Raw genomic sequence first — 65,751 nt, 5'->3', positions numbered from 1 at the left:
TGCAAGGAAGGACTGAAAGTCACGAGTTCCTGCCGAGGAGAGCCCTGAAGTTACTGAGGAGCCCTGAGGAGGTGTCTGAAGCAGAGGGTTGGTCACAGCAGGATGTCCTCTGCTTATTTCCCTAGGCGTGCTCCCCGACTTGAATTCCCCCAAGTGGGTCTCTGTTACCGACCTTTCAATAAAACAGAAGGAACAGAATGGTTCTAAGCAGAAGTGGGCTGCGGATTTGGATATCAGTTAACATAACTCCACGAATATAGCGTGGTCTGGTCATTTTCATGGCTACTTCTTTTGCTTAACGATAGCCCAACGTAAAATTGCCAAGCTCACTAATGTCTGTACTAGTCGTTAGGCAGAGAAGAGAAATCAAGCAATCTCCAGAAGCATATGGTCGAGCCACACTTTTCTACATAGCGTGGTGACTGCAGACTGTCGGATCGATGGTGATCAGGGAGTTGCTAGGCAACTTGAAAGACAGGAACACAGAGTGGAAGAGGCTTCATTCCAGGATGACTTATTTGAAACGTTTGTAAAAAAAAAACAAAACAAAAACAAAACAAAACAAAAAAAAACCGGTGAAGGGCCTGGAAGTTTTCTAGATTTCTAACACTAAGATATTATTAGCCTGCCACAGTTTAATACATCCTGACATAGACATGTGACTCTTGGGGTCACGGAGATGACGTGCTTTATTTCAAGAAGGCAAGGCATGTGAGCTTTTTGCTTGCTTTAGGGTTCTTTGCCCCAAGTCCCACGAGGACCAAATTGAGTAACCCAAGGGGACATGTCACAGTTGAGTAACACCTCATCTGGAAGCTAAGCCTTTTACAACGTACTCCGAACAGACCTGTCTGATGCGTCCTGGAGAGAGACATTATCTTTGATATACTGGACAGTCGCTTGCTCTCTGCTCTGGAGACAAACACTATCTCTGTCTTCCAAAGCTGTTTGCTATCATTATATAAACATCCTTGAGAAGATAGCGAGGGACAAATGTCGTCAGTGCCTCCCTGGCTTGCAGTAAATGAGCAAATGACAAACATCCATTATCTCCCCCAAAAATGCCCCTTCCCCGGTGCTTTATCTCTGCAACTGTTTCAAAGGTTGGTTCTTGTTTCTGCTTGCTTGGATATTCTCTTGCAGTCTATGTCCTGTTTATTTTAAAGTACTTAGGTTTTATTCAACGTCGAGAAAAAAATTTCTCACTTGAGCACAAATGGAAGTTAGTGAGAGAATTCTAAATGATTCTTGTTTAAGAAACAACACCAAGCCCAGGGCTGCTCAGGCACCATTGGTGTGGGGCTGTAGTCATCATTCTTTGGTTTGCCTTCTCATCAATGGCTCTACTAGTCTCTGCTGGTCTCCCCTCCCAGGCTTAAATTCTCACAAGGGAGAAGCTAAGTGAATCAGCTTAGCTAAACTTTTCCCCGTGACTTACCTTTATATCTAGAAGGGATTGGTCACCAACACACTGCCCTAGTAAATTTTGTCTGTCTCCATTGGCTGGTTTCATGAGAGCTTGGTGGCCTTCCCAATTGCTCTCTATTAGATCTAGATTAATTTTGATTCGTATTTCATTGCTCATACAAGGAATGAGATTACTGTTTTGAGTTTTGTTTCATTTCACTTCTTAAAATCAATTACACTCTGACTTGCTCTGTGTTTCATTTTCCTGCCTGTCTCGCGCCGTGCTTTTTCCTAACTTCTTGGAGTCACGTTGTGAGTGGATGTTAGCCCTTTGAAGGGTTTTGGGTGTCTTGAAGCGCCCTCTGGAGATGGGTGGGATATAGGACTTGTGACTGTCCCTCGAAGGTCTTGTATGGGGCAGGTAGAAGATAGGGATGATTTTGTTAACTCCACATAGCCATTAAGCTAGCCCTGTGGCTTCAGGACCATTACTTGAGTAATAAAAACATTACTTCTAAATACTTGATGTGGTTAATACATCCTTGGATGTAAATTTCAGTATCTCTATTTAAAATGCCAAGGTAGCCATTTCTAAAGCTGTGAGTTTTCCTAATTGCCAGAGGCCCAAGATGACTTAATCAAGCCCGGAGTGAGGACTAGTGCTACCTCATTGTTTACATGCACAAACATACACGACACTCCCCCAAAAAGGACCCCGAAAGTAAATTAGCAGACAGACAATGTAATAAGCTAAAATCTGGGCACTTAGTCATGCACTCCTGGTAATTTTCATACTCCTTTGTAATTAACATTCCTCCCGCCTGGATTAATTGGGTTTGCAATAAGTAATCACATTTGTAATACTGCAACTGTTCCAAAATTAATTGCTCACATGTTCAGTGAGCTGTCACAGGCTCTTTTTTAAAGCTGCTTAGAGAGTCTACAATCTGAGAGCTTCCATCCTAAACATTTTTGGGGAGAGTGGTTCAGGATCATCTTAGAACGTGGAGACGACAACAACATACCCAGATTTTCAGAGTACGTGAGAATTACCTTGCTCCTATGATTAACAATTCAGGCATCCTGGATCACTCCAGAAATTCTGGTTTGGACAGTATTTGGTAGGGGTCAGGGAAAGCCTTACAGAATGCTACACACTGCCGGGGAGAAGGCATGTATGCAAACATCCAACTTGGTCAGAGTGGAAGGAGGATGTCAGAGCCCTGTGGCTTTAGACTAATTTTGATAAGATAGCTTGTAAATTATAATTTACCAGAGGACTTTTAGAAACAATATTTTGGACCAATTCTATCATAATATCTGTGATATGGGGCGGCTAAACTTTTGCACTTTTTTTTTAACCTGAAAAAGAAGCTAGAGATTAAGAGATTTTTTTTTGTTTTTTGTTTTTAAACCACCCCCCAATCAATCAATCTGTTTTATTGAATTAGTCTCAAGTTACGAATTCCTCACAAAGGTGAGAATGAAGAAAGGTCTGGTAACCCTGCAAATCTTACAAAATGCACTGTTTGATTTGTGCATTGGTGAGAAAACACACCTTTTGGGCATCAATTTGCCTTTCTCTCTTCAAAGCTTCAAAGGATTTAGTGGAGTTAGCAGCTTTTGTGATAGATAGCCCTCTTCTGTAGAGGCAGGAACCCTTCTTATAATTTATAGTGTTCAAGTGATTGCTATTGTGATAGCTTAGCTGAAGGAAAAATCTTAGAAAATGTGTGGACCTTAAAATTTTAATATATCACATTGAGCAGCAACTGAGAGTAAATTTTCATTGTGAGAAATCTGGAGAAACTTGTAAAAGGAGACAATTTCTAGACATTTTATCTGAAGCAATTCTCTCTTCTTCTTCTTCTTCTTCTTCTTCTTCTTCTTCTTCTTCTTCTTCTTCTTCTTCTTCTTCTTCTTTTCTTCTCCTTCTCCTTCTCCTTCTCCTTCTCCTTCTCCTCCTCCTCCTCCTCCTCCTCCTCCTCCTCCTTCTTCTTCTTCTTCTCCTCCTCCTCCTCCTCCTCCTCCTCCTTCTCCTTCTCCTCCTCCTCCTCCCTCTCCTCCTCCTCTTTTTCTTTTTCTTCTTCTTCTTCCTCTTCTTTTCTTTGAAGATTCATTTGATTAGGAACTAGTCTTATGGTGATGAGCAAAATAGTAAATGGAAATTTCAATTTAGTTACATTGATAATAGTTTAGAAATTATTCCAGACCTCTGAATTAGAAGGGAAAGTAGATCTATAATCAGTGGTAGAAAAACCATGATGGAAACAATTATAATCAAATCATCTATGCTTCTTTGAAGTGGATATATTATAACATCACTCATATAGCCGTGCAAAGCACCAATGATGATAGGTGATTTAATGATGTTTAAAGCCCTTGAGTAAATTCATATAAGCCAAGAGAGTTCCCCGAGGACAGGAATTTAATAATTACGATCATTTCTTGGGCTTATAATACTTGAGTTAGTATTTCCACTGCTGGAGGTTTAGAAAAATCAAATTGAAAAACTCAAGTGTCGGTCGTTCAGCAGACGTGTGAGTTACAATGCACTGTGTGGAAGAAGAGGTCCCCAGGCAGCACAAAGGCTGGGTCGAAGTTCAGGAGCCTTCATTTCGAAACCCCATGTGTCTAATAGCACGTAGCAGCCCCTTTATTTCTGTAGGCGATGTACTTTACAATTTTTTAAAATTGTGAGGATGGGAAGGCTAGCATATAGTTTGTATATTAAATATTTGAAGCTGTTAATAAAAGCCAGGTGTGTTTTTATTAGGTGGCTGACTAGAACTCAACAGACTTTGGAGGGTTTAGGTCTCTCTACAGTAGGAGAAATTGACGAGTAATTGAAATCCAGATACATTATCATTTAATCTCGCTGTGCCCTGAGAGGATGGTACCCACGCTAGTTTGGATGGTGCAGTTAAAGATCTTTAGGTGGAGATTCAGCTCTTGTGGGGCTGAGAACACAGGTGGCTCTGATGGTCGGCTGCCTACTCTTTACCAACCTCACAAGCCGTCCTGTAGTGCTCTGTCTTATCCTTACAAGGGCGCTCTCAGCACCGAGCACACCAGGGTGCCATGATTTTACAGGTGGAGATGATGAAGAGGATTAAAATTCGGATGGCTCTACTTCGGAAGCCCTTGGGTTTGCTTTGCTTTTTTTTTTTTTTTTGGTTTTTTGTTTTTTTTTTTTTGTTTTTTGTTTCCCCCAACATTTTCTGGCCTCTCTTCAAAAAATAGCCTTTGCAACTCACCGTCCCTCCCACACCCAATTCCTCCCCCTTGGTTTAAATCCTCCGAGGTTGGTTGCTTACTTCAACTCACCATAGTTTGGGACAAGTTCTGCAGAATTGGTCAGCTCTACTACACCCAGATGGTTGTTGTCTGTGGGACTTAACATCTGCGACTTTGTGACTGCTTATTAATTCAGTGGAAGATTAACGATTGGTAGAGAAGTCTACTGAAAAGAGGGGGTAGGCAAGAGTTAGAGGGGGAAGTGAATGCATGGAGATGGACCAGAAAGGATCTGGACAAAGGGGTACATCTGGGGCAGGTAAGGGAGAGCTTTTGTTTCTCTTGTAGGAACTGAGTTTCCATTCAAATGGTCTGTCTTGGGGGTATTCTACTATCCGGCCAGCAGGGGGAGCAGTGGACTTGGAGTGCCGTCCTGTGGGTAAAGTCCATCCACTCAGTAGATACATTGTCTTTGTCCCGCATCTTATCTTGCCTTTCAGTCAACACATTGCATTAGAAAAAAGATTGCGTCCGTTTTCTTCTTACCTTTTAATGGTTAGATAAGGAGCTGGGTAAACCGCACACCCCCAAACAACCCTCAGTTCAATGATAAAACACATTTTGCATTTATACATTTATTTTAATACACGGTGACTGTCAGTTTGAAATTTCTTTCTAGATTCCAGCAGGATAACTAATTCTGGACCAAACTGTCTCTATATCTTGGTCTTAGAATATAGTTTTGCCTAGGAGAATTCAGTTGAGGAGACTAGGGTTATAAGACATTTGAAAGTTTCAGGGAAGCAATTATTGTCTTTTAAAATAAAAAGGTTCTTGCTGTGTAGCACAGAATGCCCTTGGTGCTCTTGCTTCCCACCCCCATTTTCTCTTTTTTAGAGTGTTAGGCATGTACTAACAGCATGGTTCTTAAAACCTTGCGGTCTTTTGTAGATTAAATGTTTGTTTACCGTTAAACAACTAACAAACTCTTACTTTACCCGGAGGGGATATGCCAATGATTGATCATTATTTACTTAATTTGCTCTTTTTTACAGAGGTTCTAGGAATAGGTTCATTTCGATGTGACAGAGTCCAAGGCTGGTTTGATCAAGCCTGTCTGGGGACAGGACAAAGGTCTCACGCCAGGGAAGTGGAAGGGTGAAAGAACAATGTCTGTTTTAATTTGGACAACGCTGTTTGACTGCCTCAGATCTTAGGCGAAGGAGAACGTTCTGCGTGAGACATTGTAAGATACATGTTCTGAGTAAATGAGCAGTGCTAATTAAATTTAAAATTCAAGACTCTCCCTAAATTGGAGGGCTAGGAGTTAGAAGTTAAAGGAAAAGGCTGTTGTGTGTGGAAGAGGAACGGGCCATTTGCACTTTACTCAACGCCTTTGCGAGTGCCTACTGGGCTACCTAGGGTTCTGTGACGTGGGTAGAGCAGACGTGACACAGAAGTGTGCAAAAGCCAGAATGTAAACTCTACCTTCCCCTAACTTCAGAGGTTTCCCCAAGACCTCCAGGCTAGTAAACCCATGAGGCACAGGGATAAGTCAGGCATTATAGGCTGCCTAGGGCCACACCACTGCTGCAGTTACTGGCGCCCCCTAATGGTACAGAGTTGTTGAATCCCGGGCAGGTTCAGCCTAAGGGCTAGAAAACATTTAGTTATCAGAGGGCCAAGAAGTGAAGATAGTTGGTCGGCATTAGCTTTTGTTTAGCGGTACTGCAATACCAACAGAGGGCTCTGGAACTGTTTAGATATATCTGTGTACAAAGAAGGTGTACAACTAGGTAATTAAATGGCAGTTCTGAAGCTAACTTAATGAGATGTGCCAACCACTTTCCCCCAAGTTTTCCCTAGTGTCACTTTCAAAGGCAAAATCTTTATCTAGATCAGCAGTTCCCAGCCTGTGGGGTGGTTACACTTTGTGGAGGTTGAACAACCCTTTCACAGGACTCACCTAAGACCATCAGGAAACATTTATGATTCACAACAGCAAAATTAGAGTCATAAAGTAGCAACAAATATAATTTTATGGTTCAGGGTCATCAGAACATGAGGAACTTTATAAAAGGGTCGAAGCATTAGGAAGGTTGAGAACAACTGATCTAGATGGGTCATTCATTGTTCAGAATAACATTTCTAAATTTTCTTATCTATAATTTATTTTCTGAACTTCCTTGTCAATGATATTAGGGAGAATAGCATTTTTGAAAGTTTTTTGTTTTGCTTTGGTTTTTTTTTTTTTGTTTTTGCACGAAAGACAATGAATGCTTGGGTGTCTACTCTTGGCCAGTACAGTATCTCTATTGATCTAGAATTTTAAATGACTTGATTAACGTCCCCTCCCAGGATCCTCCTCTCATGCGCCATTCGCTTCTCTTTCACATTCAAGGTAGAGGTGGCTAAACCTTCATTTGGCAAAGGGTCAGAGAAAGCCCTGTGAAGAATCTGTTAGAGCTGGCCGTTAGCCTGGGAGAGCTGACAGGTCATCGGAGGGTCAAATCTTCTGGACATAACTCTGCAGCTCTTTTCTCAGCCCAGACTCTAGGAATATTCAGTATGGACCAACTGAGTTGTTAAGTACTGGACTGTTCTAACAATTTGGTTTCTAAAGCAGAAGCATTTAGACAGAGAGGGCTGGTAGGAGAAGCGAAATCTGCAAAAGAGGCCAGTTGGCCAAATATCACTGATTTGTATGAGACTGAGATTGGTCTCCCCAGGGACCCTCTAATTGGTTGTGTCCTGTTATCCTTACATGGAATGTTACCTAAAATACTATATCCATGCATAGGTTTATTCTGTCTTAGTCAGTGAGCTGTATACACCTTAAGGATTCTGCTCTCCGATGAGGTGTAGCTAGCTGTGGGTATCCTTCCTAGCGTTGCTCAGGGGAACTGGTACAAGCTAGAGTTTAGGTAAACTTTCCTTGTTGTCCAGGAAGGAGCTGAGGGATCGGTAGACATCTCATGCTTTGAGATGACCACTCTTCCATCAAGCCTGTTACTAATTTCTTTTGAGATAATTTGTTGTAAATGATGCAGTCATAGACTATATTATAGCAAATTTGGAAAATGTAGGACTAAAAGCCAATCTTGATAGGATTGTCTTGCAAGCACCCACTCTTGATATTTTTACAAGCATGCTATATAGATCTGTAAAGACAGGCTTTAAAAGCAGGTTTTCTTTTTCTTTTTAGCCATCTTCATAATTGTTATTAGGGTATCAAAAACTTTAATTCTTTATTCTGTTAGTATCTTGAACGTAGCACATTTTGTCACTGTTATCTATTTTTTTTTAAAAATGTTACTTATCTCCCCCTTTTTATGTAGTAATGCATTGGGGAATAGAGTGACTACTAAGACTGTTACCTTGGAAATCCATTGGCAGAAGAGGCTCAGATGTGTATTTGGGCCACAGTTGGTACTCATGAAACGCTGGCTCTCTTCTTTATGTCACAAGCCAGAAGCCATACTTACATTCAACCCAGAGACTAACAATTTCACCATACACCTTTGCCCTTGCTATCCCAATGATTAGTTTGAGGGAGTCATAGCATTTTGATGACAGGGTTTTAGCTTTCTTTATATTGTGTGACTGGGTGTTTCTACTCATGCTTGTCAGCTGTGGAATGGTAGAGACATCAAGGGCATACAGAGACTTGAGTTTCCTACTTGGTACAGGAATCAGGATTGCACAGGAAGTACAAACACCCACTTGTTAGGAGATCTGGACTTGGGAGCTGGTGTCCGTGTATGTGTACCTTAGCAAGCATCCCAGGACTCAGATTCTAGTGGGAGGAAGGCCTCCACTTGATATTATCACTTGGTTAGTAGACCTCGATAACTTTTTAATGTTACAATTTTCCTCATGTTCAGTCTTTTTGCTTTTAAACTAATTGAATCTTGAAATGACTTATAACAGGAGGCAAATATTACAATAACAATTACGTTCTGCAACAGGGAATAAGTTCTAAATGAATCTTAACATTTCACTTGACACGTTACTATGTTTAAGTGTGTGAAAGATGTCATTGAAAGGTGCAGGGGAGGAAAGTGAACTTGATTTGGCAGGTAGGTGTTCTTGGTACTATTATCCACAACTGTCTCTGCTGATTGACAGCACACGCATTTCCTCTTAACAGGCATTGGACGCAGATTGCAGCATAGTTTAAGAGTGTGGCATTTTTACTGACTATTTGAAAGTGTTTTAGTTAATATTAATTGTGCATAGACCAACTTTCAGCCATAGTTACAGAGTGGTTGATGGGTAATGAAGCTGAAGTTTCTATGAAGCTTTGCTTATAGAAAACAGATATCAACAGTATCTTGTCATTTAGGTACCATGCACTCGGGAGTCACAGATGCATCACTGTGCAGAACAGAATTCCTCCTCTTGTTATCTGGTTAGAAGCAGGACCCAGATATAGAGCCTGAAGGTCACCTAGCTGCAAGGAAGATAGCAGAGACTGGAGCTTAGATATCCTGAATCCTTCTGGGCTCCTTCTACCTTTTTTTTTTTTTTATTTTTTTTTTTTGCATAATTTCTTCCCAACAAGGTTCCCTTGTTCTAATGGCTGGTCGAGATCTAGATTCATGTGGCAAAGAGCATGGAAGCAAGGACTTTTACTCAGTATTTTCTTTTTGGAAAACCAAACATGCTTTATTTTATTCTTCACAATTTATTTAAACATCTCACATATACACAATAGGTACAATTCAATTTTTTTTCTGCTTGTCCAAGAAACAGGACTTCTTCGGAACCACGGGGAGGAACGAAAATGAGGCTGGCAAAGAAACGAATGCTGAATCTAGAGAGGAGAGAATCTGGGGCAAGTGTTCTTCATTCCTTTAGTTGGGGATAAGGTGAACGAGAGGGCCGCTAAGTCAAATTAAGAATCCCACTCACTGCACATCACTATGGAGGATCGAGTCTTCTGTAATTCTTCTAGCTCCATCCACATTCTTCAAGTGTCTGAAATACTACTAATTAGCACCTTTGTGTCGAAAGCAAAACAAGTACCTCAGTTCATGACTGTCTGCATCAACCCCCATTGGGGTGGTCTACACTCACGGGAACGTGTCTTGAGGTAGTTCAAACCTTTGGAAGTTTGGGTTTTAAACTTCCCTTTGTGGAAGATAGTCAGAAGCCACAAGTGGTGCAAATGTTCATGGGTTTCTTTTTATTTTATTTTTAAAATTTTATTTGGGTTTTCTTACAGAGGTTGACAATGTCCACAACAGGTGTCAGAGTGTTTAAAAAAAAACCCACAGAAATAACACTGCAAACGTTTTGGGGAGGGCCTGAGGGAGGGGACTTATCTGGATCATATTGCACACTGCTCTGACCAATCCTTCTCTTTTGCCCACAGTTTAAGATGTAGGTGCATAGAAAACACGGAAGGATTCAGCTTTCAGTTTTTTTTTTTTTTTAAAGGAAGAAATGGCAAAGAGAAAGTTTTTTTCAGGGGTTTTTGTTTTTTAATTTAGGTTGAGTTCACTTATTTGAAACAGACAGGGCCAACCTCCACACGGAATTCTTGGTTAGTACCACCGATGTCCAGAGGTGCAATGTCAAGGAATGGCAGGCGAGATGGCTTATTCGTTTTGTATTCAATGATTGTCTTGTCCCATTCATTTGTCTTTTTCTGTATAATAAAAAAAATGGGAAATAAGGAGAGTACATAAGGTCACTTACAGCTGAATCTGACTTACATCGAAGCATCAGAGTCTATAAAAGACATTTTTTGGCAGGTCTATACTTTTCTGAAGATAGGTGTTCCTGATTAAGAAGTCCATTGTTGACATACAGCATCACGGGTGTCTTTTAGGGGATGGTTCTCACTTGGAACTTGGTGAGTTTCAAATATGTTTGGATACATATTCTTTACAAGATGAGCATATGGTGTGTATGTATGTATTTGTGTGTGTGTGTGTGTGTGTGGTGTTTTGTGTATCTTGTGTGTGTAGTCTGTGTGTATTTTGTGTGTGCATTTGTGTATGTGTTATGTATGCCTCTTGTGTGTGTGTGCATCTTGTGTGCATGTGTTTGTATATATGGTAAGTATGCATCTTGTGTGTGTGTGTGTACTTGTGTATTTGTGTGTGTAGTCTGTGTGTATCTTGTATATGTGTTTGTATATGTTATGTGTATGCATCATGTGTGTGTGTGTGTGTGTGTGTGTGTGTGTGTGTGTGCTGACAGTTGGGTATGTATGCAGTAATTTGACATTTAAAATTTTATTCTACTTATAGCATATCACATAAAACATGTTACACACCTTTATACTAAAAACAATTTTTTTTCAAAAAATTAGAATGTTGGCCATACTCTAAGGAGCAACTGAAGCACTTTAAACCCCAGTAAGTTTTGAATTCTGGGTACATGCTAATATCTAGGAACCCTAAATGCTGAAGGGCAAGTAGGGACTGTGTGGGCATGGGAGTCAGCTCAGTGAGAGTTGCCTAGAAGTCAGTATCTAATATGAATGCCTGTAGTTATCACAGAGTTGCTGGATACACTTAAATGTGTTTTTAAAAAGTCAATTAAGTCTCTCATTCCTCTGTTCATTTCATAGCCTAAGCTAGAACTCTCTACCTCATCTCCCAAAGTAAATGTTCTCCTTCCATTTTCCCATTACTTACGGAGCAGCCATCGACAAGGACAGTGTAGGTGAATCTGCTGTTGCCCTCAGCAACAAGTTCGACGTCGTTGGAGCCCTGCAGAATGACAGCCTTATTCAGGCGGCCTGTCTCCTCGTCCAGGTACGCAATGCTGTTCTTGCAGTGGTAGGTGATGTTCTGAGAAGCACGGTTGGCTAGCAGGCGCATGAAGGCGAGCTGAGTTGCCATTTCCTTGGAGGACACCCCTTCTGCGTTGTATTCAAACTGTGGAGAGGAAGGTGCAAACCCTTAAGTAGACCCGCATACTGAGACTCAAATAAAGAATGCATCAAGGAGACATAATGGAGTTGGAGTTGGGGCTTAGGAAAAGGGCGCTCTTTTAAGGAGACGTGACCCCCTTGTTAAGGCTTCGGTTGCTTTAAGGATCATAAGATCTACCTGGTTAGGTCAGTGTCACTGAAAAAGAGCACCCTACTCAGTTCTCCATCACTGTGAATGTCCCTTCATTAGAATTTGTGGCTGTGAGACAGGTCAGAGCTCATTCTGTTTTCTGTGATATACTGGGTTGTACTGTCATTTGGTAACATCAGTGGGAAGGTCTGATTAAAAATTCAGAGAAGCTGCTCCCACTCTACATACATATGCATAGCATGGGGGTGGGTGATCTGCTGGCCAGTGCACCTTTACATGAAATGACATTAGCTATTTCTCCAATGATTACCCACTAAGTCAAATTTGAATAATAATATCGAATTAGATGGAGGAGTCCTATCTTTTATCGTGAAATCTAGGATAGAATTGAAATTTGTGAAAAGAGCAGTTTCTTATAATAAGCTCACGTGCATAAAAGGATTAAAGCCCAAGTAATTAAAAAGCAAATGATAATCATAGGAAAATCATATTTAGGAAAAGACCAAATACTTGACGGATTCCATACCTGGCTGCCACCATTGATGGTCTCTCCTAACCAGACATGCTTGTTGGCCTGGGCACGGCTGTATGCATTCTTGGCTGGGGTGTTGACAGGTTGGGCCTGGATGCAGGTTTCACCAGTAGAGAAATCGCAGTACACTTTGATGGCATCCATAGTGCATCCTTGGTTAGGGTCAATCCAGTAGTAATCTTTTCAGGAAAGAAAGACCAGCTGGTAAACTTAATGCAAAATGCGGGTTCTAATAATAATGATTTGTCAATAATATTGATTCCCATTTAAAAAAAACATTTCGATGGTGCTGTTACATCACCTATTCCACAGTTAGTGGGAATTTTTAAGAGTTCCCTTTTCTTCATGAAACATCCAATCAGGGTGTTTAGACCAACTGAGGCAGGAAAATCAAAACTTAAAAGTCCTACTAAGACTAGAGTGAATTAGAGGCCAGTGCAGTGAGACCTGGTCTTAAAACAAAAAGTGTAAAATGTAGCTGAGGGATGGAGCTCTTTGCTAGACATTGCCTAGCATGTCTAAGGCCTGCTATTTAATCCCTTGTACTGGGAGTAAATGAATAAACAAGTCAACAGACTTAAGGCCAGATATGGGCAGAGGAAGAAAATGATGTTTCATTAACTGGGTGTGAGTTTTGACAGTGCAGTTTTTGGGTCGAAATACACATTCGTTGTAAACATTAATGGATGTTGATTTTGGAAAGGTCAGCTGTTTGGGGGTCTAGTGTGGTTTAAATGTTTCAACCCACCGCTCTTCCACTCTGGGTGGCTGAGTCTTAAGTCACGGCATGTGCGGGCAGGGTTCTTTCTAGAGCCTTCAGGAGTGAGAAGGGTCTCGATTTGGTTATTGAGAGATTTCAGAGTTGCATCAACTTCATAGTCCTTGGGTCTGAGTGAAGGCTGTGAGCGAGGCTGGTCAGCCCTGTAGAAGTCTCCTTCGAAACCAAAGTCATAGCCTCCTCCGCTGACACCAGGAGGCCCAGGAGGCCCAGGGGGACCAGGGGGACCCTAAAAAGGAAGAGTCAGAGAGACCATTTTTAAAGTGGCTCATGGTGGGAGAGGCAGACAGGACAGGAAATTGCCAGATGTGCTTTGTATCAGTACATGTTCTAACACGAGAAAAAGGAGTACATGTTCTAACACGAGAAAAAGGAACAAGCTTATGTAAACAGACTACTTGATCTCAGTCACAAAGGGAAGGATCAAAAGAGCCCATCATATATACACACAGTTTACAAACTTCTCAGAGAGCTACTGAAGTGAAGCTACTCCCATGTGCTATCAAAATCTCATTGGTTTAGTCTGAAGGAAGCATTCCATTGGTCAGGGAAGCCCTAAGCTATCCCTCCCAGTCATACTTACAGCGGGACCTTGGCTACCCTGAGAGCCACGAACGCCAGCAGGACCGACTGGTCCAGGATGTCCAGATCTACCATCTTTGCCAATGGGGCCAGAAGGACCAGCAGGACCCTAAAGAGAAAGAATACCGAGTGCTTATGAATGAGTAAAACCCCACAGGTAGCAGTAGCCTAGGGCTCACTGCCTAGATAATTCTTTAGTTCAAGAGAAGGACTTTAATTTTGATTCACTTACCCTGGGACCAGCAGGACCCACGGGACCAGGAGCTCCTTGGTCACCATGCAGCCCCTTCAAAGAGAGAACAGAGAAAATAAAGTATTGTCAGAACATGCATCAGTAGATAGGTTTTTTTTTTTTTTCCTTTCCAAATTGAATCAAAACTTTCGTTTCAATGGACTCCGGATTGAGAAAATTGAGAATGTAAAGTGGAGCTCTTTTCTTTCATTATATGTATTATGCTCAATTATTTTTTTCCGCAAGCCATTTGAACAGTGCAATATTACTCATCCCTCTAATTATATTTATTTTAAGTGGGGTTGAAGGACACTGTTGCCTGGAGATGTTAATATACGGCTGTTTCTGGCTCCTTTAACCCTTACCTCTTTGGGCTAGAGTATGAAACTGGATCCTCTCTGAGAGAGGTGGGGTTAGCTGGAGAATTGGAATGGCTCTAGAAGGTAGTGTGTGTTACATAGTAGCAGTGGGCATCTGAGGAGGGACCTGAAGGTTATTTGAGTTAGAACTCATGCAAGGTCATATTTTGCTTACAGCAAGACCAGGAAGACCCTGTAATCCATTGTGTCCTTTTAAGCCAGGAAGACCTCTGGCCCCTTTGTCACCAGGCTCTCCCTTGTCACCTCGAATACCTTGAGGACCCTATAAAGAAAGAGAAAGAGATGGGTTTCTGCTCTTTTACAATGACATCACTTATCTCTCTTTGAAGGGTGTTTTATCCATTTACAAAGAACACTTGAAGCACACAAAGGTCTAACTGGACTGCCATCCTCTCTGGCCATTTCCTTAACTGAGCAGTGCACAAAAGGGCTACCTCCTTATGACTAACTAACATGAACATGCAGAATAGACTTAAAATCAATAAAGTCATCTGAATCATTTCTCACTCTGGACTAAAACACCAAAGTCTAGCCTATATATTTATCTATTGTCTAAGTAGATGGTTTAGAATCATTCTTCTTAATTCCTAAATATTAATTATCACCATGTACGTACACTAGGACCTCTTGGACCGACAGCACCAACGGGACCAACAGAACCAGCAGGACCCTGTGAATTAGAGAAGAAAAATAGAACTCATCAGCCAAGTTCAAGACCATCCTCTTGATGTCCTTAGTGATCAAGTGTGAGGCCACAGTAAAGTCCACAAGGGTGACAACATTTACATACTTACAGGCTCACCACGGTTTCCATGTTTCCCAGCAGGACCCACAGAACCATGAGGACCAGGAGCACCTGCAGCACCAGTGGGACCAATGTTGCCAGGGTAACCACGCTCTCCCTACCAGAGGCAAAAGTGAAACTTAGCATTAATCTGTCGGTATTTTGATCACTCTTAAATTAGAGAAAGATGAAAAGGTGTCCTGACCTTGTGTCCGGGTTGACCATCACGACCTGGGGGACCATCACTGCCAGGGTTACCCTATGAGAGAATATCAAGCAAATTAAGATGCCTTGGTGATTCATTGGCCTCGCTGCCTCTGCTACTCTGCCCTCATTATTCCCAGTGTTCAGACAGTTAAAAGAAGGGGGAGAGCAATAACTTTCTAATTTGATTTTTTTTTTAGAAATTAAATATTGAAGCCCCAATTTGCAGTCTTTCAGTTAAAGACCATTTTCAAATCCAAGCAATTCTCATAGTTTTACTGCAAAGAAAGATCATTATATGGAGAAGTAGATTATCTAGTTTAGAAGCTCGGGGCATGGAACCTCAGTTCAACACTAGAAGTTGACACAGAATGAGATCCTGCTTGGTTTGATTTTACGAGCCAAGTACTCACATCACGACCGGCTTCACCAGGGGCACCATTAACTCCAGGACTGCCCACAGCACCAGGGGGACCACGGGCCCCAGGAGGGCCTGCAATGCCCAGAGGACCAGGTTCACCCTAGAGTGGCAGAGAAGATAAGATGACATTACTATCCCAAGATAGAATGCTGACCACACATGCCAAAAACAACTCCAGAAAATTCTAGTTGAAAGAGAGCAGCTAAGTCGAATGTAGATGGGTCACAACATGGCAGGAATCACCATCACTGTCAACCTCCCTCTGTCTTCCCTACACTTAGAGGATCCATCATGTGGATGTAACTATGTATGGGGATAGGAGTAGGGTCTGACGGCATCTAATGTACCCCAAATAAAATTAATTCATAAAGTCGATACGTTTCTGGATAAAGGTGGCTTCAAGCTGCTGTCACGTATAGGGTTAAATGAAATGATTCATGAACTTCCTGTGAACGGCCCCATTCTTCTTGTGGGATAAATGATGCCAGGATTTCACATCACAGAGAAGTAAATGCAATTAGCGCTTATATCATTCTTAAGCGTGTAGAAAGAACAAAAATCATTCTGCATAATGTGAAGCTGTGCCTTTACAGTATGTGTCTAAGTAAGGTAGTATTAAAGCTTCCTGGATAGGTGACAGGTAATCTGTATAAAGAAAATGCCATGAATAAAAAAAAAAAAAACTTAAGTGGAGTTATTCAGCGATCAATCTGTCACATCTGAAGTGGCAGCTTTTAAAATCTTTTATTATGTTAATGAGAATCAGAATGGCGTCAAACTCACCAGAGCACCAGCAATACCTGGCAGGCCACGTTCACCTCGAGAGCCAGGGAGACCCAGAATACCGGGAGCACCAAGAAGACCCTGAGGACCTGCAGTGCCAGGGGGTCCCTAGATGAGAGGAAAAAATACTGATTATTACTGGTAAGACCCTATTTCATAATACAGACTAGCTCAAGGACTATGAAGACAAGGAGTCTTGGGTTTAGGAACAGGCCAGTGACTTATAATTGGTGGGACACATTCTTGAATGTCTTTCCCACCCCCTCCCCCGAGAATGACAGCAAATTTACATTTTGGTATGTATATGTGTCATTGAGATTAATACAGCCATTGGGCGTGTGGATTTAATCTTCATAGACTCTACGCAGGGAAGAAAATTTTGATCTCGACTTCGAAGGTCTAATATGGGCACTTGGCGGGAATTGCAGTAATTCTGAACCAGGAATGTTTAAGGAGTCAGCAGCGTATGAAGCGTGATTAATTTACAGAAGGCTGGCCACAGCAGTAGGGTTCTGTGCTAATTCTTAGATCCCTCTGAGAGCAGAAAGGGCTGTGACAGAGAAGCTGCAGTCCCTCACCTCCGTCATTCTTATCATGTGCTTTCTGTGCATCTGCCTCTACCACAGCACCTTATTGTGTGCTGCAGATTCCCTGGCTCAGTCGAGCTCAACTCGAGAGCCTGCATTACTCACTAATAGATACAGAACGCTTGAGGGTTTGTAAAGGGGCTTTGTTCTAACTCTACCCAAGTGTTGAGAAGAAAAGGGGTTTGAAATCACTTACTGTGGTACCAGGTTCTCCAGAAGGACCCTTCTCGCCAGCAAATCCAGGGGGACCAGATGCACCTATTTCTCCAGTTCGGCCAACTGGACCTTGGTCACCACGGGGACCACGAATACCTTCTTTACCAGCAGCACCAGGGGGACCAGGGGGGCCAGTAATACCCTGTGATCAAATGTATAAGGTCATTTGTTTTCTCTTGGTTGTTCCAGACTTGGAGAGGAGCTGCCCTGCTCCTAGATACTAGGATTTGAACAGTGTCACTCTGTAAAACAATATCCCAGGCATTTTTGGAACTTTTAAACTTCTCTTTCCTGCCCGTAATAAAGCTATTGATGAGGGAGAATCAGCGGGAACCTTTAGTGATGAAGGCAAGACATCTTGTATCTTTGGTACCCCAGCGGATTGGAGTCAGAACCAGGAAGAGATTTAAGTCTGCTGATTAAGTCTTGGTTGAAGGAAACTTTGGATTTTTGCAGACTCTGCCCATTTTTTTCTTGAGCAAAGCCAACCCTGGTGTTCTGTTCATAACTGAGGAGCTCATATGCTCCTGACTAGGTTTAATTAAATGCCTACAAGGAACGAAGATTTTTCTGTTATGAATGTGTAAAAGGTTCTAAGAAATCAACATCTTTGCTATTTCTTTTTCCTCTGAAACCTCGAGTGGAATACTTAATCCTTGATAATTAAATTCTCTTGAGTCCTGACAGGAGGGTCTGAATGAGAATTAAGTTAGATACCACACTACCTTTAAATTCCTTTAAATTGTGGCTTTAGACTGGAGACAGAATATTAGCCATAAAGGGTAATTAGGCAGAGAAATAGTAGATACGTGACCAAAGCACCTGTTGCACTTTTCTTTGTGAAATTGATTGTGCATTCCAAAGGGTGCTGGTATTTGCATGAATAAATCACAGTATTTAAGTTGATACCCTGAATATAATTTGTAATGGTTTTGTCTTATTCATTAAACATAATTTTAAATTGGGAAAGTATTTGCAAATATTGACAATTTGTTTTAATAGATGTTTCCTTCCCTAATTTCCTACCAGAGGCCTGGTCTTCTGGTGAGTATAAATGGAGATATATTGGGGCATGATGTACTCACACTGGGTCCGGGGGGACCAGTCCGTCCAGCAGCACCAGGGAAGCCAGTCATACCCTAAGAACCAAACATGTTCAAACTCAGTCAAGTCAACTCTAGGAATTAGGATAAGACAAGATGTTTTCCCCTTGGAAAATTATCACGGGGCTAAAGATGGAAACAGACGAGGTAACACTCAGTTTAAGGTAGGGGAGCAGTTAACTAGGATCCTGAAGGTTCTAGTAGTCTACACATCTTATCAGTATACTTCTAGATGAAATGCCTGCATTTTGCATTAAGGTTGTTGGTACTTTCTGTAGTGCTAGCAGGCTATCTGATGGTGATATGGGAGAGTATAAGATATTTTCATTAGGATATGTGAATGTTTATTGACCTCTTGGCTGGGAGAGAGAGGGGGGGCAGTAGGAAAAGGAGTGTTGCTCAGAGAAGGAAGTATGAAATTGAGCCAGTGTGCTAAGTATTGCCTACGGAGGGAAAACATTAGAGGGGTTCATTCTTGGAGACCTCTGGGGCTCTAGGGAGTTGGGGTGAAAACCTGGGCTGAGAAGGAGACTCAGTTAGTTAGAAGAATCAAGACATTAACAAAAGGATAAGAGGTACCAAAGAAATTCTGGTTCTGTTTTCCAATTAAATTGCCTGATTTTTGACCTTGTTTATTCCCTCATTGGGCAGCAGCAAACCTCTGAGGCCCTGAGTTGCAGTTGGGATTGAGTTAGTGCTCATGTAGCTGACTTTAAGCTCAGTACTGGTGAACTTCATACTTTTTCTGATCAGATTCTAAAGGACAGGACTCTCAAGCTCCTCCTTGTCACAGTTCAAATTTACCAGAATTCTGAAACTTTCAAACTGTCACTAGTACGTAAGCTAAGAAAGAAAAGTCAATTGTAGATACTCACAGGGGGCCCTCCATCACCACGACTTCCAGCAGGGCCAGGTGGGCCATTAGGACCCTAAATGCAAGCAAAAAAGGTGGCTTCAAATCACAAAACAAGTAACTCTTGCAAATGTCATGCTTGTTTTCCCATGGCACATTCTCCTCTATGTCCTCTACCCTTGAAGAAAAATTTAGAAATGAAACACACTTATCTACATCACATGAAATAATTGTTCTGTTTCAACTAGTAACACCCCATGGATTACTGAGGAATGAAAACAAGATATTTAAAAAAACTTTTACAGGATGTTTTAACGTGAATTCTTAAAGAAAAAAAAGTTTTTCAGGGTGTGGTGACCCAAGCCTTGCCTTTAATCCCAGCACTTGGAAAAGTTTGAAGCCATCCTGGTCTACAGGATGAGTTTCAGAACAGCTATGGCTACACAAAGAAATCCTGTGTGTGTGTGTGTGTGTGTGTGTGTGTGTGTGTGTGTGTGTGTGTGTGTTGCACACAATACACACATGCACTCGTGTGTATGTAATCTTTTATCTGGAATGCTTAGTAAACAGTGGGCACTTTATGGGCACATATTGGACTATAAAAATGCTTGGGTATGTTGGTCAACAGTGAATTCAACTTACAGATGGGCCAGCAGCTCCGACAGGTCCGGTTGGACCAACGATGCCATTTTCTCCCTTAGGCCCTTTGGTTCCCTTTTCTCCTTTAGCACCAGGTTGGCCAGCAGAACCCTGTTGGAAGGAACAGCAGTGAGCACTGGCCTTCTGACTCACTCTGATGTCACATTAATCTCCCTTATGTGATACTTACAGCAGGACCAGCAAATCCATTGGGGCCAGCAGGACCAACCTCACCACGTTCACCCTAGGTGGGAGATAAAGATGTCACAGTCACAGCTCCTTAGATGTCTGTAAACCATAAAATATGAGTATCCGTAAAGCTCTGGTATCTACTCACAGGGCTACCTCGAGGACCAGCAGGGCCAGAAGGACCAGCAGCACCAGCTTCGCCCTGTAACAGCACCAAAGACCAGTGATGAGTTGCTGAATGTGCCTCACGTAGATGGGGGAGGAAGAAAGAAGAGCAGTAGAAAGAGGGTTGTTCTCACACTTTGCAGTTACCTTGGAAGAGACTAATGGACATTTCAGAGAATAAAATGAGGTGAATTTTTCCTCTACTTAAGGCTGGCTTCATTTTAAAAGGTAGAGTGGTATTGGTGCTTCACTTGCAGAAACACCATAAATCAGTCCCCGTAATACCAGTAGGAGGACATTTTAATTTTTAGATGGATGCAGGACTGATCTATTTGCTGCAATCTTTGCAATACAATAAATAAGGTCTATTTTAAATGAACTGTTCGATGTGAAATGGGCACACTATGTATTTTATTGATTTTTTTTCCTTTCTACAATTGAAGGCTTTGAGAAGGCTTAGTGCATTAGGATATTGTTAATGGGCAAGAGGGAAAGTCTTTAAAATAAATGATAGGGATTAAGGTATAGATCAGGCAGTTGGCACGTCCATAGGCAAGAAAAGAGAACACCAAACAAGCAGCATTTGTTTCCTGCAACGGCCAGTTTCTTTCTTTCCTTTTTTAAATAAGCAGGCTTTAGACCCAGCCATAAAAATGAATTGCCGAGGCTCTTTGGGACTAGGGCAAGCAGGGAATTCTACATACTGCTATCCGTTCAGAGAGTTACAACTCAATGAAAACATATACAACTTATTTCAAATGCATACGTACCCGGTCACCTGAGGCTCCAGCGGGACCAGGGGCACCTATAGCACCAGGAGCACCCTAGGACCCAAAAGGAAATAGGTCTTATTGAAAATAATACACAGCATCCAAACTGAACTCTGTCCTCATACATAGGACTTTGCACATTGTGGTAGGACATCAAGAAAGCTCCTGAGGGCCAGCGAGATGACTCAGCAGTTAAAGGTGTTTGCAGTCAAGCCTCATGACCCAAGTTTGAGCCATGGGACCCATATGGGATCCATAGAAGGAGAGAAAACACTCATCATCTGTCCTTTGAGCTCCATACTTAGTCATGGTACAGGCACATATCCACTCAATGGGTGCAAGTGAACAAGAGTACATACGCGCACACACACACACACACACACACACACACACACACACACACACACACACTTGTATTAATAATGAAAAAGAGAAAGCCCTAATCTATGTTGGTACTTGTTATCAAGGTTCTCAGAGGTCAGTTCAGGAGGAAGGAACTGGGTTATGGATTTGTGAAAGGCTAGAGCAGGAGAAGGACTCAGGAGTTCTGTATTCCTTCACTTTTGTAAGATTCCCTGGAGGGAAGCAAACACATAGCCTTATTTGGAACTATGAGAATGAGGTGACTCAAGGCAAAGAATAGGAGGAATATGTTACAGTGTGTCATCAGCTTGGAGGGAGAGGTGACAGAGCTCACCAAGGAAGCGCCAGAGTGAAGGCAGCTCAGGAAGGTCATTAGACTTCCTTGGGGGGGTCATCTGTGACACCTAAGGTAGTCAGAGCTTAGTTCTCAGGTCCTAGGTGGAAAGGTGAATAGTAAGACATTGGTGGGGACTCTGGCTTTTTTTTTTTAAATGAGAGAATTGTTTTTCTAAAAGCTCTATTATTCATTAGTGGTCTTCTAAACCTGCAGCTTTCGGTGTGTAGCTTGGTGCTGGAATACTTCACACCAAAGAAGGTCGGGAAAGTAAAGATGTGATTTTCAAAGGTGCGTCATGCTTCTATTTTCCTTTGGAGCATGTAAAATGATATTGTTAGTGATCTGGGGAATAATGGATTGCAATTTTCCTCAAATTGGATTCTTTCGTAGGTCTCCTTTGTGAATTTGCTGAATCCAATGGAATAAGATACAAAAAAAAAAAAAACAAAATAAGAGTTTAAGAACAAACAAACATTAAACAGAGATTCTACTCACTCGAGCACCATCTCTACCAGGGTTGCCGATTTCACCTCTGAGACCAGTTTCACCCTGTAAGTACAAAGCAAGAGCCACGTGTTGCTCTCCAGCTAAACTTTTGAGTGGAAATGAACTGCAGAGTGCTTTGACAAAAATTTTTCTATAATGCCGGCCACCCTTTAAGAATTTCAGTGTTTTCTGATTTCCCACCACTTTATAGGATGTTGAATGGGAAAAACAGTAGGAAGCTCATCTTTTCTGGCCCCTCTCAGATAACTACCGAATACTAAAAAATAAACATTCCTCTGATTCATCATGAAGCGAGCTTCAAATTGATGAGGTTGAAATCACAAGACAACATGGCAACGGGCAGTGGCGCCTGGTCACTCTTACAACATAACGAATGCCATAGCACGTTTGACAGCTGTTCGATAGAGCTTCTTTCATTAATTAGGGCAGGATGAGGCATTATTGTTAGTGGCATTAAAATGAGCCTCATGTATTACTCAACACCATCTGCTTGCATGAAATTCCATGGTAGCAAGGAATTTTGCCAGATTTGGGAGTTTAGACATGGGTAGGTGCTGGGTAGCAGAGGGAGGGGCATATAGATGTCAAAATGCTACCAGACCGCCTGCTAGGGACTGTAAACAACGGTGGATCCTTGCACAGCCTTCTTGCCTGGAGTTAGTTCATGGCTATTATATATCCAGGCCCATTACTGAGTAGTACCTTTTCTCCTTTGCCTCCAGGTATGCCAGCAGCACCCCTCTCTCCTGGAAGCCCACCAGGACCAGAGGCACCAGCAGAGCCTGGAGCACCGACTGCACCAGCTTCACCCTGGAATGAAAACCATGTGAAATCAATTATTTCAGTAGCAAAAGAAGACAGCCAAGACTGAAACTCTTGAAGAATTCCAATTTAAACGTTTAATAGATGGCATTCTTGGCTGCATAGAGACACAAAGGAGCGTCACTGAAAGGAGGAAGGATGTAACAGGGGGCCCGCTATTAATGACACCATGGCTAAAGAGAAGAGGGCAGAGAGTGGGTGGCTGCTATTCTCCTGCAGCCTGCATCGTGTCCTCTTAAGGAAGGCAAGCTCAGACAAGAAGAAGGCAGGACAATGGGAAGGAGAGATTGAAAAATGTTTGCCCACAAACCTTTTCAGTGATAAGTCTCTTAGCTCAGGCAAGTGACATAGAAGGAGACCCCATCAGTTTGGGAGATGATTGTCTCCATAAGAGTGGAGAATGTAGCTTCCATTTTTATATTAAGCCTCACAATTCTCTACATGTGAAACCTGTTGGCTAGCCACTGAGATGAATAGATCCCTTTAAAAGCCCCACTGAATGTCATCATATTCCTTTCTTTGATTCCCTCTTATGTTGTTTTCATTCCCCCCTCTAATACCTTCCATATAATGAAATATCTTTTTGAATCAAGTTCTCCATTTGTTCCCCCAAAGGCCAGAATTGGGAGTCATATAAGTTGCTTATCCTTTAAAAAAAAAAACTCAAACTAAACTAGAAATCTACTTTGGTACACCAACTTTTAGACTTGTGCCTTTGGGGTAAGTGTAGTATTTAGTTAATTTAAATAGTTATAAATTCACTATTAAAAACTACACTACTTTTGGAAATTTGACTGTATGGGGTTAGATGCTGATACAACAAAATGTATTTTCTAGACAGGTAGAGGGTAGTCCTTGGTTTCAATGAAAAGCATGAACAATGTAATTGGAAAAGGGTAAAACCATACTAATTCATTCTTAGCTTCTAGACAAAGATTTTTTTTCCTTCTTCAAATTACCTTTTGGAATAATTATGTTCGCAGGAATCATATCGTTTATAACTGAGGTAGAAATCACCATGCAATTGGAAATAAAAACTTTCCAAAATGGTCATTGTTCTTTTGGATCTATTTATTCTGAAGCACATGGGCCCAGTCCATCGACCTATAAATAATAGTTTTACCTTGTTCCCATCAGGCCCTGGGGCTCCAGAGGGACCTCGGCTTCCAATAGGACCAGAAGGACCAGCAGCTCCACTCTCACCTGGGGGACCACGTTCTCCCTACAAGACAACAGTTGGAAGTGACTCAGACACTGTCTGACAGTCTTACTTGCTTAGAGGTTTAGATCGAGTTCTACCAGATTTTAGCAAAATTAGCACGTTTTTTCATCTCTCATTTCCCTCCTGGTATACTGGAAGAAAGGCCTGAGATATTGCTGAGGTATCGCAGGCTTCTAATATGCTCAGACTGCGATTCCACAACTTGTTGCTGTGGAAACATCATACTCAACCTTTGGAATCCCTTTACTCTGAAGGGATGGACTTTTCTGTGCTTCAGGCAAAGTCAAATGCCAGATACACTTCATAGTCAAAGGGTAGATGATGGAGTTTTACTTGAAAAGCTATGTCATGATAGGATAGGATTATATTGTAACATCACCTCTCTCTTTACACTCTCATGTAATAATGATGTAGCAGGATATTAAACAGAGGCTGTGTGTGTGTGTGTGTGTGTGTGTGTGTGTGTGTGTGTGTGTGTGTTTGGTGTATTCATTTGTGTCTGTTTAGCTGAATGCCTCTGAATTTGCACCTAAACCTCACCATGACATTACATTTTGTGGCCAAGAGTATGAGTATTTACATCATAGTTCCACATTGCAATTATATCAAAGGTCCTTGCTCTAACTTTGTTCTATGGAACTATTGGTTTCTGAAGTTAACCTCTGGCTTCTAATGACATAATGGAATACTTTGACTTAAACACCCTAGTCTTTCTAGCTATGCCAATGTGCATAGACAGAATGTCGTTAATCCTTCATAGAACTCGACTCTTGAATTTAACTTCAGATTCTCAATAGAAACACATCCTGTAAGTATTCACCTTAGATATTAGGTATTAACTTACTTGGCTCAAAGCCAGCAACTACAATAAGTACATCACATTTGTTTATATAAATTATTTACTATAACACATACACTTGTTCATTTATGTTTCTCAAATCATAAGGTTATTGAATAGGAAATATGATCAGCTAGCCAGAATTTTTTACTATTAACTTAGGAACCTGGCAATGTCTATGGAAGAGGTTAGGAACTATTTTTAAGGAAGGTGTCCAGTCGTGTGAGGGACAAGCACTCCTTTTCAAAACAGGTCAAGTGAAATGTAACTAGGTGCCACTTACTCTTGGACCAGCAGGACCAGGGAGACCGAATTCACCGGGAAGACCCTAGGTAAAGACACAATAGTAAACAAATCATGGAATCTGTGTGTAGCCGTATGTGTACTTGCACTTCAAGTATCTAAAATATTCCCATTTAGAAAATAAAGCTGTCTGGGCTCTACTCACATAAACACTTTGATATACAGGCTAGGGTGTACAACAAAACCTTTGGCTTTGTAGAAAGATTCAAACAGAGACTGCTGCTCTGAAACACGTGTCTGTTGCAGACTTGATATCAGAAAATCAGCCATTATTTAGCTCCCTGTCTTTTATAAACCAACAAAGCAGCCTATCTTCTCTGATAATGTCAGGAGGGTCCCAAACACAACAAGGCCGTGTGCATCTTAGCTACACAACTACTGCCTTCTTAATAGAAATTACCATATCCTGTATGTTACCTAGTTAATTGTATCCCCATGTGTATCTCTTTTATTACTGACCAGCTGTCTCTTTAATGTGGCCCAGTGTTGACAAAGGAGACGAGGCTACAGAATGTAACTAAATTGAGACGCATTCATCACAATTAGAGAAAATGACTCAGAACTCAGGCTCTGATCGTGGATAGCAGTGTCATGTCTGAATGCCAAGAAAAACATTAAAAGCAATTTTTTCCAGGCCCTGGTTTGATTGAAAATCGGTGCATTTACGTTTTCACTATGGAGAAGGAAATAATTTGTATTTTAATATAGCAGAGAACAAAACAAAAAATAAGGCTATTACGTGAAGCGGTCAATAGGTTTTGCTTTCTATTGTGATGTTTCTGTCAATCCACAAAATAAGGCAATTTGGAGAAAATATAAATAAGATGTTTCATTATTTTGTTCAATGCCAACAAGGTAGACTGCTATCATTAGTGTGTGAAATATGACTTTTTTTGTATTGTAATTACATGGCAATAGGACATTTATAAAGGGGGAAATTATTAGATTTTCTCAGGTCATCCTACTCACCCTTTCTCCTGGCTTGCCAACTTCTCCAGCGGTACCTGAGGGACCCGGGAGACCCTAGATGAAGAGATAGGAAAATTTCAATCTTCTGGCTGTATTCAGGGGAGATGATGATAATTGGGGCGTATAGAAGGAATAACATCATGGACATTGTTATGTGTTATTAAGTAACTCCAAAAAATGGCTGCATTAGATAATTGCCTTTTGCCTGTTCAGGATGGTGGTGGTGCTGGGGTGCTGGGGTGCTGGGGTGCTGGGGTGCTGGGGTGCTGGGGTGCTGGGGGTACTGCTAGTGTTACAGTAGGGGTACTGGGGGTACTGCTAGTCTTATAGTGAATTGGTAGGAACAGCGTGGTGAAAGTCAGAATCTTGCTTGCTTGTTGGCTCACCTGGAAGCCTGGAGGACCAGCAGGGCCCTGTTCACCTTTGCCACCTTGAACACCCTGAAAGTGACAGAAGAGATGGCAGTGGATGTTAGTGACTGCCCCCTTGACATCATGACATCACGTGTTGATGTTGAGACTCTAAAGACAAATTCGTAAGTCCAGTTTCATGAAGGAGAACTAGCTGTTTGTCTCTGCATTTTAGCCCAAATATAAAGATTTCGTTTTCCCTTTTAAATCCAAGTATTCCTATTACATTGTTAGTTGCCAGATATGTAGGAAGCCAGAGGTTAATTTCAAACAAACAAACAAACAAACAAACAAACAACAAACAAACAAACGTTCCAAAGAAGAAAGAGATAGAATTGATGCCAGTGACAGAGGAGAGATAGCATTGAAGCTAATTCACTACCTTAACTATGGGAAGATGGCTTCTCTGAAGAGCAAAGCTTTGGAACAGATCAGGGGGAAATACGTACCTGAGGTCCAGGAGGGCCCTGAGCACCATTGTTGCCGTCGGGACCTGGAGCTCCCTAAATGTTTAATAGAACAAAAATGCCCATGGTTATACACATGCCAGATAGCTTGTAAGGCTTCAAAGTACCCTGAAAGCTAATTCCTCAAAACAGGCTTAGTATTACTAGAATTAAAGAAACTCATTGTGAGCTCCACCCAGTTCTAAATTAACTTCTTGTGTTGTTCAAGAGAAGTTCCCAGATAGGAGACAGTTTATGAAGGACTGAGCACATATTCATAACCTCTTAAGCATAATATGAATAAAATAAGGGACCAGATGCATCTTCATTTTTGAATGTCGTGTTCTGGTTTGTTATAGCTCACTGTCTTTTCCATGTAGTTCAAAATAAAGCCATTTCATAGTTGTAAAAGGACCCTTACGATGCTACTTTGGAAAGTAACAATGATGCCGGGTAGCCTCAAAGAAGGTGCATTTTTAGGGAAATTTCTCTGTACAAGTTAACACCTACCCGAGCACCAGCGAGACCGGGATGGCCTTTCTCACCAGGTTTGCCAGGATCACCCTGTAAAAATAATATGTATATTACAAACATTAAAAATTATTAAAAGCTATGAAGACCCCCCCCACACACATATACTAAGAAAAAAGAGGCCATGATATCAAGAGGTAACAAAGTAAAGGCAGATACAATGGAGCAACTGGAGGGAAGTCAGGGAAGGGGAAACTATGAAAGAGAATGTCCTATGTCCGATTTTCTATGACAGTTTTCAAATGTTGATTTTATTTTGTTGCTGGTTTGTGTATTTTACTGTTATTTCTCTGCTTTGAAAGTCTTATTTAAGGCGTAATCCAATACTGTGAAGCTCTATACAAGAGGAATCCTTGTAGAGAGAGGTGTGTAACTCAGGTAGGTTTCCAGTAGTGTGTAAGGCCGCAGCATAGGTAAAGCTTTAATGGAATGGCTACACTAAAGCTTTCTTGTGGTGAGAGGACCTGCCTTGAGGTAAACTGAGGATCAGGAGATAAATACTTGATTGTGGCAGAGATGTAGCATATAGGTATGGAGAGAGACAGAGGAAGCCATGATCCTTACAGAGGGGCCTTTGGGTCCAGGGAATCCGATGTTGCCAGCTTCACCTCTTGGTCCAGCTGGGCCAATTGGGCCAGGTCTGCCATCGATGCCAGGGAGACCCTGAAACCAGAGTTTCAAGTTTATTCCCCGTCCCCATGGTTTCTAGCTATCAGGATGAGGATTTTGCCAAATAACAAAACATGGTAGTTTTCTGTATGCACAAAGCTTCCCGTAGAAAGTGCCAATAAATTATGACTCAATTCCCCTGTTCTAAATAGAATGTCAGTACACAGACAGACAATGTAATCTCATGTGCACGCAATCTGCCCCTCTCTCTTCCTTCTCTGTCCCCTTGTCACCTGCTTCAATTTTCCCAGTCATGGTTTTCTTATCCCTTCTCTGCTTTCAGTCCTGCATCTATTTAGACTCCATAATTACAATCTATTACCTTCTGTTCCCAGATGATGTTGAGGTGGCTGATACTTATTTTCAATGTATTCATGTAAACATAAGCCTCAAAAATAGACTTGAGGAGGGTACAATAAGTGTTCTTGAAAACGAAATGGAAAATGAGCAATACTTACCACAGGGCCTTCTTTACCAGCTGGGCCAACATTTCCAGGAGACCCGGGAAGACCCTGTAAAATAAATGAGGGTCCTTTCATATTGGTACGTTAGCTTCTGTACTCAAGGCTAGAATTAATTGAAATTCCACAGAGCCCTCTCTTCTCACTTTTTGTTTGTTGCTGAGGGAGATTCATTAGAGCTATAGCAGCCTTGCTGGAAACTATGAAAAGAACTCTGAAATCTTTCTCCTGTGGTGTGTGTGTGTGTGTGTGTGTGTGCATGCGTGTGTGTGTGTGTGTGTGTGCATGCGTGTGTGTGTGTGTGTGTGTGTGTGTGTGTGTGATCCTTTGTGTTTAATTTTTTTGCAACTGATTCATTCATAGGGATCAGAAGAAACTATTAAGCAACCTATTGTATGGGCAAAATGTATTATACTATTTACTTCAGGACAGGAAGAAAAAAAATTGGTAAGCAATTTCCAAGGTGGATTTTTTTTATTGCTATATGTGTTGCCCCCTATTACTTGTTTATGGTATAAAATTACAGCTGATATTCACCCTTAAGAGATAATGGAGGGGAAAAATGACTTTATTGCTATGGATTTGAGTATCTCTGGATCAGAAGGTCACCCCTCTCTAGCTGGTGTGATGCTGAATGTGTTACAGAGCTTTATGATTGATGGAAAAATGGCTTTACTTATGAATCTAATAAACTAATAGGGTATAGCCTTAATACATATCATGAATACCTTATGGAAAACTCATAACTTAAGATAAAAGATACGTGCTGAGGAGAGAACAAAACTAATTTGGATGTTTTAAAATAGATACAGTTTCCCCAAACTCTCCTAGCCATTGGTTCAAACAATACAGAGGAAACCTATGGACTAGCACCATGCATGGAACCTCCTATGGGGTTCTGATAAAGTTGGGTTGAAAAGGCAAACATTGGCAAATCTACTGACAAACTTAATTTTAGATGTTTTTGTTGAACCCCTCAGTGTTTAGCATTTTTTAAGGGAGGCCCCAAATCCAGAAAGGACTTTATGAGAATTTCTCTGAAACTTACTCTGGGTCCCATGAGACCAGGTTCTCCAGGGCGACCGGCATCTCCATTAGGACCTCGGACTCCAGCAGGGCCAGTTGAACCACGATTGCCAGGAGGGCCCTGTTAATAGGAGAGGGACCAAATGAAGAGGCTGAGGACACATCCAGCACCGGCATTACCAAGGTCCTTCCTGGGAAGTAAGGGGTGGTCAACTTACCATCACACCAGCTCTGCCATCAGCTCCAGGAAGACCTCGAGAACCAGGGCTGCCCTGTGGGAAAGTGCATGAGACAGCAGGGGATTAAAGAAACCTGTAGATCCCATTGGGTAGACTTTCCTAAGACGGGGCATGATATAGCCTAAGAGGAAGACATCGGTGCACATCAAGCCAAAGTGCTTTACCCAAATGCCAAGGGAATGCATTGGTGGGCATCTGGCAAAAATAGGTCAACATTGTTTCCAGACCAATTTAATAACATACCAAATTGAGAGCTGAGTTGCTAATTTAATAAAACAAACGGAAGGCAGATACTCTTTCATCTAGGAAACACACAGAGAAATGCTGACCAGTTCCCGGCCAAGGGGTGGCTCACGGCCTGCTGTGTCTGGAGTATTCAGAACTTACTCTCAGCCCTGGAGGCCCTGCAGGACCAGCAGATCCAGGTTCTCCAGGGGACCCTCTCTTTCCTTCTTCACCGCTGGGACCAGGAGGACCTTGGGCTCCAGCAGAGCCCTGTTTTTATGAAGAAAAAAAAGAATCAGGAGAGTAGAAAAATATTTTTATAATACATCTAGCTACTGAAATTGGATTGAAAATTGATAAGGATAAGTTGAATACTTACAGGCTCACCCTTGTTACCAGTCTCTCCTTTGGAGCCAGCAGGACCAGGTTCACCCTAAGATCCGAAAGAAACAGGGGGTCAAATGACAGAAATGTGTCAAGACTGCAGCAGACAGGTCTCTTGGGTTGTTTAAACTCAAGGTCTGTAAAATGGTATTGGTTGAAGGGTAAGACTCACACACTGAGTTTATCTCATCGATTTCTTTTCCCCACAAGTTGCTAAGGAAGAAGCTTACATGCGTGCACAGAGGAGGGACTATGCAGGCAATAATGAGGCTACATAAGAAGTATAAGCCTTTGCACAGCAGTACAGAAGGAAGACAAAAAAGTTGCAAGGTAAAGTCAAGGTACAGATAAATATATTATAGTATTGACCACTTACAACAAGTCCTCTGGGACCAGTAGCACCAGCAGCACCAACGGGGCCAGGAATACCACGGGGACCGGGGAGACCAGGAGCCCCAGCAACACCAGGGAGTCCCTGTGGGAAGACAAAATGTTCCCTCAGGAGGAAGCAGGCTGCAGAGGCAGTCTTCTTTAAGCACCTTTAAACCAAAACAGCACATGCCAGCTACCCAGTTGTACTTACAGTGGCTCCCTTGGCACCAGTGAGGCCATTTGCTCCAGGGTTGCCCTATGAGGGGAAGGAGAAGAAAAAACTCACTGAATGAGAGGATTTCTTACCTTCCCTGAGCTCACACCTTGAGTCTTTCTCCTCAACTGTCTTATGTCCATGACTACTTACAGGAGGTCCAACGGGGCCAGAAAGACCCGGAAGACCCGCTTCACCACGGGGACCAGCAGGACCAGCAGGGCCAGGGTTACCAACAGGCCCAAGTTCACCCTGAGAATGGAAATAACAGGGCGGTGAATTAGCAGTAAATAACAAGACAACACACTCAGTTATTGATCACAGCACCAACTTTAGGGGATTTACTCCAAACGTAGAGTGAGAAAACACTTCTGTACTCATTTTAAAGGGTGGGGTTGATTCAGGGACTTGCTCTGCAGTTGTCCCCCCTCCCTGTAAACAGTACTGCTATTTCAGGTAGTACTAAAGGATTTACTAAGATGGTGATAGCACCCAGCACTTTTACCTTGGGACCAGGAGCACCTGGGAAACCAGGAGGACCAGCAGACCCAATGGGACCCTGAAATCAAAGCAGAAGGTGTAAGAAATTTCCTTGAAGCGGATTAGGAAAACAAGCACAAAGTTCTATCAAGGAAAGAAGTCCAAGGTTTTCCTACAGAGGATGAGTTTTATTCTATGTATCAGTAGCTCTAGGTATTTGTATTAGCCTGCGCTACTTAGAAAGGGAAACTTCCACAGACCCCAGAGAAACATTTGGCAAAAATCTCCAAAAGGTTGTCATTTCATAAAAGTTAGCTACTGCCCCACAGGCTTAACCCCTTTCTACTCCCCAGTGTCAGAACTTACAGCAGGGCCGACGGGGCCAACACTGCCATCACTGCCACGGGCACCCTATAAAGGAAGGAAAGACCGACAGTCAGGTGGACATCAAGGAACTCCCATCAGACAGCGTTTTAAAAAGATTAAAAGGGAAGAAAAAATCTGGACCACTTACAGCTGGACCAGGAGCTCCGACACGCCCTCTCTCACCAGGAAGCCCTCGGGCTCCCTAGAAGCAGAAATATTGTTAATAAAATCCAGAGTGCCGATCTCAAAAGAGTCACAGGTAGCACTTACTTTGTCCAATTTCTAACACATGTAAGAGTTCACTAAGAATACAAATTATGTTCCAACACCAGGTAAAAGTTGAATGTGCAAGGATATAAGAACATATCAAGAATGCAATGCCAAGGGAAATGGCTATTATCAGAAACTCTAAGGTTTCAGAATGCTATGAGTGCATGTTCCGGTTTCCAGTGAATTGATCAATACTCACTGCTTGACCTGGGGTTCCATTCTCTCCAGGGGCACCGGGTTCACCCTATATGCAGAAGAAAAATAGAGTCTTTGTTCATTATACATATCATTTTTCTGATTGCACTCAGTTTGAGTCTTTTGTACATCTTAAACATGTTTTTATACTTACAGACTATTTTTCAATAATCTCATATACCTATGCTTTTAAAATATGGTAAGAGTTTTATTTAAATATGCCAAAGCTAAGGTACTAAAAACATGTGATTATTTAATTGTACCCCTCTCCAATTTTCCCTATATCCTAGACATTTGGAGCTAACTCCATAGATTAGGGGTATGATTTGAAAAGAGAAACAAATGACACATTTTCTTTCAGTGTAACAAAAGTTACCATCTTCAGAGTTATCTGAATGCCCCGTGTTATCGCCTTTTATTAAGAAGAATGGAAAGTCAAGACGTCCTCATAGTTTTTGGGGCCATCAGATTTGTTTTTTATTCTGAGAGCTAGGAATTGGTGGGTCACTTTCTACTTTGGAGGATGTAAAAGCTCTTTCCTTCAAGGTACTCTAGCTTAGAGAGAGATGCTGAGTAGTAAATCAAAGGCTTGGCACCTGCTTACTTAGCAAGCACCCGACTGCTGAGCTGCTTCTCCAGCTCTAGGTCTAAGGTGAAGAATCCACTTTAAGAAGGTGTGGCACGAGATTTCTGAGTTTGCCTTTTAACCAGACGCATGACTTTGGGCAAGTCATGAGCTCTTCCTAATCTCCGTTTCTCCTAAATGAAGGCACCTACAAAGTGCCTTTTAGCTCTAAAATTTTACGACATTGTGATCAGTAATCTGAGCTCTAATGCTGGGGCTCATGGGAGAATGGACTTGACCTTATCCTTTGTATGGCAGCTGAGGAGTTAGACCAGATTCTCCATATTCATATTCATCTCTGGTCCTGCCTGCATTTGTTACTCATTAATTTGTAATTACACTGGTATTCACTTTAACATCACATTATCTCCTTAATAGGAAAGAGAACATTTTATGGTCTGAAACGTTGTCAGAGAAGAGGCTAGCCAAGAGATAATACACTTCCGAGACTTTAATTACCTAATTAAAATTTTTTTTGAGTGTGCACAGACAAATCAGAGGAAAGAGGTTGAAAAGTGCATTGTGACATGAATGTACCTACCTAATTAGTGCAAGACAAAGGAGGATTTACACTTTAAAGTAGTACACTTTCGTTCTAATAGTTGGTAATATGTTGATTTACTTTTATTTTGGCTACAGAGATCCAGTGACATTATAAGAGGAGGAAAGGGGATGGAGGAAGAAAATTTCAACATTATTTCCCATTTGATTATTTATGTAAACATTAAGTTAAGTAAACATTAGTAATTGGCCCTTTGTCATAGAATCTCACTGTCCCACCATTGAGGGATTTGAAGGCTAGATGAGGAGACAAGATACTTTTTGACAGCAATGGAGGATTTAAGTGACTTGCTTACAGACAATGTTCCTAACTCAGTATTTACCTTCACACCCTGGGCACCAGGCTGTCCTTTCAATCCATCCAGACCGTTGTGTCCCTGAAAGGCAACAGGTACTTTTCAAAAATGCTTTCATTTTGTAATCTCAGTCAGACCAGAGTCTTCCACCTTTGCAATGATTCTATCGTCTAGACAGATCCCATGGTTGCTGAAGAACACGATCCAGCGGTCCAGGTCAGTTGAGCTGGTTCCGCTACTACCCCAGGCCAATCACTTGGCCTGCACACAGGTAAGAAGGGAAGGGTGCTGGACAAGCTTCCTTGCATCCCTCTCACCCTAATATTTTCTGGATTTTAGATAGTTCTAAGTACTTAAAAATACGCACAATCTATATATTATAGAATCTACATAGTGTTTCTGCATCAGTCTCAATTTTTGATGAGTGTTGGCTCCACTTTAATTTCCAGCATTTTCAAAATGGAAGCTAGGATGTCCACCCAGGAATTTAAATACCACTGAGTTCTCACCACCCCCATGATCAGCAATTATTTTTCTCGTTTAGATGAAGAAGTCACTCACTCGAATGCCTTTGAAGCCAGGAAGTCCAGGAGTCCCAGGGAAACCACGAGCACCCTTGGGGAGGGGACCAGAGCAAGGTGAGTAAGGTTTTCTTTGAAGCCAAAACACAGTGCTTTCCTCTTTCCAAACCAATTCTCCTCAAAGCTCAGTTGGGATTTAAGGGTGTTACGTTTTTAAAGCATGGAGCCACAAACTAACAGCTATGATATAAATAAGTAAGATGGTAACACAGTTTGGTTAGTCCTAGTCTGCTGTCACAGATATTATGTTACAAACATAAATAAAATATCTGCATTCTTTTCTTGGTTCTTTCCCTTGTCAGATACCTTCAGTCCATGTCACCAGCGTGAGTGACATCTGAGCCACCATCAGAAGCATGCTTATAACTAATCCTCAACCACATCCTGTGGTCAACAATCTTACCTGTGGCCCAACGACTCCTCTCTCGCCAGGTCTTCCAGGTTTTCCAGGGTGACCCTAAAACAGGAAAGCAGCCTAGGGTCATCCTTCAGTTAGTAAGCCATCAGGAGAGAAAGGTACGCGTAATTATGTGGCCTAGAATACACGTTTGATTAACAATGATATCTCTTGAGCATAAGCAAGTTAATTAGTATTTCATTAAAGTCATATTTCCCGTATGGGGAGACTCAGGTTTGTTGAGCTTTCCGTGTTGACTCTAGATAGTCCTGTTGACATGGGAGTCTGTAACAGTTATCTGGGGAGAGCTTGGCCATCACTTACATCTTCACCGGCCTTGCCAGGAGGGCCAGCTGGCCCACGGGAACCTGCAGGACCCTATGAGAAACGGAGATGCATTGAGGTTAAGGCTGTGTTCACAGACCTCTCTTCGGAGACTTTTTCTTTTTTTAAAACAGAGAGAAAATGTTCTCACCGTTTGTCCGGGCTCACCAGGCTCACCAGCAGGTCCTTGGAAACCTTGAGGGCCCTAAGGTAGAGGAAAAGGAACATTTGTTTATTTATCTGGAAGTCGCCACATTAGGCAAATCCTTTGCCGTCCACCAACATCCTCAGCATGTGAGAGTCATGTTGAACGTTCCCTTTTATATAAGAATGATTATAGGATTTTGATACTTACAGGGGCTCCGACAGCACCAGGAGGGCCTCTGGGTCCCATTAAGCCCTGTAAAGAGTATACACATAGTTAACACCAAGAAGACATGTCCTTGTTGGGAGTCTCAAAATGGGATAGACTGGATTTAGAGAAGATGTCACTGAGCCCTTGGAATTTTCTGATGGACAGATGAACCAATTTTCCCACACCTTCTCCTGATCTTCAGGTTTTTTTTTTTAAACCAACCAAACCTTCTAAATTCAATGAGAATCCTATGGGGGAAGTCATAAGTTCCCTGAAATGTGCAAAACTGGGCATCTGGAGATTATTCTAAGGCAACGAAGAGAGCTGATCTTTGCATAAGAACAGGACACAGAATGGATGACAAAGAATTTGTTAGATTCCCTTTGTCATATGTCATCTTTCTATGTGCTACGTAGCTAAGAAATTGATACTATTATTGCCACTGGGCCATACATTGAAAAGGATCAAAAGTCCTTTTCAATGATTAAAGGGATGTTTATTATAACCTTAAAGCTCTTTTGAGGCCTGTTTGATGACTGATGAAAATGTCAAGTGAAAGTGGATGTAATGAGGGGTGAAGCAAAAATAAATTATTATTGAGGCAGCCTGTTGGAGGAATCTATCATAGGGTATTAAAAACAACACAAATGACGGTAGTGTTTCTTTCTTCTTTGTCTTCTCTTTAGTGGATCACAAACGTAAAGTAAAAGAGAATGTAATGAGTTTTTGAGCTAAAAGTAGTTTTGGTTTGCCTCTGTAGTAATCAATGCTTGTTTAAACTCATCTGTAGGACCCATCTCTCAGAGAGCTAAAAATACCTCATGCATAAGTCTTGAGTAATTTGCTTATAGTGCATCAACCATGAGGACTCTACAGTTGAGCCTATCCACTTTATTAAATGACTGTAGCGAGACACTACATACTTAATTTAAAAAGCACAATATTTCAATTATGAGAACTATTTATTTTGTTGTAGAAGTGGCTTCAATGTTAAAAGAAGCTGTCACTTTTCAATAAAAATATTTTTTAGGTATTCATTAAGTATAATTTTTTTGATGTTATGAATTTTTAATTATATTTATTCGTCTTTCCCCGTATTTGCAACAACTTCATTTACATAAAGGATATTTTATTTTGTGGAGGCTGTGAAATGAACTCTGATTAATTTAGAAAAGAACCCTGTGGGGTTTTGTAGTTATTGATTTTCCAACATGGGAAATTATTTAACCCTTTATTGCTGCCTACCTTCACTTTTTGTTAAACACCTATCTGTTAGTTACATCTGTCTGTGGATGTGGGTAGAGGTACAAGCTTAAATTATATTTCACTGATATTTTAAAGTGAATACTCTTTTTGATATTCTCAGAAAAAAATTTTCAAAGAAAGGGGAATCTGAAATCTACATTAATTTCTCAGGCTTATGTCCACCATTTCAATTTTTAAAATAAAATGACATCTACTCCTGCTTTGTTTCCCACTTTGCCTCTTCTTGAGAAATGGATTCTACTTTACATCTGAGTAATGCCCGGCATTAGCAGAAACAACTCATTTCAAATGTCTAAGATAAACAAAGCTGAAAGAACGCTTCAATTTTTCACTTCAGATACGAACGTTTTAAATTACCAGGAAAAAAATCAGGAAATTGGAAATCATCAATTAAAGCTACATTATTTTACAAGTGAGAGTTTTAATTTACAGAAAATATTGTCTTGCCCTTATAGTATATTACTTTACTTCGGCCCATTAGGTTCAGAATAATGTCTCATGCAGATGGAGCACTGATACAGAGCCCAGGTAAAAGTTGTGTTTAAAGACCATGATAACTGTCAGATAAATGCCTTTGGAAAACAGATAATTAAAATAGCCAAATTGTGTGCATGTGTATTAAACTCTACAGTCGTTCATCAATCTAATGTTTTTGCTTCTGGGACATTTTCATCCTTTTCTATAAACTCTGGTACATTTTTCATGATCATGTCTATTTTCTCTTTATCACATCTCAGTAATGTTTGGTAGAAGCTCCATTTGTCAGCCAGGTCACCATCCGGACACACAGGGAAGCTTTATAAATGGTTACGCAAATGACAGGATGTGTGCTGAGTGACACAAATGCTAAATTTGACTTCTCTTCTATCCTGGCTTTTAATAGATAGACAAGAAAAGGCATTTTCATCAGAACGGAGAGAAAGGAAACATTCCTTATACCGTCAAGTCCCTCAAGGTGACTCAGAACTGCTGCCATTTGCAGCCAGCTGCGCAAATCCATAGTGTGGTTCTGAACATGTCGGGGGGACCTGGTAAATTCTTGTGACTAAGAAAGTGTTCTATTCAAGGACTAAATACACGAACCATATGTTATCTCTTAACTACCCGAGGTAAAGCCCCAGATTTTCCCATTACAGGGAAGGGGCTGGACTAGAGCTCCTTGGTCCTTTCCAACAGGTTCAGGGAGCAATGTGAAGACTTCTGTTTTTCAGTCCTGCTTTACATTTTAAGGAATGTGGAAAGGCATAGAGAAATGTATAGATATTAATTCTTTGAGTTAAATTCAGTTGCTCAAATTATGGTCTGTATCTCCAAAGATCATTTTTTTCAGGCATCTTTTTATGAGGCATGTTGGTAGAGAAAATTGAAAACGCCTAACCTGGCCTTCAGTTTTGATATCTAATAAATGTAGAAAAAGGAGTTGTTTTCATTTGATCTAACCATGGAGTTTTAACTTAGTATTGTGAGGATTAATGTAAACTCCCTTACACAAGCTGTTTTTCCCCTCTAGGATAATAAGAGACAAGCATACCATTGGTCCGGGGCCAGCTGAAACTCCTTTGTCAGAATACTGAGCAGCAAAGTTCTGGAGGGAATAAAACACACACAAGTTTATAGGTCAATGGTCATACATACGCTTACAATGTCCATTCTTCTTTCAATCGATTAATTAATTTCCTGATACTATTTAATACTTTAATTAATTCCCCAATACAATTTAAAAGAGATCCAAGTGTCAATAGAAATGACTTAGAATTCAATGCTGAGTCCCCTTCTTATTCTTCAAGACTCATCTGCCTTGAGAAATCTGTTCCTATGCACCCATTGCCTACCTCTAGACCGAGGGAAGATGGTTTTCTAAACCTATACAGTCCCTCAGAACCCTCTCGAGTGGAGCAGAGCTCAGGAGAACACGCTGTATTAGCAGTTGCTGCCCTAGCCTACAAGTCACTAAGATACTTCTTTGTTCTGGCTAGAGTTTCAAAAGGGGATGTGTAGAGTTTTCAAGTTACAGGAAAATTAAAATGCCCCTTGGAAGATTAAACTTTTAAAAAATTGCTCACAGTAATAACTTCCCTGTTAAAGATCTCTCTTCGAGTGGTAACTGTATTAAAGAAGGTGCTTTTAATGCACTCAGAAGATAAGCAATCATAATAAGATCTTTGGGAGAGAAAGGTCTTATTTTACTGGCATACAGTTGGGTATTAGAATTAGGAATCTGATTCATAGTGCTAACCAATTAAGCAAATATGTTTTCCTTCCTGCAGTGAGGCCATTTGGCACTCATACCATTGTCAAAGACATAAAGCTAAAAGAAGATATTAATGAAAAAGGGAATTCTCAATTTAGTTTCCAGCAAATTAAACCTAAAACTGCTTTGAATGTTTGGTTCAGCAGTCTCCAAGCCAAGGAGAATAGAGAGGGTCGGATGTTTGTGAAATCGCTTAAGACCAGGGGCTTCACTTACGTAATTCAATCTAATCAAACTCTTTAATAATGCAACACCTCTTATTTGTGCTGAACTGATAAAAGATATTAAATCCCCAAATTAAATAATGGTGCTGAAGGCTGCGGCTACCCTCAGTGAACACAAAGACCAGGCCTGTAATTGACAAGGCCTCAAAAAAGACAGGCAAAGCAAAACCTTAAATGAACAAACCAAAGAAATGAAATAAAATATACTAAATTTCTAAATAGAAGATTTTTTTCTGTAACGGCTAAAAATAAATTTCACAGTGAGTATACTTTTTTTTCCAACAGAGAAAGACACGAAAGTCAGATTTAAGTTAAGAATGTGTAAGGCATCTTACCCCAGTAAGACCAGGGGGGCCAGGGGGACCAGGGGGGCCAGGGGCACCAGGGGGACCAGGAGGGCCAACGGGACCATCAACACCATCTCTGCCTCGGGGACCTGCTGGGCCCTGTTATTTTTTTTTTAAAACAAAAGCAAATTAGGACAGGGTTAGAGTAGCCTTGTGGAACCCTGCATAGTTTGTCACATAAAGCCAGAGACATAAAGAACACACATGCTAAGATCAGTTTGTTAGACTTGTTGATGTGAAAGGGTAGAAATATAATATGCTCTGTCACTGATTGAAATGCACCTGTGACACAGGCTTAATTTAGGAGGACACTTAAAGCCTGACGTGTAAGGTTACCAGTGTAGACCCTGAGTATGAACTCATTACGGAGCTGATTCTATGAACTTCACACATTTCATGCTGTAGAAAAGGACACTATGTATATTGAAGCTGCTTTCTGACTTTTGTAAAGGGAACCTATTGTTTTGAGAGGGATATGTGAGGAGTAGCTTAACTGGGGATATGTGTGTAGGTTAACTGGTTAGATCATTTTTTCACAGAAATGGGAAAATACACTGCTTTAACACTATCCATGTTGTTAGGATAATTAAACAATACAATTATAATACTAATAAATGGAGTAGAGTACATTGTTGTCCACATATCACAACAGATACATGGTGCAGTTATTTATTACATAATGCCAAGCATGCAAAATACTTGGTGACACTTATCAAGGCAGTGTAGGAAATAGGCCAGCAGCCCGGCATGTACATGTATGAACGAGGATAGAGAGACATGTTGCTGTTCACAATTATTTCCAGTCTATACAGAGGTTCTCTTTTTTTCAAAAGAGACAAAACATGTCACAAAGAGGATTCTGTGGTAAGGGACACATTTCCATTACACCTGTATTGGGCAGGCCAAACTAAAAGACAGACAGACCCTGCAAAGACCGTGGCCGCCTATAATAGAGTTTCTCTTTATGAAAGAGTAGTCGTGACTGAAAGGGGATATTGATTATATATAATAATGTTCATTTATTTCTTCTGCAGGACATTATCTACTTAAAAGGTGGTGTAATTATCTGAGTAGGAAAGAATCCTGCACATTGTTGGTCTTCTGTACCTTCTCTTCTAATATGCAGTTATTGGAATATGGGCCAAAGCCCTTTAATGGGTTAAAAGTGACCTACCCTTTGTCCACGCGGTCCTCTGTCTCCAGTGGGGCCCTAACAGAAGACAAAAAGGCCAAGGACCACATGTGTAAGTAATTGATGCTGAACGAGCAAGCCAGTTTTGCAAATAATTAGTTGTTAAGATGGATCTGACGAAAATATCATTACATTTGTGCTAGAAGACCCGGCACGAAACAATAGGTGGCGGAGTATTGTTTTTATTGAAACCACATGTAATCTTTTTTCCTCAAGCTTGAGGATTAGAGGATGCTATAATTTGTAGTGGCCAAACTGATACCATTCATTGTACTTTCAATAAGATAATAGGTATAGATTAAGAACTATTTATTAGGGCTTCACAGCACATTTATAGTTAGCCCTTTAAAATAAACTTGGATTTACCATCTATAATTAATATAATATGTATCCCTTATAAGAATGTAAGCAAATATTTAGAAAGTCTTTTTAGTATGTAAATTATTAATTTGTATAATATAAATGTAATTAGAGATGATTCTGGAAGATAATAAACCTTTGCTACATCAAACATTAACCGTACTCTGTTTTCTGGTTTGGTAAAAACATATTCATATGGGTAAAATCTTGACAAAGTATTTCCTTTCTGTAGTTCACATTAAATTTTGTCAAACCAAAATCATTCTGGTAATTTCAGATATTAATGGAGAAACATAGCATCTCTTACCTTCCGTACAGATCCCTAGAAAAGGAAAGATAAATGATTATTATAAGAATTATATACACATCTATATATTAAAATGGATTTATTTTGATATTATGCACAAAGATATCTATAGATGTAACTGCATTGTTTTTTCCTATTACCTTAGCCTAATATTTTGAAATAAAATGTAAAATTTTACAAATAAAATGTTCTCTACAAAGCAAATGTATATACTTATCTGTAACTATGCTGTGATTTCAATCCGTGAGCTAAGAATTTATTCATAATTCGTTGCAAATGAACCCTGGGAAATTATGAAAGTCTCTCAAGCTCAGTGCACCCTTGTGCTTTGGAGTAGCTGCTGCTAAAACCCAAACTTCAACGGACTCGTTTACTCTCTCTCGCCTATGGGCGTTTTATGACACGAGCCTCACTTAGTACCACCCACTTCAGAAAATGGGGTGGGTCCTTTCAGTAGAAGCCAGAAGGCTTTGTACTGCTACTACACCCCTCACATTTCCTCGGGAAGCCTAACTGGTCAACTTTCCTCCCCAGAAATGACACTGCTGTGATCAAGACAAAGAACAAACATCTTATTTCTTACTCACCATTTGTAAAGCTGTTGAAGAAAGGAGAGAACAGGAAATGGTTATTGGTATCATTCCACAGATCAATAACAGTAATTAACAAACGATACTCAGGTCTATACGGTTGATCTACCCCTTCTGATTCTCCTTCAAAATATTCCAATAACTTCCAAATTATTCAGGTAAAAATTATCGCAGGGACCAGCAAGTGACTTGTTTGCAGCTTTAATATATAAAAGTATTTTTAACTAAATAGTTAATTATTTACTATTTTTCAAATGCTGTGGATCATTACTGTGTCTAGAGGACACCTCAAGTGCTTGGCGATTATGGTGGAAGTGGTGGAGATGAATCCCTGGCTCTCACCAATTGACTGACCAGGAACTAATGCACAGGAATCTGAGAAAACTTAGGAGAGAGTGCGCCCTAAGGCAGAGCTTGTTTTCCATAAAACATGGGAGTGACTTAGCCCTTTCCCCCCAAAGGTGAGATTTACATACATGAAAGCAAATTCATTCATGAGTCTGATTTTTGCTATAAATCATTCACTTAAATTTGGTAAGGTCATTTGACTACGGAGCATCCCGTTGGCTCCCTAAGAAGGGCTGCTTTATGTAAAAAGATAATTGTGGATTAAAATCTTGAAAAATAATGAGAAAAATAAATACCCACTTCTTTGCCACAGTTAAGACTTTAGAAACTGAGTTTCGTTCCTACAGTATGGTAATTCTAGGACAGCGTGGTATATAATTGCGGTCAGATTCGCTCCAGGATGATTCACCCCTAAAGATTGCTTGGATTTGGTGGTCACAAAGTGTGTCATTTGGAACAAGAACATCTGTTGCAGTGGTCACCACTCAGAATAGTGGGCCACATCCTGCATTCACATTTAAGGGCACTTGGTGAGAATCACTGTTAAATTAGATGAACGGTATGTTTGGTTTATTGTGTCCATCGGAGGAAGAAGAGTTTTGCCTGAATTAAGGAAAGCCTTACAGGCTTTGGAAGCTTGCCTTTTAATTCCCCAGTTTGTGAGCCATTTTGAACAATGTGCGTTGGATAACTTTTATTCTACGCAATGCCTGGATGTGGATTAGGATGTCTGCTGACCTTCAAGGCTCTACTTCCCCAGGTCTACTATATTTTTCTGTGGGGCTCCACCCTTGTACTCTGATTTCATATCGAGCTAAACTTGTCACATTAATTTGTACAATGCAATTACTTCTTAGTATCCTCAGCGGGTATATAAAAGTGGAAGAAGGGGACCTAGACACATTACAAATTAGGCTGTGGGAGACATGGGGCATGTGGCTGGGGATAGTTTTTTGAAGGGCTGGGTGTGGCCACGCCCTCCTGAACCCTCATCAAGACAACATCTTTGTCTAGTTAACGTAGGCAGCCATTTTCAAGATGAAACCCCGATTGATTTTCTTCATTTTTCTGTCAGGAAAGTCTAGTTATACAACCTAGAAATGGAATAATGGCTTTGAAGTTGGCACATTTACTTTATACCCCACATTTTAGAAAAAGGCCCAATTGATTCATTTGAAGCTAATGGTCAGTGGCTCATGGGGAGTATTCCAGGCTCTTGAATCTCAGGGCAAGGTTGATATTGCTCACATCTGTTGTTTTCGTGTCTGATTACATGTTGAAGTGTAACCGAACAGAGCTTATTTTAGTTAAAAGTTACCATTTCCATGGCGAGGTAATGGGTTGGGGCGCTGCTTTAACTGTTCAGAAGATAAAAGCACAGGCCGAAGCAGCCCGCTTCTCAGGATATACATTGACTGGGTTCTTTACATATGGTCCAGAAGTGTATATAAGGTCCATGGACCTGGGGAGTCTTTTACTGGAATTCATGAGCTTTGGGCCTGGTCCCTGTTCTTTCACTTTACCCCCTCCAGGGGGCGCGTTTTCATTATTAACTCCATCAACGTCATCTAGACCAACTCTGCCGCCCACAAGAAAATGGAGTCCGGTGAGTTTTGTATTGTTCTATTAAAGGGCGTTCTAAACTAGGCCTCAAGTTTCACAAGGTGACCACGAACATAATTCTGGGGATTGAAGAGTGGAGCCCTCTGAGTCGTTCATTCTGTCAGTCGGGTTTCTATCTTGAGGCAACATTCTTTGCCTCCCTGTGAACTTCACCAACCTGGGGATCCAGACTAACAGTCTAGTTTTAAGAGAAAAACTTCCCCAACTCTTGGCAACCGCCAAGCCTTCCATATTTCCATTCTTTTAAAGTATTTTCTTTGTATCTCATGAACCCGAGGGTTTTCCCCACAGAGCAGAGGGCGACCTCACAAGCTCCTCTGTGGAATGAAGGGTGAAGTTTCCCTCTATTGAGATCAGGGTGCCCACCTCTCCAGCCTCGCTCCTTCATCTACCCCAAACAAGCAGAAGACACTTACATTGGCATGTTGCTAGGCACGACGTTACTGCAAGCAGCAACAGAGTTCGCGTATCCACAAAGCTGAGCATGTCTACCACTTAGACATGCAGACTCCTTGTGTCGCAGAGCCCCTGGGTCACCAGCGGAGGTATCACCTGGCGGGCGCAGGCATGCGATCGTGACCGTTCCCTCCAACTTAGTCGAAACCTCCCGCTGCCGTGGTGCTAAAATAATAAAGCCCAGACCTGCCCTATTTATATGGGAAAAGTTTCACCAGCCGGAGGGTGCCTCCAAAAACGTCTCCACCAATGGGAGGGCAGGGGCCAGGGGCCCAGGCCTCGGTGCTGGGAGGAGACTGCGGGGGCGCAGGGGAGGGAGCCGAGGGGGGAGGGACGTGGCTACAGGGCTTCTTAAATTGGTTCCATTCTTTTTGAGGACGTGGACACTTTTGAGGCTTTCGAGGGGAAACTCTGACTCCCCGTCTGCATACCTCCGCCCTCCCCAGCCACCCGCCCTCTCTCTCTCTTGCCAAGTTTGGAACCACTTTAGGACACCTACGTGGGCACTTTACAGAGCTCCGGGCAGCGGGGCAGGTGTTGAGGGACCTGGAGGCCGAAGATGAAAAGGCAGGAGCTGTCCAGTCCTGCTTCACTTTGTGCCCTGCGGGCCAACTGCTGGCTCGAGGGGGCTGGGGTGTGAGAGGTGGAGGGTGACAGCGTGGCGAGCTCTAAAGCAGCCCTCCTGGGTTGGCTCCACCCTGCCCCCTAAATTCTCCTGCTTTGGGGCCTGTGTGCCTCTCTCTCTCTCCCTCTCTCCCTCTCTCCCTCTCTTCCCCTCTCTCTGGTTGAGGAGGGGAGCTGCCACTAAAGAATAAACTTTACATAATTACATTACTTTAGTTAAGCCCCATGCACAGCCCCCCACCCCCAACCCCCGCAGGATTACCAGACAGACCCAGACGCTGAGCCTGGAGCAGATAACAGGTCAGTGAACACTCAGCCTCCTTGGCCTTGCTGCCTCTTTATGACCCCTTCTGCAGCCAGCGCCAAGCACCTCTGCCTTCCTCCTCACACCTCCCATTACCTTGCTTAGGAGAAAATGTTGGGAATGATTAAGACTTTTTACTTGGCACCTAGGGCATACACAGCCTTTTCCTTAACATCCCAAGCTGTCTCCTCCAGAACAGATAAAACCTCTCCCCACACTTCTCTCCCCCATCCTTTGCCTTCATCCAGGGCTCTATTCCCCCCACACCTTGGGATGAAGCTTTGATTCTGAAGCACTGGCGTAGGAGACTTTGGTTGTCCAGGCTGATGGCACAGACACACTGAGTGCTCCTCCCCAAAGCTTCATGGAATGTCTTCCAAGTTGGGGGGAGGGGGTGGTCTCTTTTTGGCCTGCCAAGCATCTTGAGGCTGCAGAGACCTATTCAGAGTCTCCCCAAAGTCCCAGAAAAACAGCATCTTTAGGCCAATTTTATGTTCATGAAGCAGGAATGGGTGAATTCCTTGGGAATCTTCTCATTTCTTACTCCCCCGGCCACCCCACCCCCCTTTCTGCTTCCCGGTGAGGAAGAATTTCTATCTAAGTAGGTTAGTTCTGTCAGCAGCTGCAATAAGCAAAATGGACTGGCTTCTCTTTCTAAATTGAAAAGAAAAAAAATGCTAGAAGTAGACGAGAATACACATTACAATAAAGTTATTGAAAACCCTGATTTGAGAGACAAGCTAGGAAGCATTTTTAAAAAATTAATTAATTTATTTTTTGCTTATTCACTTTACATCCTGCTCACTGCCTCCCTCCTAAGCACCCCCTCCCACAATCCTTCCTCCTTCTCCCCTTCCCTTCTCCACTGAGTGGGTGTCCCCCCCTTGGTATTTCCCCCACCCTGGCACTTCAACTGTCTTTGAGGCCAGGTGAGAAAGTGATTTGGCGGGGGTGGGGGGGTGGGGGGGTGCGGGGGTGTTAAAAAGTTTTGAGCAAAGAAAAAAGTTTCAAGACTATACATCTGATTATTTTATATATATTAATCAGAAGCAAAAGTTACCATTTTTGCTGAGGAGCTGGGTTGCCTTTAGAGAGTGTCATTTGTGCCTTTGCTTGAATTCTGAACAAAAAGGTAGGTAAGAAAACAGGTTTATAGACCCCCACCTCCCCCCACCCCCCACCCCCACCAAATGCCCAGGGCAGTTATTGGGTGACTCTCCTTGGGAACAACTTAGTAAAATCACTTGCTTTGCAATAGCTACTCAACTCCTTGAACACCCTACTTTGCTCAGTGGCTTTCTGTGATTGTTAAAATAGTCTTGAACCTAGAACAGCACTTGAAAGTGTGATGTTTTCCGTTTTAGAAGAAAAAATAAAGTAAAAGAAAGAAAGACAAATCTACTTGGTTGACTTTTGAGAATTAGAGAAACCAAGTTTCAAGCACGAGTATGTAAACCCCTCTACCCTGGCGGAAGAGTGAACTGATACATTGTAAAGCATCCCTGGGAACTGATGCAAATACCAAATGCTGCAGGGCTCCCTCCCTGCTGATGTGGCAGGGTTTGCAGCCGGCAGAGTCAGCACTTGGTGGGAAGCCCGGGACCAGTGAGGGCAAGGGAAGAGCGGCTCTCTCCCTGCTTTCCTCTCTCCCTCTCTCTGTCTCGCCCCTCCCTCTGCTTGTCTCTGTCTGTCTGTCTCTTTCTGTGTCCGTCTTGTCTCCTTTCTCTTTATCTCTCTCACTCTCTTCTCCTCTCTCCATCTCCCTCTTTTTCTGTTTTTCTCCTTCCTCCCTTTCTTACTTCTTTCCTTCCTTCCTCTGTCTCTCTGTCTCTTTCTGTGTCTCTCTCTCCTCTCTTTCTCTCTCCCTCTCTTCTTACCCCTCTCTCTGTCAGTCTCTCTGTCTCTTTCTTTGTCTTATCTCTCTCTCTCTTCCTCTCTCTCTTTCTGCCCCTCCTTCCTGTCTCTCTCTGTCTCTTTCTGTCTCTCTGCCCTCCCTCCCTCCCTCCCTCCCTCCCTCCCTCCCTCCCTCCCTCCCTCCCTTCCGTGTGTGTGTGTGTGTGTGTGTGTGTGTGTGTGTGTGTGTATGAGAGAGAGAGAGAGAGAGAGAGAGAGAGAGAGAGAGAGAGAGAGAGAGAGAGTCCATTTATGGACAGTCTTTCTGCCACATACTGGGAACAGGCGCTCTCTAACGTTCTCTAATACTTGTCTCTAGATATTGGCTAAACATTTTATGTGATAAAAGAACACATTTTTAATTAGTTATTTATTGTTGTCATTGAAGATTGGGGATGAGGTGGAGGAAACTGGGAGGGCAGAAACAAAACCTGAACTGACCTGACTGTGCTGGTCCACGTGGGATGTGAGAAAAGAGAGGGAAAGGAGCAGGGAATGAATAAATCAAAGCCTTCTGTGGCTTTGCTGCTATCTGGCTGACTTCTGGGTTCACATCCCTGCACCGTTTTCAGAGGAGAGAAAAGAAGTTCTCCTCCTGAGCTTTCAGCAACTGGTGGAAAAGTTTTATGGTTGCCTTCCTTATGTTCCTCTATTTCTTTGGAAGGCCTGGAGGTTCCTGGTACATATCACGTCAAACAGAACGTTCAGTTTTCCCTGGATGTCTAGGAATAACTGGAGCCATGTTCACTCAAGCACTGTCTAGGACTGTGCTAGGTGCTGTGTAGTTGGGAGCACCAGGAGTGGATGACAAGGCTCTGTCCTGTGGGGGCTTTAGTCTGCTGGAGGAGAGACAGAAAAGCAGTGAATCATTCTGAGTTTACGGGGAGGTCTAGATTTACATGGTAGAATCCGGTCAGGCTTCTCAGGAACTGCAACATCTTATTCAAGCCTTCGTAGACAGATTTTATAAGGAGGATAGAGAACGAGTACGGTAGTTAACTCCTATAATCTTAGCTCTTGGAAGGCTTAGGTAGGAGGATCTCAAGTTCAAGGCCAGCCTGGGATATATATCAAGACCCTACTTAAAAACAAGAACAACAACAACAACAAGAACAACAACAAAACAAAAACACAAAACAAAACGACAGCAACAACAACAACAAAAAAAGCCCACAGAAGCTCTAGGAATATTGTCAGTCTGAGACACTTTATTTTGACTAAATCGTGAAGGCGGAAGGTACAGCAAGAAGTTGGAGCTAAAAAGATGGTAGGTTTAACAGAGACGATGTTAAAACGGAACTTTAAGCTATACTTTGGTGGTCTTGTTTTTCTAAGCCTTGAGAAGGTGTATGGGTGGATGATTTTGAGAAAGTAAGCCATCAAAGGATGTTTTAAAAAAACAAGGGCTCTGCCCACATGCTGGAAGAATGATTAGGTGAGCACAGCCGAGATGGGAAACCAGTGAGGAGTAATTCAAAGGAAATTGGAGGAGTCTGTTGTAGGGTAGCGATTCTAGAATTGAGAGCAGATATTGAGCTGCAGGAATACTTTAGAGGTGGAAGAAAACTGCTCTGATGTTTGATTTGTGGAAACTGGGGGGTGAGAGGGGAGGGTGCCAGGAGCAGGTGGAGGATGGTTATGGTGAGAAAGAAGAAGACAGGGGGTTCCTATCCAGACTCAGCCAGCAAATAGGTCTCATAGACAATGCCAATGTCTGAAGTACATACTTCATGTTTGTCCTGATCTATAGGTAAAGGAACACACTTCATTCTTGATGTCATGGTGTGAAATCCTGTAGGTTGCATTTGTGTATTGGGATGGGAGAATAATAGAAAAGAAGAAAAAAAAAGAGAACAAACTAAAATAAACAAACAAAACCTGCTGACAAGCTCCAGCATCTAAGGAAATCAGGGAAGAGGACACAGGTTTGGAGAGGATATGAGTGGAAGTTTTGTGGTGCTGAAAGTTTTCATATTTGTCTGAGAGGCCAAACCAAGATGAAGAGAGTACACACATCCTCTTGCAGGCTATACTGGTGAAGGAGTTTTCCTGGAATGGAATCCAGGATAGAGAAAGTGAGTGAGGAAGGGGAGGCAACAAACCACGTGCTACAGAATTTTAATTACACCAATGGCTGGAAGGAGCCAGGTGTAGTTTAAGGAATTAAGGTGTAGTTAAATGAATTACTGAGCAAGGGGATTATCCCCGACATAGAATAAGATCATCTGGAGTAGCTGTATAATTCTGATGCTAAACCCCACTTTAAAGTCTTCCAGGGTAACCTTAGGCTTCCACACAGAATCTCATTTGCTTTCTGGTATTTGCTGTCTGGCAAGGGACATTTAAGTGCATATGGATTTTTTTTTTCCAAGTTGGTACTGAATGAATAATCAAGTGTTTCTCCCGAAATATCTTCCAAATGAATAGACAGGAAATTTATCTCACCTCTTATAAATTCTGGTTTCATCCCCAGTGCCCCATTTTTCAAGCTTATAAATGTGGAGTCGACACTCCTCTTTTATTTACGCCTACGTCAGAGTGTGCTTGTGTACGGATGGTGTGGAGGCAGTTGTCTTGCAGTATCTCTTTATTGACCACATTCAGCCCCATAACTCAGAGGGATGCACTGGGGCTCACAAATTTCAGCTTTCAATTAAACCCACCTCTTTTTTTTTGAGAAGATACTGATTGCTTTTCTTCAGACAGTTCCTCAGCCATTCTTCAATTGGCAAGTCCCAGAAGGCTGATGCATTCTGGATGCCCTCTCTGACTTATAAGAACTTTGGTTGGCTTGATTTCCAGACTTGTAATTTTAAAATTCTTTCCAAGTGGCTGAGGGAAAAATGAGACTTTTATTGCAATGGCAAGATGTTAATAATTGATTGATTTAGGCATGAAGTTGAGTAAAGGTATGTGTTCTGGGGTTACTACTTTACATCCAGAAAAAGACTTATAAAGATTTAATTGTTTGTGTTGTCACACATTACATATTGACATGGTCATATTTCACTGAAAATAACTAGCAAATTAAATTAATGATAGTACCAATAAACTTATTAAAATCTAAAAATTTCAATTTATTAATGGATAACACACTACCTATTATATGATATGCTGTTATCTCAACTTATCCACAATCACTATCTAAATCTTAGTGTAGCATGTATTGTTATTTATAATTTTAGAAAAAAAATACTGTTTCTGAGGGGTGAAGGGAACTTCCCTAAGACTTCCTGGATATGCCACCATGGGCCAACTCTCCAGAACTCTACATACTTTTAAGATTCCTTATTCCTCCAATATTTAATACCTAATACCTACCACAAGCCTGATTGCTTGATTAAATGAAAGAACACAATGTTTCTTGGTTGACTTCATTTATTGTACCAAAGTTGCCCATTTAATTCATTCATCTACTCTTAGATCTAGCAAAATGCCTACCAACTTAAAAGATACTCAACTAACATTTACCCAATAATGAAAATGACTTTGCACCACACAACTGTAGAAGGAGTTAAATCTAAATACTAGCTTTTTTGTGTCAGTGATTTTGTTTTTACTATTTAACTCACGCGTTAAAACAATGGCGACAGAGGGCCAGTGAAGCTAGTACACTGAAAAGTAGCATCTAGTTATTTCCTAAGACTTTAAAAACTTTTTATTTTGTTAAGAAAAATAAATGAGGAACAGATGCTCGAAGGGTTGTAAGATAACTCAAAGATCTTCCAAGTCCTTGTAGGTACAGGATACAAAGTCAAGATTTACCTCTGCCATATTTCTAAGAAGAGTCTCTAATGTGGCAGTCGTTTGATAAATGTTATTCAATAACTGATACGTTTTATAATGAGGAATCAGGAGAGGAATTGCCAATTCACGGTAGATCTGTTGACCAGATGGCTGATCTCTTAATTGTAATCTCCGGCTCTTTCCTTTAAACTAAAATAACACTGAACAATTACAAAGGGCATTTTGAAATGTTTAACCGTTGCGGCAACTTGAATACCTATTCTTTCATAAAGAGAAAAATGAGTCCTGTGAAAGATAAAGCCTTCCTTCACCACAGCAATTCTTCAAGTGTGGTCCCTGAAACCCATGTTATTGGCAGCATCTAAGAATTTGCTTAGAAAACATGAATTTTCATGTCCCCTGTCAGACCCAACAAATTAGGAATTCTGGGTCATCAATAATCTATGCTTTTACAAATCCAGCAGGTGATTATGATCAGGCTTCATGTTGAGAACTGTTGGTATTGAAGAACGGCTTTACAGTTAAACTGGGATTGAGACAAATCACTCCGATGGCATCATGAAGGGTAGACCTGAGCAGTACAAGAGAAACATGAGAGAAGTCAGTCAAGAGGATGATTCTTTTTCTCTGCTCTTATTAACTCCTCAAATCGCCCTCACATTTAGTTGTGTTTGCTTACTGCTTTTTAAACCCTTTGTTTCTAAAAATTAAAAAAAAAGTTTAAGTTTTTGATTTTTGAAAATTATTTGAAATAATTTTGAAAACAGATTTTTGAAAATCTAATAATATGGGTGTAGGAATTAGAAGGTGTGGCAGGTATGTGCTTAGGATGCCTGGGGTCCTGGGCTTCCCAGAGTACCCTGCATTGTAGGTTAATAATGGAATATGATGTTTAAAATATGCTTTAATATATGTGTTCACTACAAAATGATCAATCCAGGCTAAACACAAACATCTAAGGGGAATGAGGACACAGCTCAGTCCATACAGTGTTTGCCTTGCAAAAATGATGGGGTTTGATCTCCAGAACTCACATAGAAAATCTGGAGAATGGCGGCACATGTTTGTAATCCTTGTGCTTGGGTGGGGAGGCAGGCATATTCCCAAAGCTCACTGGCCAGCCAGCCTAGTCTACTTGGATCACTGGAAGATCCTGTCTCCAAAATAAAAAGTTGTTTGGTACCTGAAGAATGACTCCATTCTTCTCCCTAAAGACACACACACATTAGTATGTATACACTTACGTACAAAACATTTCAAATCTTCTCTTTTAGTTATGCTGAAATATAGAATGTACTACAAAAAAAAAATAAATACAAACATGCACTTACCGTCACCATGGTCATCCCTCTTAGCTACTCTTCCTACTCTCAGATAATTTTTCCTTTTCCCCCGAGCCTTTACCACTTGATTCCAAGAATCAACTTCTTGGTTACAGAGACCATAAGCTGAATATCCGGGAGGTCTATTAATTGTCCTTTGCTGGCAGTGCTTATAATGTGAGAAGAGGATGATTTTAGTAAACTTTTCTTGATTCCAAGCCTTTGTGGAATCGTTTGGATAGTAAGGTTTGCATGGGAAAATGAGTGCCTACAATATGCTTTCTCTCTTCAAGCAGGCTGAGTGATTGGAGCGACAGCTGAAGCTGGTGTTATTGAGTCTGGTGACAGCCCCAATCACTTCCCTTACCCTTTGACTTATTCCTGGCCCAGTCTGTCACGTTACAGTACACTGCAGACCTGGGGTGTCATCCCTCCTTATTAAGTAGATCATTTAAGGTCAAGAAGACTCCCGGTTGATGCCAAACCCATTGTTTACTCTACAGGGTGCCCTCAGGAGCCCAGATGATATGTCACAGACACATGCCTTTATTCTGTTGTTTCTATGACTTGTGTCCAGACTTGGATAAAACAGGAACTTCAGAACCTTTAAAAAGGTGGGATTTCCTTCCAGAGCACCCAAAAGATTCAAAAATTGTGGAAGATGCAAAGCTAATATAGTCACCAAAGTTGTTACTTGTCCTTGTGAGTGTCTGGTGTGGCCATTTATGTGCATCTAGAGACACTTGCCCAGACAGTAAGCAGGCTGAATTCTTGTATAGGTAACCTTAGAAAGCTCAAAGGTCCAGCATTTTCAATGTTGATTGCATTGACTTGTTCTGTTTTGTTTTGTTTTTTTGTCTGAGTCAAATGATGTACCTAGTCTCTACAATTCACCTTCCAATTTGTCTGTTTAATATATACATAATGTATACACATACATATAGATCATATAATCACATACACATGCATATACACAGAGAGACACACAGAGACATATATACATGATTCACCTTATGCCCTATGACTGATAAAACCAATTAATTAATTCATTCATTTGTCCATTCTGTCAGTAATGTTATAGTCCCTTCAAGACAATGTGAGATACTGGGCCCCAAGACATGCTTGTGGCAGCCCCCCACCAAACCTTGTCCTTTCCTTTTGCCCTGGAAGGTGGGATCCCCTAAGCTTCAGTGGCATCATCTCTCATGTTCATGCCCCTGGCTATGGTGGACTTGCCTGCCTGGGTTACTGACAGCACTTCCCCAGGGCTCTCTGTTCCAGTACATGTACTAACACCTTCAGGCCCCTTGCAGGCCCCTCTCTGATGACAGTCCTGGCATATTGTCTCTATGTGATGCCTGTTTCTAACTTCAGCTGCTAGCTGCAGCTGTTTGCTTCTGTTGTGCCTGGTCCCGGTTGCCACTTTTCTCTCAGAATATCATTCCGAGATAAGGGGATGAGTTTCCATGCCCCCACCCAAACAAGATGGTGATCTTATTTGAACTGTATGGTCAACAAACAACTGTGGAGGTCTTCTTGTAGAGCAGGTGTGAGTGTGGAGACAGAGAGATAAGATAGAATTTCCAATCTCAGAAGACTGTCGCTTGCACAGTACATTGTCTCCAATTGTGAGGATAAGAAAATTTCTTTTTGCAGCTTTAGATACTTAAAAATTTAGGAGGCAAATCCAGTTAGAAAGGGATTCAACGCAAACCCTTATAATTCTTCCTTTCAACAGAATCTTCAAGACAGCATACTAAAAATCATCGCTGACTTTCTGTGTACCTTCAGTTACTAATGATGGTTGTGGGGCACGTACTTGCCATTCAATTTTTCACCCAGTATAGATCTCTCTGGCCTTTCTTCCCTGCCATTTAAAGGAAATGACCATACACTTGCTAAGTTTTGCTGAAGACAATATTCATGTGAAGTCATCTTGCCAGTATCTAGTCCCCTACCCCTGGAAATGTGCAATGTGTCTCTGAGATCATGATTTGGAGTTGTTGATTCCTGAATACTCACCCCCACAGAAAACTCCCTGAAGCAGATGCCATCAGGTCCTTCTCACACAAATACCACTTTCCTCCTTCTTCACAGCTGTGGGAGTGCCATTTTAAGGTCCTGGTTTACGTCTCCTTCGATTCCTTTATTTCCTAAAGCCTAGAGGCAAAGCCCCTCTGTTACAGTCGTGCCATCTGCTTTACTCTATGTGTTTAGTCCCAACATCCAATTTCCTATTTTCCTCTAATTATCCCCAACAGGAGTGACTCATAATTCTTATATACTGGAGTGAAATTTCTCATGGCTGGGAGAAAGCATACACAACTCCATCTGCATTTCCTGAAATACCTTATTCCCTAATGTTTAAAGTGAAGGTAAATTCACTAATGGGGACAGATTCATTTACCTAACTGAGAAAACTGTGTGTTCCTCTTTTAAAGCAAAGGTATGTTGTATTTGTGCAGTGAGCAATGTCTTCAAAAGGCTTAAAGGAATTCATAAGGAGGAAAAAAAGAGTCAGAAGGAACTGCTTCTGTTTGGGGAAGTCGAGGAAGCTTCTAGGAGGAGAAAATAGCAGAAGCAAAACTTGAAAGATTTCAAAAGGTGGAAGGTATCCATTTCTAGTGATAGAGCACAGTGTACATTGAAGGAGATGACATCTCTCATAAGGCACATGGAAATAACCATTGTTGTAATGATTTCCCACAAGAACGGTGGCTCTCAGTTTAAGGCACCTTTTTTCCATCCATGGGAAGCCAAAAGACAATATCTGGAGATATTTTTTGATGGTCATAATTAGAAGTTGGAGTGTGTGCAACTGGTATCTAGGGAAAAAGCCAGGATACTGTTCAACATCCTTCAGTTCATAGGGAATGGACCCCACACAAAGAGTTTGCTATATCTGTGCCAGCATTGACACCACTGAGTAAGGCTGGGACCTTGCTTGCCTGTTTCATTCCCCACGTCGTCGTCTTTGGGCTCTAGCATGTTCAGTATCATCCGTTGACACTCAGGTGACATTTGTTGAGAGGTCAGAGACAATAGATATTTAAAGTTAGTAGTTGAGACTAATTAAAGGGTACTTGGAAAATCAGGTAGGTAGTGAGATAGAGAGAAATAGTGAATGGCACCTTGTTTTATATTCAGGAAACTTCATTTAATGTCTAGCCCCCAGAAGACCACGAGAGAATTTTGTGTCGGACACTGTTTACTACCTGACTTAGGCTTTATAAGCGACAAGGCAGCAGCAGAAAAAGCCCACTGCTCCTTACTTAGTACTATAGACTGATCTCCCACCAGAACAATGGCTCTCAGCTTAAGGTAATTTGTTCATTGGGAAGTATTTACTTAGTAAGGGATTGGGCATTTACCTAGTAAGGAACCACTATAATCCTACAGGGAGATAGTCTACTTCCTTTTCTTGTATTGTGATCAAAACAGAACAAAACAAACAAAACAAAACAAACAAACAAACAACAGCAGCAACCTCAAGAACTCTAACCACAAGCAACTTAGGGAGGAATGGGTGTATTTGGCTTACACCTCTAGGTCGGTTTATCAAGGAGGAGGAGTCCAAACAAGAGGTAGGTACCATGGAGGAAGTTTGCTGGATGAGTCACTTTCTGGCTCACTCAATCTCACTTTCTTATATGGCACATAACCACCTCCTTGGACACGGTGTTGCCTACAGCAAACTGGCTTCCCCCACATCAGTTAATAACGACTCCCTCACAGACATGCTCCTATACCGAACTGATAAATTCAATTTCTCAGCTGAGATTCCATTTTCAAGTAATGCACGCTGTGGTAAGTTGACAGTTAACGCTAACTAGGACAGCAGAGATGGTGAGGATCTAGCGTAAAGCTCAGCAGTGGAGGCAGAGCGAAAAGGACACTTGGGACACATGACAAGGTATTGGAATTGATAGGACCTTGTGGTTAGTCGAATATGGAATCTATAATGTTTTGACTTGGGTGTGGGTGTTATTACATAGGATGAAGAGACAGGAAGGAAATCAGGGTTTGAATGTTTGTATTTAGGAGTTTGTCTTTAAGCCTTTGTCAAAGCATTGATTTAGATCCTCACAGTCAATAGATAAGCTTTGAGGACATCAACATAAATAGTCCTACTTCTTACAGTGTTGCCATGATCAATAGACAAAGTCGCAATAGACAAGGGCGGAAACAACTCTGTCTGTTGACAGAGGCTTGGAGAAGCCGAATACTGTGTATTCATTAAAGAGAGCTTTATGGAGTCACTGGAGAGAATGAAGTAAATCCACACTGAACAATAGACCAAACTTCTGAAAATATGCTGAGTGATGAAAATTAGACACATAAGGTGAGATATTTAATGACATACTTGTGTGGAATATCCAGAATAGATAAAGCTACAGGGACAGAAACCACTAATGGTGGGCAGAAGCCAAGGATGGGGGACAATAGGGAATGATTGCTTGAGAGACACGAGACTGCTTTTGGGATGCTAAAAATACTCTGTCTCTAGGTGCTGCTTCTGGTCGTCCAGCACCGCCAATGTACTAGAGGACACCGGATTTTACACATTAAAGTAGTTAACTATATTTTGAGTGAGTTCATACAACAAAAAGCACTTTGGAGTTTCAGTTGGACACATCTCTCCTTTTATTATTACAGGAAGCCCTTCTCCTTGTGAGAATGACTAGTAAAAAGATAGCAAATCAAAGGGGACAATGAATAATTGTCTCTGGTAATACGGAGTGTTCTTCAAACTGAGAGATTATCTGGATAAAGCCCCAGCAACAATGAAAGTCCATGGCAGGAGCAGAGAGGGGAGCAAGTTAAGGAACCATTTTTCTCTATTTTTACGGTTCTGATTGCTACACTTTATTTGAGGTATAATGGAGTCATTCTGAAGACATAAGTGGCTCCATCAATGTCATGTGACCACTCAAGAGCAGAGGTCTGAAACAGGCAGGTTGACCTGGTCTTAGAACTTGAATCTTTTACTTTTATAGCCTCGATCCCCAAGGCTTTGGCAGAAGGTGAAGGCAAATGACTGCAGTAGTAAGTAGAATTACAGAATTCGAAAAATTGTTTAAAAATGAGTTGTGAAACTTGAGATGCCCCTAAGATTTCCTTTAATGTTTCGGGTGCTTTCTAGAAGGATTGAAGAATTCTCAAATATCTAACTTGTTTTCAAAAAAAATAAGGAACAGGGAGGAGACTCTGGACACGACTTAGTTGGTAAAGAGTGTTATAACCTGAGGTCAAATCTCCAGTATCCACAACAAGTAAGAAAAAAAAAGAAAGAAAGGGCAAGAAGGTTATGGAGGTATTCGTAAGGACGGGGCAGAGTAGTTGTCATAATTCACTAAAGGAAACCACCCCTCCTCCGTGCAAAATGTTGATTTTTATGTTTATAAACCTTTGAGATGTGGAAACAAATACCTAGAAGCACTTAAATAGTTAGGATAGCCCCACCCCTTAGGAGGAACTAGAGATATGAGCCTAATTTACCTAATAAGTGAATCATTCATTCTCTCCTCTAGCAAGACAGGTATGGGATCATGGGCACTGATAGGAGAATACACTGGGGAGAACTGCCTTCAATTAATTGTTCATAATTAAGTGGGAATGAGTGGCAGAGAAACAGTGTGTCCAGATTAGTATTAAAGGTCTCTGTCAGAAAACAGAAAGATCTAACTTGTCCAGGAAATATTAAGTTCATAACCCCAAGGGATAAGGATAAGTCTTGGTCGGCTAAGATCTGCTGGGTTTGCATTCCAGGAAATAAGCAAGAAAATTAAAAAGCATAATAATATGATACAATCAAGTTATTCTCTCATTCCTCCATGGCAAACCCTGGGAATTTAGCCTGAAGGTCCCTGCCCTTACAGTTTATCAAACAAACAAACAAAAAAACAAGCGAAAAACAACAAAACAAAAAACCCCAAACCACCACCAACAACCAAAAAATCCCATATATTAAAGAGCCTGTGCAGTAAATGCTGATTACCTGTCTTTCAGCACGCAGGCAGGATGGTATGGGGACCTGTGACAAAGGCATGGCATGCCAGGAGAATCTCAGGGGCCTCTCAGTCAGCTGACCTGGTAGAACAGTATACCTCACACCTTGTAGCTTAAACAACAATCACTTCCTTTTCTCTGCTGTGGATTCTGGGAAGTCTAAAGTCAAGGTGCTGATTAGGGAACAGATGAAGAGAATTAGCTAGCCTTGGGATGTGAGAATCAAGACAAGGAATGGAGCAGACTTTACTTTTGGGTTTCTGCCTTTTTGTAGTAGCCTTCTTGAAGCAAAGCATGCTGGTAGAAAGAAAGGAAGATATGGGGGATTGAAGAACAACAAGGAGTTATCTTGCCAGGCATATTTTGTTTGAAATGTTCCATGTAACTTCCCGTGACTGGAATGGGGGGTCATCAATGCTGGCCTTATATAACTAATTTTCTCTATATGTCATTATTTGGATTTTGTACCACTTTCTCAATTTGACACATACACATCTTAACTTCTCAAAACTCTTTCATAATACTCATAGTCCTTGTTATTTTTTTCTGGGTCTTTTAATGCATTAATGACTTTCTAGATGCTTACATGTGAAACCTCACTTCAACTTCCTCTGTGGTCTTAGCTCCTCATATGCCAATTTTAAAGGCATTTTGTATTGATTTATGAGATCTCTATTTCACCCTTGTTATGTTGCCACTTCAATTTTACTAACTAGAGAGGGAAAAATTATTAAGACCCTCTAATGTACCAGGTATTCAAAAGCAATCAGTGTATAGGGATTAATGAAAGGACAAATAAGAAAACCAAATGGAGAGGCTATGAGGTGCAGTGGCCATCCCATTGAAAGAGTAAACAATTGTAGTCAGAAAAGTCAAGGAAAAGTTTAAAGAGAAGCAAATGCCAGCTAAGTATTAATGGTGAATAGGAATAGGATGGCAGAGAAGAAAGCAGAGAAGGGTGGAAAGAACCAGAAGGCCTGCCTGGAAAGTGGAACCTCCACAATTACCAGAACTAGCATGGGAACTGTGCAGTGGAAAAGGGCAGAAAATAAGGCTCCATCTGAATTGGATCTGCACCCCAGGATAGGAATGCATTGCACACCCCAAAACTGACATGCAAACTTGGTAGCTACTCTCGCTGCTTCTAGGATAGCATTCAAGTTTGACAAGAGTTTCCATAGTGTTTAGAATGATCTTTCAAAGCCTGTCCTATGTATTATCCATTTAGCCATGCCCATGTTCCTTTGGGAAATGCTTGACAATTTTGTCAATAACAACAAGCAGCCAAGTTGATGCCCTGTGTCTCCTAAATCAAATTACCAAGGTCTCATCATTCACCCATCCACTTTGTGCATCTCTTTCAAAATAATTATGTTACAGTTACCCCCCCAACTCTCTATATGTTCTACATCAGCAAAAAGAGCATCTCTGCTTGACATTGTAGAGGGTATCTATAATTATTAGAACTAACAGTGTATTTAACCTTATTTTCTACTACTTAACAAAATGGTTTGTATTACGTGTTGCTGCCGAAGGGATTATCCTACAGTTAAGTGGCTTACAAGAGCAAGATTCTTATGTTTTGGTTTATGGAATTCAAGTAAGTGCATCAGTCTTCTGCTTTACTTTGCATTAGCCGTGGACAGGTAGGAATTATCTGGCAACTGGCCTGTTAGAAAGCTTTCAGGATGGCTCATTCACCTGGCTGACAATTAGCAAAGCTAACTAGAAGTCTAGGCTCAACTGAACTATTGACTGAAATGTCTGTGTCTGGCTCCCAAGACAAAAATGAGATCCTCTCCCACTGGCTTCTGGAGAGAATATTTTAAGAAAGGAAAGAAAGAACTGCAAGACGAACTTCTTGACAAGTATATAATGTCATTTCCGCTGTGATCTATGATAAGGCCTCATACAGTACCAATGGAAACACAAGAAGACAGGTTATTATGGGTGTGATTATCTGGAAGCATGTTTCCTTAAGGCGTGGCCTTTGAAGATTAATGAACACACGTGACTCTATTCAAACTTGTTTTCTTTCTTTCTTTTTAGAAACCAGCTTTTTTTGGTGTGGTTCTGGCTGTCCAGGAACTTGATCTGTAGCTAGCCATGAACTGAAAGATCCAGCCGTCTCTGCCTGGGATTAAAGGCTTGTACCATCACTGCCTGCTTCAGACGCATGTCCATTGCATTCACCATATTGTCTCTGGATCTATAGATGTATACTGGTATACCAGTACACTGGTTTTTATCTTTCCACCAGACTCCATCCTAACCCTAGAGGATTAGCCAAGTTTCTCAGTCAACCGTCTAAGTCCTTCAGTGGATTTTGTGGTCTTCAAATCTGTTTTCCTCATTTTTGAGACAATATCATTTTTTAATAAAGTCTTGTAATGGGAATAGAAAGATAAAGACTGAGTTGAGGCATTCGTGTGGAATAATTCACAGCTTTGGAGGTTGGTTTGGGTGGTGAAGGCCAGCAATATGAAGAAGAGATGACATCATTACTCTGTCCTCAGTAGCCGAGCGGTGTGAGCTACCATCTATGGAGTTAAGAATCATCAGATGAACAGTGGGGTTGTGAGGGAAGACCAAGTTCCCTTAGAGCATGGCACTCTGAAGATGTGGTGGGAAACTGAGGTAAAGGAATCTTGTAAGTGGGAATGGAATGTGGGAGGGAGGTCAGGGGGGAGAGATTCAGGTCTGGAGTTTGCTGGAGAGGAAATTTTCACTGAAGTGTATGACTGACTGAACAGTCTAGAACAGAATTTGTGAAGATGGATCTCAAATTAGTTAAGGATAGATTTGATGAGGATTTTTTTTTTTGGTTCTTTTTTTCGGAGCTGGGGACCGAACCCAGGGCCTTGCGCTTCCTAGGTAAGCGCTCTACCACTGAGCTAAATCCCCAGCCCCCTTGATGAGGATTTTTGTGACACAAGCTAGATGAGGATTTTGAGGAAAGAAAGGGGGAAAGAGATATAGCTTAGTAGATTTCCATGATTCCAAGGAGAATGAGGTTTTTAAGGTAAGAAAGAGAGTCAGATGTTAAATACTGAGGGAGAACGAATAAATAGTTTAAAAGTGTAATATGTCGTTGACTTATCGACTATTGAGAGAGGAGTCATTCAGAGTAAGTTAGATTATCTCCAGTGTGAATGAAATGTGTGGTTAGGAAGTAAGAGTAGGAGGATCTTTTTTGTTTGTTTACAAGTGTAGCAATAAAAGTAAAACCAGACATCTCTACAATGGACTTACAAATACAACTACTTGCTTGCTTGCTTGCTTATTTATTTATTTATTTATTTATTTATTTAGTATTTCATGGTGTCAGGAATTGAAGCCAGAAAATCTTGAAGCAAGTACTCTACTTGAACTACATCTCTACAGCCTATAAGCAGCACTCTTGATGTTAAATGTTCTTCTCTGACGGTGTCATTAAGAGTAGGTGTATGTATTGTGTGTGTGTGTGTGTGTGTGTGTGTGTGTGTGTGTGTGTGTGTACAATACAAAATCTGGCTCTGTCTTAACCTTACTAGAGGGATGAATTTTCCTTCCCAAGACTCCAAAGTAGACTTTGGACAGAATGCAATTTTTTAAAAAAATTTATTTATCTTATTTCATGTGTATGAGTGCTTTGCCTATAAGTAAATGTATATGTAATGTGTGTGTGTAGTGTCCATGAGGCTCAGAAAGGCATGTCAGAATTGGAATTATGGAGTTATGGACAGTTGTGCACCTTTATGTGGACTCTGGGAAATGAACTGGGGTCTTCTGTAAGAGCAACAAGTGCTCTTAACTACTGAGCCATCTCTCTAGCTCCCAGAATGAGAATTTTCTTAGGGTGGGTGCCAAGAGTGTATAGGGTAAAAGGGGCTTCTTGATCAAGGGACACCTAATGACCACAGACTTCATAGAATAACTCCTGGGGGAGGGGGTAGTGATAAAATGAAATTAAGTTGTTGGTAGGAAAATCATAAAATGAAAGCTACAGCAAGAATTCAAGATGCAAAGAAATAAAATTGGAGACAGGTATTCCTGATTAAAACATACTACTTCCAGTCATAAGTTGTCTTCTTCACTCTCTCCTCCCTCTCTCTCTCCCTCTCTCTCTCTCTCTCTCTCTCTCCCTCTCTCTCTCTCTCTCTCTCCCTCTTCTTTTCTTTCCCTACCTACTTCGCTCCAGCAAGCAACGTGGACAGTTTTGTGAGATTCTATCTTTAGAATTTCAAGCTCGTCCCCTTCACCACCACCACCCCGCCCCCCTGCACTGGGCTGGGGGAGGAGGGTAGGAAGAAGAATGTGGTCTGTGAGTATGAGCCTCAGGAACCATTTCAAACCAAACAGTTTCTAAGTATCTGATGTCTGGAAGATGGGGGGAAGGGAGTGGGCTGAACTCTGGCCATTTGTCATTTCCTGGGAGGTGTTCCACAATTAACCCTTCAGGGAAGGGCATTTAAATAGATTCTAGGCTTGGCCAAAGCAGGTCCAGCCCTAGGCTTTTGGCTTTTCACAATCTTGTCCTTCCTCCCACCCCTTACATTTCTTGAGAAGATGGCTGGTTTCTTTCAAAGGGAAGCCATTAGCAGTGTTAAGAGGTTGGCCAATGAGAGTACATTGCTTCTGTGAGCTCACACTTAATTGTGACAGTTTAAGTCACAGACACGAACAATGCCACACTGTACTACGGGCTTTACACATGAATTATGGCATAAAATTATGCCGTGTGTGTGTCTTCACAGGAAAATCCTTACAAAACCCTAGTGAGCGCCTGGCATTTGCTTGAAATGTACAGGAGAAGAAAGGGTTACACAAGCCTGTCTCTACTTGATGCATAACAGCTGGTAAGAAAGTACAGCATCTCCCTCACACTCAGCTCCTGGAGTTGTACTAAGTAACTCACCCCTGATACCAGCCCCCACTGCCTCTCTCCACAAAGTTGAAATCTGGTGTAAACAAAGGCAGCAGCTTTGAGTCAGCTAAGCACAAGACGGAGTTAAGAGAAGCAGGCAGCAGCTCCTTTGCAGTCTCCAAGAACTGCCACTCCTGTGCTGCTTTCTAAACATTCAAGATGAGTTGTGGTAGCCGCACAAAGAGACTGAGGTAGAACTGAAGACCCCAAACCCCCCAAAAATCACCTGCAAGCCAGGAAGTCCCACACATTCAATTATGGGAACAACACTGGACAGCCTTTTGCTGTATACAAGTCACAGTGGAGAACAACTCCCACTGCCCCTCTAATCAGTGTCTTACAGAACTGAACTTGCTTGCTACAGATAAACAGGGACATAAGATGAAGTATCCACCAAATGGCACACCCTCGGGTCAGCATAATAACCACTTAGGCTGTGGAGAAATCCACAAGATTCATGAGGTCCTTAACTAAGCACACAGAGGAACTGCAGATTACATTTGCTCCAGGTTGGAAACAGTGCTTTAAATAACACTCAGGAAGAGAGGCCAGAATGGCGAATTCTTCTCTGCCCGCTCTCCCGTCCTCCCCCTTCTTCCCCTGTCTGGTTCACCCCACCTCTCTTGAAGATAAAGTCTAAGAGTAATCCTCACAGTTTGAGTAAAAGAATTAAGTTTCTATGGATAATGGGAGTGGAGCTAACTTGTTGCTATGCTGAAGCCCAGGAGAAGAAAGGAGGGGGAGATCCATCGAGAAGAAGGGGGTAGGGGTTCATGAAGAAGAGGAGTGGGAAGTAGGAGGGAGGGGAGGGCTCAATGTCATGAAGGTTTTGCTATGCACGCAAGGAATGGTCTTAGCATGGAGGCTGGGCTCCAGCTTCCTCTGGGGAGGAGTCCCTTGAGCCACGCTGACTTCTTTTTGGAAGGGGGAGGCATGGCGCTAAGGCCAGGCAGGGTTCCAGCTGCTTAGCTATGTGGCACTGCTGCTATTGTTGAACAGAATTCTTTCCCTATGATACATCTGTCTTCTCAATTAAATAGAAACTACAGCTCTTGGGATTTTTCTTGCCATGAATCTGAAGGAAATCAGAAAAGAGAAACTTCTTCCCCCACCCCCCTCATTTTACAATGAACTATTTGTGAGGCTGCTTTGTAAAAGAAGAATTAAGAGCACGGAACAAGAGGCAGATTTGATCCCTCGCATCAGATGGATATTCAAAAAGAACCCATCATTTTATCATGGGGAGAAGTCCATTAGTGTTGATCGCTGTGTTTAACTGACTCTGTGTGGCGCTTTGCTTTAAAGTGCTCGTGTGAGCGTGATGATCAGTGTCCTGTCGCTCCAATTCTGTGAGTTAAGTGGTAACTTCTGCAGCTAGGTTATTAATCTGTCGGCAAATCGATGAAATCCTGGCCAGAACATAGACAAGAGAATGGGAAGATTCCCCACTCCACATCTCCAGCTTTACCGGTGAAGGAGGAGTAATGCTTTTCTCAGCCTACATAGGTATAGTGAGAATGCGAAAGATCATTTGTGAATTCATCACTGACTTTGAAAAATCAAGGGGAAAAGCTTTGCAAATTAAAACTCAGTGGTTCCCAACTGGGAGAACAGGAAAGACGTCACTTAGACGTTGAACTAAAGTTGGTAGTCACATTTGAGGATGCTGGCTCATGATCTTTTCCTTAGAATTGGTTCTGAGGTCTCCAATTTATAGAAATAAGTCTTCCCAATAACACAAAACTTTGCGTGATTATCTATAATCAAGATGGTATTCGTATGCATTGGGAACCTAACCCTAGACAAGTCAGAGGAAGATTTCAGGGGTAGGCTCAGTGACCTGTGTTTTAATGTCATCCAATGGATTCCGATTCTAACTGACGCTTATAGCCCCACTGGCTGCTCGGTCACTTCACTTGCTTCAGCTGCTACAATAATGGTCATGTCTCAGCTTGTCCCTCATTCTCCTTCCAGACTTGTTTTGCATTGCTACTAATGATCTACGCCTGGCACCATTTCATGGCGCCATTTCTTCTTCGGGATGTCTCCGAGGCAGTAGCTACTGACTCCATGTATCTGACTGGATATTCTAAGTGGAAGGGGTTGCAGCTATAATGCATGGCCACAGAGAAGAATATTCTGGGGGAAGATCAGATGACAGAGAAACATGGACAAGTAACACTGAAGTCTTTTACACCGTATTGGCCTATTTTCCTATAGTTAAAATTTGCTGGATGCTGCTTTAGGAAGAGGAAGACATGGGCAAAGGAATCGTGGACAAGAAGCGTTCAA

General features: G+C 41.6%; 1 protein-coding gene across 1 annotated transcript; it reads right to left on the bottom strand.

Moving 5' to 3' along the window:
- Window positions 1–9,806: 9,806 nt before the first annotated feature.
- Window positions 9,807–44,684, bottom strand: Col1a2 (collagen type I alpha 2 chain). The gene is given in 52 exon segments (NM_053356.2): window positions 9,807–10,297; window positions 11,295–11,537; window positions 12,211–12,395; window positions 12,965–13,223; window positions 13,578–13,685; window positions 13,809–13,862; window positions 14,343–14,450; window positions 14,805–14,858; window positions 14,983–15,090; window positions 15,178–15,231; window positions 15,590–15,697; window positions 16,381–16,488; window positions 17,164–17,325; window positions 18,269–18,322; window positions 19,162–19,215; window positions 19,782–19,889; window positions 19,969–20,022; window positions 20,116–20,169; window positions 20,903–20,956; window positions 22,098–22,151; window positions 22,812–22,919; window positions 24,055–24,153; window positions 25,275–25,319; window positions 26,264–26,317; window positions 26,650–26,703; window positions 27,123–27,176; window positions 27,630–27,683; window positions 28,215–28,313; window positions 28,778–28,831; window positions 29,829–29,927; window positions 30,025–30,078; window positions 30,433–30,540; window positions 30,650–30,703; window positions 31,031–31,129; window positions 31,238–31,282; window positions 31,394–31,492; window positions 31,746–31,799; window positions 32,087–32,131; window positions 32,235–32,288; window positions 32,556–32,600; window positions 34,061–34,114; window positions 34,595–34,648; window positions 35,018–35,071; window positions 35,336–35,389; window positions 35,487–35,540; window positions 35,691–35,735; window positions 38,488–38,541; window positions 39,767–39,877; window positions 40,953–40,988; window positions 41,638–41,652; window positions 42,225–42,235; window positions 44,615–44,684. Coding segments are annotated over 52 exon segments (4,119 nt in total). The 3' UTR covers window positions 9,807–10,150.
- Window positions 44,685–65,751: the final 21,067 nt, after the last annotated feature.

Source organism: Rattus norvegicus, chromosome 4 (genome assembly GCF_021556685.1).
Source record: "Rattus norvegicus strain SHRSP/BbbUtx chromosome 4, alternate assembly SHRSP_T2T, whole genome shotgun sequence".
NCBI classification, from domain to species: domain Eukaryota; kingdom Metazoa; phylum Chordata; class Mammalia; order Rodentia; family Muridae; genus Rattus; species Rattus norvegicus.
The sequence above is the reverse complement of the archived record's forward strand: the minus strand, read 5'-3'. Positions and strand labels throughout refer to the sequence as shown.